Genomic DNA, 72,089 nt, shown 5'->3' with positions numbered 1-72,089 from the left:
ATGAGACAATAGTATAACAACTGATTGGTAAGACTTCCTCTGGAAACAAAAATTGGACTCCAAAGAGGTTCTGAATTAATGGGGAAATATAATAAAGTTGGGGGTTTTTTGAAACTATTCATATATTATGAAGTGGATTAAAATTTCAAATACTTTGTATAAAATGAAACACGCCATAAAATTCATATAGAAAATTAAGCATAGAAGAAGGCCAAGATAATTTGAAGACAGAAAAAGTGCTTGAATTTGTGCTACCAGCTACGGAGACGTATTTCAGAGCTGCTGTCATTACAACAGTATGGAATGGGCCTGGGAATAGACAAGCATAGCAGTAAGATAAATTAGAAAGCCCAGACGCAGACCCAACATTTGATGGGAGCTGTATCTGTAACACTAATGGTGGTTCTTATCAGTGGAGAAAGAATGTTAGCAACTTGAATCTTTAAAAGTTTTTGCATTACATATTTATGTTATCCATTGTGTATACACTTCAACTTGGAAGGAAATAACAAGAAGTCAGAAACTTACCTTTTCCTATCATATTAATAATAATCTGATATATTGGCCGGCGCCGTGGCTCAATAGGCTAATCCTCCACCTTGCGGCGCCGGCACACCGGGTTCTAGTCCCGGTCGGGGCGCCGGATTCTGTCCCGGTTGCCCCTCTTCCAGGTCAGCTCTCTGCTATGGCCAGGGAGTGCAGTGGAGGATGGCCCAGGTGCTTGGGCCCTGCACCCCATGGGAGACCAGGAAAAGCACCTGGATCCTGGCTCCTGCCATCGGATCAGCGCGGTGCGCCGGCTGCAGCGGCGGCCATTGGAGGGTGAACCAACGGCAAAAGGAAGACCTTTCTCTCTCTGTCTCTCTCTCACTGTCCACTCTGCCTGTCAAAAAAAAAAAAATAATAATCTGATATATTGATTTCTTCTTGCTTTATTCTTTGTTTGGGTAACTTAGAAATGGAAAGACAAGGAAACTGATTATCAACTAAAATCTTTTTTGAAATGATTTATTTTTATATTTGAAGGTCAGAGCTATTGAGAGAGAAGGAGAGACATAGAGAGAGAGAGACAGAAAAATTTTCCATTTGCTGGTTCACTCCCCAAGTGGCCACACAGCTAAGGCTGAGTTAAGTCGAAGCCAAGAGCTTCATCTGAGTCTCCTACATGGGTGGCAGGGGCCCAAATACTTCAACCATCTTCCATTGCTTTTTTCAGGCCGTTAACAGGGAGCCAAATCAGAAGTGGAGCAGCCAGGACATGTACCAGTGCCCATGTGAGATGCTAGCATGGCAGGTGGCAGCTTTACCTGCTATGCCACAATGCCAGTCCCACCAAACAAAATGTTAACTATAACATGGGAATAATACTGCTTCAAACTGTTGCTGTGAGATTCAAATGACTTAATTCATGCAGGGTGCTGAGAGCAGCCCTTGCTTTAATAGATGATAGCTATGGTCGTTGCTATTATGCCACACTTCTTACTTGTTCAACTATTTATTGTAGGTACAGAGTCCTGGTCATAACTCATGGACTTCAGTCATTTCACCACTTAGTAAATAAGTCCAAGAATAACCTATGTCTTTCTCCATTACCTCTTTATGTATTTCAAGGCTGGAGCAGAGGCCACCTTAACATGATTTATCTAGACAACATAACACACTTCCCAACTGCAGGCACCAGTGCCCATCAAAGTCAGCACATTTCTTTCCTAATGTTGAGTCAGAGTTACATCTCCACCTTAAATAATTAATTTCCATCCATAGGTGGTGTTTAAATCATCAAATAAAATGTTCTTCACATTATTACCAGAGATCATTTTGATGCTATTGAATGTAACTTGTGTTTTTCTATTTATCACAGTATTTCATTCTATGTTGATAGGAAAAATGAAATAACTGAGCCTCCCGAGTGTAAGTGGGAATAAATTATAGTGATATGACTCTGCCTTTCTCACTGAAGCCAGAATTGTTGTGATGTGTCTATTAGCTGTTAGCTTTACACCAACCACGGTGATGTGCCTGTCAATTATTCTGTTTATCCTTAGAACAAGAGAGAGCTTGAGAGGTTATTGATATTGCCTCTCTTGTTTCACACTTGACTTTGTCTTACTACACTGCTTTTATCCCAAACAACATCAGGTCAGGCTTTGTATTTTTCAAAAGCAACATACCTGGTATTCCTTAAAACATACCTTATGTTCCTGGATAGTATGTTTAACAAGTAAATTGACCAGAAATAAAAAAAAGTTCAATTTATCTAAATAAATAAGTATATGCATGTGTAATACACCCACTGAAACATACTACAAAAATGCAGAAAACACCATCTTGAACGTGAGTGTCACAAAACATTTAGAGAATAGAAAAAAATTAAAAATATTCTTAACATACATAGTAGGCATATATTAGGAAATGATTTTGTTTTTATGATATGTCAGGCAAGACTTCACAAAGAATTCTGCTCTGGCAACAGAATTTTGAACAATGAAATTCACTAAGCAGACTGGGTCAAAAAGGACAGAATATTCAAAAGTATTTAATTATGAAATAATACAGTACTTTTTCTCCTTTTTTATTTGAAAGGCAGGTTCTTGGTTCACACTGCAAAGGCTGCAACAACCAGGGTAAGGCAAGGTCAAAGCCAGGAGCAGGGAACTCATTTGTTTTCCCATATGAATGGCAGGGACACAAGTACTTGAGCCATCACCTGCTTCCTTACAGGGTGTGCATTACCAGGAATAAGGAATCAAAAGTAGAGTCAGAACTTGAACCCAGGCAATCCGATACAGGATATGGGCACTCCCAAGCAGTACCTTAGCCAGTGTGCCAAATACCTATCCCAATATACTATCTCTTAAAAGTAAGAGACTCAGGGCTGGCTCCGTGGCACAGCAAGTTAAGCCTCTGCCTGTGACACCGGGCATCACATATGGGAGCCAGTTCATCCATGTCCCAGGCACTCCACTTCCCATCTAGCTACCTGCTAATGTGCCTGCAAAAGCAGTGGAAGATGGCCCAACTACTTGGGCCCCTGCAACCAAGTGAGAGACCTGGAAGATGCTGCTGGCTCCAGACTTCAGCCTGGCCCAGTCCAAGCCATTGCATCATTTGGGGAGTGAACCAGCTGATGGACGATTCTCTCTCTCTCTCTCTCTCTCTCTCTCCCCTTCTCTCTATCTCTACCTTTCAAATAAATGAATAAATAAATAAATAAAAAGTGAAGAGCTTTTCACACACTCATCGAACCTTTCTCATTAACCATAAATACTTTCAGGTACTTGGAATCTAAGTTTTCTGTATTCCTTGCATTGGTTAACTTGTTAGACAAAAAATTACCCTGAAACTTAGTTGCTTACAGCACCATCCATTCATTCTAGCTGCCCTGTCTGCAGACACCACTGGATGTCTTCTGGAAGTTGATCTGGACTGCACTCCACAAAAGCGGCTCTGCACCATGTATTCCACCTGCTCCCCCTGTGGCAGTGGCCTGCCTGAATGTGTCTTTCTCTGGTGATGGCAGACATGCAAGAGGACGAGTGGAAACACAGAAGGCTTCTTAAAGCCCAGGCGCAGCACTGGCACACTGCCATTTCTACAATCTTTGATTGTCGCAAGCAGGTGACACAGTCGAACTGCAAGTCCATCCATGGCGAGGCCATGGTAAAGCTGTGCATGCGGCAGGGGTGAAAAATCAAGGCTATTCATGGACTCCACATCATAACGCCCAGCAATGATTTGCAGCAGCTTGAAACAGAAGGCATAGAAGAGGCCTACAAAGGACTAAGTAACATAGAAACTCCAGGCAAAGGAAACTTGTATCATCACGCATGGAATGCATTCTCAGACACCTTACAATCAAAGTGAAAGGAGGAAGAAAATAAGATGCACGAGAAAATAAAGAACATGACTTTTGGATGAAGATTGAAGACATACACATAGAGCATATCTAACTCACCAAAATATGTATGCTACACCCATATATGGACAAACATTCTGTGTGGTTTACAAAATAGACTGCTAATATATAATCAAAAAATTCTTATTCAAAGGATTCTGGTACATGACTGTCATTCATTCATTCTCTCTTATTCTTTTGTAAAGACAAAGGAGTTTCAGATTAGAACGTTTCCCCTTTGAGTATGACATCTGTGGGTGCTAAGGAAGAGTCATCCCCATTACCTCTGAAGAGCACCCTATTTTTCAGCCAAGAGAGGCCAGACAAAGATAACCAGAAAGATGTTTTTTCCCATCCCTAGTGTCTGACTGGATGAAAAAGAAGTCTGGTACTGTAGCCACATTGTCTGCCAACATTTCACCTTCTTCACTTGCTGTTTATTGCCTGGTCGTAAGGAAGAAGCTAAATAACACAGTCTTCAGAAAAATCTGGACTATTTTAGCCACCCACATCATAAATATTTGAGTCTATCTGTGGCTTCACTTCCACCCAGTTGGCTATTTTTATATTGAAACAAACTCTCTGAAATATACTTTTGGGCTAATATCTGAAACAATGGTGATGCCTTGTATTTGTACACTGTTCTTTTTTCAATGTGCTCAAACAAGCAGCAGCTGGTGAGATGGAAAGGGTTGCATGTGTGATGTCTCTGATCATGTTTCAGTTACTTACTCTGTATGAAGCTGAAACCCCAAGTAATATTTGCAAACATCAGTTTCTTCATTTGCCAAAGTGATGGCAGTAATATTAGCCTCAAAGCTTGGTTATGAGGATCAGCACTGAGTGAGTGCGTGTCTAGGTGCACATGTGTGGTAAGATCAGAATGATAGCACGTAGTAGATATTCGACAGATGTTATATCCTGTATCAGCTTTCTGTCTCCAAAACAATATATAAGGCATGTTACTCTGTGAAGGAAAGAGTTTTAGTTCAGATAATGGCTCGGAGGTTCACAGTCGAAGATTAGGCAGCCCCTCTGGTCCAGCGTGTGGTGATGGCAGTCTTTCTGAGGTGCTACAAAGCATGGCAAGAGGGTACCCATGTGACCATCTATGAATGCATGGTTTATTTTAATGCCAACAGGGATCAATCACGGGGTCCCACTGCAAAAGGCTCATCTAATCTAACCACTCCCAATGGCCTCACCTCGAAACAACACGATTGGATTGTTTCCACTCTCTTAATACCACTTCCATAAAACTTTGGGGACCATGGCTTTAACACATAGGCATTTGGGAAATACCCAAACTAATATCCACACCATAGCAGACTATTTTTTTTTAAGAAGTAATGAGGACTATTTATTATTCATTAGCATGTATGCTAAGAATCTTTAACATGTTGAACAAGTAAGAAAACTGAATTATAAAATTACAAGTGCTTTTCTTGTGGTTATCTAAAGAAAAGACTGAAGACAGAAACTGCACTTCCTTGTTCTCAATTTATTGTTCACTCTACTGTTGTATCCAACATTCAATCATTCCCCCATTAACCATTTACACCCTCACTATGTCAAACACTGTACTAGACACTGTACATCTGCATCCATAAAAAAGATTTACCCCCAACTAGCTGATACTCTAGACTGGAAAAAGAATTGAAAACAAAAATCTTACATGTTAATTATAGACAACTTGTTAAAAGAATTAAAGTGACTTTGAGATAATAACTTTGTTTGCATTTCTATCGCTGAAACATTCCTATCAATACATAGTTTTGTTGAGACCTGTGTCTTAATAAGTGGCACATTTTCAAAAGGGATACCTTGATAATCATACAGAAAGGAATTTTGTACAGTTAATCTACATTGATAAATTTAAGCCATCATCTACTTTTGCCAGTTGTTTAGGTCGTGCATTTAGAATAGTGCGATCATTAGCAATTTGGTATGTCTCCATTAGTAGATGAAATGATTCTACGCATAGAGAAAGCTAAATATTCCACTAAACATCATTAGAACTGATAAAATTGTCAATAAAATTGTAGGATGCAAAATCAATACACAAAAATTATTGATATGATTTGTACCAATAACAAACTCACAGAGAAAGAAGTTATTAGAACATTACCATTCACAACAGCTACAGAATAACCTAGGAATAAATTTAACTAATGATATAAATGACCTCTACAATAAAAACTGCAAAATATTGGTAAAATAAACTAAAGATATATAAAAAAGGGAAAAATTCTCTCATATCCATGGATTAGATTAATTAATTTTATTAAAATGTCACTCAACAAATCCATTGAAATTTCCACCAAAATATCAATGAAATTTTTTACATCACTATAACAAACAATTCTAAAATTCACTTGAAGCATAAAAGATTCCAGATAGCCAAAGAAATATTTGACAAACAGAACAAGGTCTCTCTCTTCCTCTACTCTCCCAGGCTCTTCCTCACAGATTATCACTATTAATGATCTCTGTTTCTCTTTCTTCCCAATACAGTGTTGATAGACTCTTATGTCTTCAAAGTGAGAAAATTTATGAAAAAGTACCCAATATAGTAGCCATCAGGGAAATGTAAATCAAAACCACAAATCAGGGGACTGGCACTGTGGCATAGTAGGCTAAGCCTCTGCCCGTGGCACTGGCATCCCATATGGGTGCCAGTTTGTGTCCCTGTTGCTCCTCTTTTGATCCAGCTCTCTGCTTATGGCCACAAAAGATGCAAAGTCATAGATACCTGCTCCACCATGTTTAAAGCAGCACTATTTACAATAGCCAAAATATGGAATCAACAAAGGTGTCCAACATTAGATGAATGGATGATGAAAGTGTCTCTCTCTCTCTCTCTCTCTCTCTCTCTCTCTCACACACACACACACATACACACATACTGGAATATTATTCAATTATAAAGAAAAATTAAATCTTATAATTTGCAACTGGAACTGGAAGACATTATATTGAGTGAAATATGCCAGACATAGGAAGACTAATACTGAATGGTCTCCCTTATATATGCAAGTTAATTAAAAAAATTTTTTTATTTTTAAGTTTTTCCTCTTTATTTATTTATTTATTTTTTTAACTTTTATTTAATGAATATAAATTTCCAAAGTACAGCTTATGGATTACAATGGCTTCACCCCCATAACATCCCTCCCACCTGCAACCCTCCCCTTATCCACTCCCTCTCCCCTTCCATTCACATCAAGATTCATTTTCGATTCTCTTTATATACAGAAGATCAGTTTAGCATACATTAAGTAAAGATTTCAACAGTTTGCTCCCACACAGAAACATGAAGTGAAGAATACTGTTTGAGTACTAGTTATAGCATTAAATCTCAATGTACAGCACACTAAGGACAAAGATCCTACATGAGGAGTAAATGCACAGTGACTCCTGTTGTTGACTTAACAAATTGACACTCTTGTTTATGGCATCAGTAATCACCCTAGGCTCTTGTCATGAGCTGCCAAAGCTATGGAAGCCCCCTGAGTTCACTGACTCTGATCATATTTAGATAAGGCCATGGTCAAAGTGGAAGTTGTCTCCTCCCTTCAGAGAAAAGTACCTCCTTCTTTGATGACCCATTCTTTCCACTGGGATCTCACTCGCAGAGATCTTTCATTTAGGTTTTTTTTTTTTCCCCCCAGAGTGTCTTGGCTTTCCATGCCTGAAATACTCTCATGGGCATTTCAGCCGGTTCCGCATGCCTTAAGGGCTGATTATGAGGCCAGAGTGCTGTTAGGACATCTGCCATTCTATGGGTCTGCTGTGTATCTCACTTCCCATGTTGGATCATTCTCTCCCTTTTTGATTCTATCAGCTAGTATTTGCAGACACTATTCTTGTTTATGTGATCCCTTTGGTTCTTAGTCCTATCATTACGATCAATTGTAAGCAGAAATTGATCACTGGGACTAGTGAGATGGCATTGGTACATGCCACCTCGATGGGATTGAATTGGAATCCCCTGGTATTTTTCTAACTCTACTTTTGAGGTAAGTCAGCTTGAGCATGTCCCGAATTGCACATCTCTTCCCTCTCTTATTCCCACTCTTATATTTGACAGTGATCACTTTTCAGTTAAGTTTCAGCACTTAAGAATAATTGTGTATTGATTACAGTATTCAACCAAAACTATTAAGTAGAACAAACAAACAAAAATACTAAGAGGGATAACATATCAAGTTGCTCATCAACAGTCAGGGTGAGGGCTGATCAAGTCACCGTTTCTTATAGTGTTCATTTCCCTTTAACAGGTTTCCTTTTTGGTTCTCAGTTAGTTGTCACCTATCAAGGAGAACAAGTGGTATTTGTCCCTTTGGGATTGGCTTATTTCACTCAGCATAATGTTTTCCAAATTCCTAACAGGGATCACTTTTCAGTTAAAATTTAAACACCTAAAAAAAGATATGCACATGTGTATCAGTTTTGCTGCAACTACAGTGTTTTGTCAAACTTTGTTTTAAATCTTTGTTAAGCAAATGAATAATAATTATATATTACTATATGTTAATGAGTTTATAACTATTTTAAAATTTATGAGTAAAGTTGAACATCTTTCCATTTGATTATTGTTTATAGCCCTTAACTATTTTCCTGGTAGACTATGGTCTTTTTGCTTTTTGTTGTCGAACTCTCTATTTAGTAAAGCCATTGGTCCTTCGACTATAGGGTAAATTAAAAATGTTACCTCAAAAAACAACAAATAAAGTGTTATTTTGATAAAAAATAAGTAGCTAGAATGTCCCCACTCTTATGTCATTTATAAATTCTGTTCTATGTGCCTGGAAGTCCCTTTCTGGACTTGAATTTTCTGGCATACTCTTTTTTTAATTCTCAATGAAGAATCCACACCCATACAAGTTATATGTACATCCCCACTTGACCACTGTGTTGACCTCCAGACATACAGATCCACCTCCAAATTCCTTCTATTTCAAAGCACTTTAAACTGAACACACTCAAAAACAAGCTCCAAACATCCCCTGAAAACCTTGTGCCTTTGTAGTGGTACCAGCTCAATGAATGCACCACCCTCTATCCAACTAAGTTAGCGAGAAGGTCAGCATCCCACACACTTCACTCTCCCTCACCCCAATATCCTGTCCAGCCTCCAAGTTCTGTCAATTTCATCTTTTTGCTTTCTCTTCTTTATTACTTTTCAATGTATAAATATATAGAACACAGATTTCATAGGTAAAATTTCAAAAATTCAATGATAATTTCCTCCATCCCTCCTCCTTGCTTTCTTTCCTTTGAAATTTTTGTGATGATGTACTTTCAACATAATTTATAATCCCAGGCTCAATGATCCTCTAACCAAAGAGTTCTATGAGTAAATGGTAGATAGACCACTGTTTCATGGGGGTATAGACAAGGGGTATAGACAACAATCAAATTACAAAATATCAATTTATCTCAATATATGTTGAGCTTTCATTTTTGTGCTCTATATACTACCTGCAACCAATCACAAAATATATGACATTTGTCTTTTTTTGCTCTGACTTATTTCTCTAAGCATAATGGTCTCCAGTTGTATCCACTTTGTTGCAAAAGACAGGATTTCATTTTTTATGGCTGAGTGGTATTCCATTGTGTATATGTGTCACATTTTATTTATCCAGTCATCAGTTTATGGACATCTTGGTTGATTCCATATCTCAGAAATTGTGAATTGAGCTGCAATAAACATTGAGGATACAGATAATTCTTTCATCTGCTGCCTTAATTTTCTTTGGATAAATTCTCAGAAGTGGAAGGGCTGGGTCTTATGGTAGATTTATTGTCAGATTTCTGAGGAATCTTGAGAGTGTCTTCCACAATGGTTGTACTCGTTTATATTCCAACCATCAGTGTGTTAGAGTACCTTTTCCCCATATCCTTTCTAGCAATTGTTATTTTTTGATTTTAGGATGATAACTACTCTAACTCAGATGAGGTGAAACCTTATTGTGGTTTTGATCTGCTGATGGTTAGTGATCCTGAACATTTTCTCATGTGTCTGTTGGCCATTTGTATTTTATCCTTTAAAAAGTGCTTGTTCAGGACATCTGCCATTCTATGAGTCTGCTGGGTATCCCGCTTCCCATGCTGGATCATTCTCTCCCTTTTTTATTCTATCAGTTAGTATTAGCAGACACTAGTCTTGTTTGTGTGATCTCTTTGACTCTTAGACCTATCAGTCTGATTAACTGTGAACTGAAATTGATCATTTGGACTATTGAGATGGCATTGGTACATGCAACCTTGATGGGATTGTATTGGAATCCCCTGGCACGTTTCTAAACTCCACCATTTGGGGCAAGTCTGATTGAGCATGTGCCAAACTGTACATCTCCTCCCTCTCTTATTCCCACTCTTATGTTTAATAGGAATCACTTTTCAGTTAAATTTAAACACCTAAGAATAATTGTGTGTTAATTACAGAGTTCAACCAATAGTACCAGAACAAAAAAAAATACTAAAAGGCATAAAGTATAAAATTGTACATCAATAGTCAGGACAAGGGCTGATCAAGTCACTGTTTCTCATAGTGTCCATTTCACTTCAACAAGTTTCCCCTTTGGTGCTCAGTTAGTTGTCGCCGATCAGGGAGAACATTTGATATTTGTTCCTTTAGGACTGGCTTAATTCACTCAGCATAACGTTTTCCAGATTCCTCCATTTTGTTGCAAATGACCAGGTTTCATTGTTTTTGACTGCTGTATAGTATTCGATAGAGTACATGTCCCATAATTTCTTTATCCAGTCTACTGTTGATGGGCATTTGGGTTGGTTCCAGGTCTTAGCTATTGTGAATTGAGCTGCAATAAACATTAATGTGCAGACAGCTTTTTTGTTTGCCAATTTAATTTCCTTTGGGTAAATTCCAAGGAGTGGCATGGCTGGGTTGTATGGTAGGGTTATATTCAGGTTTCTGAGGAATCTCCAGGCTGACTTCCATAGTGGCTTGACCAGTTTGCATTCCCACTAACAGTGGGTTAGTGTCCCTTTTCCCCCACCTCTTCTCCAGCATCTGTTTTTGGTAGATTTCTGTATGTATGTGAGCCATTCTAACTGGGGTGAGGTGAAACCTCATTGTGGTTTTGATTTGCATTTCCCTGATTGCTAGTGATCTTGAACATTTTTTCATGTGCCTGTTGGCCATTTGGATTTCCTCTTTTGTATATCTTTTTTGTTTTTTTTTGACAGGCAGAGTGGACAGTGAGAGAGAGAGACAGAGAGAAAGGTCTTCCTTTGCCGTTGGTTCACCCTCCAATGGCCGCTGTGGCTGGCGTGCTGCGGCCGGCGCACCGCGCTAATCCAATGGCAGGAGCCAGGAGCCAGGTGCTTTTCCTGGTCTCCCATGGGGTGCAGGGCCCAAGCACTTGGGCCATCCTCCACTGCACTCCCTGGCCACAGCAGAGAGCTGGCCTGGAAGAGGGGCAACCGGGACAGAATCCGGCGCCCCGACCGGGACTAGAACCCGGTGTGCCGGCGCCGCTAGGCGGAGGATTAGCCTAGTGAGCCACGGCGCCGGCCCTGGATTTCCTCTTTTGAAAAATGTCTGTTGAGGTCCTTGGCCCATCTCTTAAGTGGGTTGTTTGTTTTGATGTTGTGGAGTTTCTTGATTTCTTTGTAGATTCTGGTTATCAATCCTTTATCTGTTGCATAGTTTGCAAATATTTTTTCCCATTCTGTCGGTTGCCTCTTCACTCACCTGACTGTTTCTTTTGAAGTATAGAAACTTCTCAATTTGATGCAATCCTAAATGTTAATTTTGGCTTTGACTGCCTGTGCTTCTGGGGTCTTTTCCAAGAAGTCTTTGCTGGTACCTACATGTCCTTTATCCATTTCTTAACTGGGTTATTTGTTTTTTTGTTGTTGAATTTCTTGAGCTCCCTATAGACCCTGGATATTAATTCTCCATCACACACATAGTTTGAAACTATTTTCTCCCATTCTGCCAGTTACCTCTTTACTTTGTTGAGTTTTCCTTTGCCCTGCAGAGGCTATTTAGTTTGATGTAATCCCATTTGTATATTTTTGATTTAATTACCAGTTTCTCTTGAATCAACTTAGTTCTTTTTTTCCACTGATACAACCACCAACACAGTTCAGGTACCTATTATTTCTTACCTAAATTTTATTCTAAATTACTAATTAAAATCTCTTCCATCCATGTTAGACATTGCAGCCTGAACACCCTTTTGAGAATGCAAATTTCCCATGTCACTTCTGGTTTTAAAAAATATTTATTTATTTATTTGAAAGGCAGAGAAAGAGAGAGAGAAAGGGAGAGAGAGATCTCCCACACACTAGTTCATTCCCCAGATCGATGCAGCAGCTGCTGGTTGGCCAGGCTGAAACCAGAAGCTTGGAAATCAATCTGGTTCTCCCAACTGGGTGGCAGGGACCCAATTGCTCCAGCCTTCCAGGGTCTGCATTAGTAGGAAGCTAGAATTGGGAATAGAATTGTTAATGGAACCCAGGCATTCTGATATGATATATGTACCCCAGGCAGCCTCCTAACTGCTCCACCAAATGCTTACCCAGTGTCACTTCCCTTGTAGAAAAAAAACATTTTGGGGGAGGTGGCCTTTATTCCTTACTATGGCCTATCTCACCTTATGTGTCATGGTCCCTTCTAACACTGATATACCATTTTCTTATATTAGCCACCCTGTTCATTCATCATTTGGCTGCTTAATAAAATGACGTACCATATTATTATCTTGGTAGTAAGGTTGAGTGATATGTACGATTTCCTGTCTCCCCTCTCAACCAAATATTTTCTCTGTCTCCTTAAAAGTTCATTCAGATACAGGAAACAGGGGATGGCCCAACCTGGAAAACTTCATGGAATGTGAAACTTGTGTTACAATTGGTCAAAGCATAGTTAAACAGAAAAGTAAATATGGCATTACTGGGTTGGTGATAACAACACATTCCTTCTCATTAAGGAGGAAGTCTGAGCCAGGTAATTTTGGTTTTGGTCTAGTTCCAACTCCCCAAATCCTTCTGATCTCTTTCTGAGTTTTTTCTTTCAGTGTGGACCTAAGCCAGCTTCATTCTCAGAACCTGAGATTTGTAATGGTGCTTTCCATACTATTTTATGGAAAATTCTTAAACTCTGTTTTTTTTCAGCATTTACTTTAAATATCAAGCTATTTTACAGAACTGACAAGGAGGCTTTGCTTTCTCCCAAGGTACTAAAAGGTGACAGGTAGAAAGTTACTGATTAGTGAGATTTGATTTTTATTGCTACTTATCAAATCCTACAGCTCTTGGTATTCCAAAGACTGCCTGATTGATTTTTTTAAGATTTATTTATTTATTTGAAGTCAGAGTTACACAGAAAGAGAAGAAGCAGAGAGAGAGAGGGGTCTTCCACCCGCTGGTTCACTCCTCAATTGGTCTAAACAGCCAAAGCTGCACTGATTTGAAGCCAGGAGCCAGGAGCTTATTCCAGGTCTCCCATGGGGATACAGAGGCCCAAGAACTTGGGCCATCTTCCACTGCTTTCCCAGGCGACAGCAGAGAACTGGATTGGAAGTGGAGCAACCAGGACTCAAACCAGTGCCCATATGTGATGCCGACACTGCAGGCAGTGGCTTTACCCTCTAGGCCACAGCCCTGAACTCGTCCTGATTGATTTTAATTTAAGGTCTAGTGTGTCATTTTCCATTTCTATGATTTTTTAAAGATATTATTTTTTATTATGCAGAAGAGGGAAGTGTTTTAAGACTCCTTGAGTTACAGAGAGTAAATTCTTGCATGGCATCCAAGATAGAAACTGACTTTTCCATTAGGGGAGAACGTGGAGGACATTGCATTTCACTTGCAGTGTTTTGAACCATCCTCATTGTTGCCCTAGTTCATGACTTCATGCTTTAACCAGGTCACACTGACAGTCTGGTGGGATTCTATGTGACTGCTAAGCGTACAGTTTGCATTGCATTGCCTTCCATTACGTTCTGAAGGAATATCACATATGTATGTGTGGAAGAAACATTGCCAGTGAGATCAATTGTGAAATTACTAATTACATGTCTCTCCGAATATGCCACTGTTTAAGGATTGAGTTTTTTCTTCTTCAGTTAAACAAATTGTCATAAATTATTCACCTTCACTGCCATAGCCTCCATTTGCTACTTTCCAAATCCTACAGAATTTTTAGGATCCAGTCCTCCTTCCCAGCTAATTGGGATTCCTCGCTTTTTTGAAATTTTATGGCCTTTGGATTTTTTTGCTCTTATGTCTTTTTTTCTTTTTTGCTCTTATTTTTTTTTTCCTTTTTTATTTTTTGACAGGCAGAGTGGACAATGAGAGAGAGAGAGAGAGAGAGAGAGAGAGAGACAGAGAGAAAGGTCTTCCTTTACAGTTGGTTCACCCTCCAATGGCCCCGGATTCTGTCCTGGTTGCTCTTCTTCCAGTCCAGCTCTCTGCTGTGGCCTGGGAGTGCAGCGGAGGATGGCCCAAGTCCTTGGGGTCCTGTACTCGTATGGGAGACCAGGAGGAAGCACCTGGCTCCTGGCTTTGGATCAGTGCAGTGCGCCGGCCACAGCGGCCATTGTGGGGTGAACCAACGGCAAAAGGAAGAGCTTTCTCTCTGTCTCTCTCTCACTGCCCACTCTGCCTGTAAAAAAAAAAAAAAAATAGTAGCTAGCGCCATCATAACAGCATGTAATTGTGCAGCTTTGTGGACACTTCTTTGCTTCAGGGATATCAATAGTTTCCTTTCACTGAAATTGTCAATAACATCAGAGATTAATAACAGTTTTCTTGAGGGCAATAACTTGGCCCCAGGATACAGACAAAAACCGGGGTTCAAAGTTGGTGTGTTACTAATGTTTGTTGCTGAATCTCACTTACTGGGAAAAATACTCATCAGTTATAGTCCTAAAACAAGAAAGTGGTGCAGTGTAGAAACTGCACAAAGATATTGAAGTGTGGATTTTGGAGTCAGGCAGCAGGCAAATCAAAGTGCAAATCCTGGCTGTGTTACTGGATAATTGCATGACCAGGGTATGTTAAAGATATTGCTAAATCGGGGCCGGTGCTGTGGCACAGGGGCTTAAAGCCCTGGCCTGAAGTGCCGGCATCCCATATGGGCGCTAGATCTAGTCCTGGTGGCTCCTCTTCTAATCCAACTCTCTGCTATGGTCTGGGAAAGCAGTAGATGATGGCCCAAGTCCTTGGGCCCCTGATCCCATGTGGGAGACCTGGAAGAAGCTCCTGGCTCCTGGCTTCAGATTGGCACAGCTCTGGCCGTTGCGGCCATCTGGGGAGTGAACCGGCAAATGAAAGACCTCTCTACCTCTCTTTATAACTATTTTTCAAATAAATAAAATAAAATATTAAAAAAGTTATTTCTAAGTCTTTGTGTTCTCATCTGTAAAATGCAAGTAATACTGCTTGTCTGTAGAGTTTTAATGAAAACTGACAATATGAGTGCCAGCATAAGCCCATTATCTGGCTCATGGTAAAGACTTAACAAATGGTGTCTATTATGTTAATTATTATCACTAAAGTCTATGTTATTAGCATTAATAGTATTAATGTCAATATTGAATGAGCGATTCCTTTGGCATAGAATAATTCTGATAGCTATAAAGCATTCTTAACAGCTTTATTGAGGTATGATTGACAAATGCCAACATGTATGTATTTAAGGCATACGGCAAGGTGCTTTGTTACAAGTATTCCTTATGTAATGATTCCAACACTCAAGCCATGAACACATACCTGACCATCCACAATTACTTTTTCTAAGTGTGTGAGGTGGAACACTTAAGATCTACTTTCTTAGTAAGTTACAACTACACATGCATTTTAATTAGCTATAGTCACCACGCTGTGCAATGGATCTACAGAACTCACTTGTCTTATAAACCAAAAGCAGGGACTTACCTGGCCCAGTCAGAAAGGTCCTTCGAGAAACACATGCCCAGACAGGACTTCATGTGCAAGAGATTTGCTGGGGGACGTGATTACGGAGGATAAGGATGGGGGAACAGAAGGCAGGTGGTGCCACTCTAGCATTTGCGAGAGGAGAGTAGAATGGAAGGAGGACGGGCTAGCCATCGTAGTTCTGGGAAACCCCTGTTCAGGCCAATGCAGAGTCTCAGAGAAGTTTTAGAGTAATCCTGCATGGGGTAGGAATTGATGTGGGCAGTGATGCTGCACTCAGACATTACCTAGTGGTAGCACAAATTAAGTGTAGCCTTGGTATGAATGCCAAGGTAAATCTGCAGATGCTGAACGATCATAATTTATGCTGCTTCTGGCAGATTTTTTGAATGCAGATCTGAGCAAGGCACCTCCACACCTGCCACTTGGCTTGTGGTCCATTATTTCACCTATTAGATTTTCCTTTTGTCACTTGTGACATGGGACACACAGTAAGTACTCTACGGGGATGGTATAAGATTTCACGTAGATGCTTTTCCTGAAGTACCTGGGCCATAGTCAAGTAGTCAGAAAATGTTCTTTCCTTTCAATCCTAGTGTTGCCTTCTACTTTAGCTTTGCATGGCTTCTCATCTCAATCTTTTCTGAACACCCTTCTCAAGTCAAGGTAGCAGGGAAAACAGCTCAGCACAGAAAAGCCTCACTTTCATCTCCAGCATCCAATCTTGGGCAAAACATGTTGTAGTTATCAGGATAGCGGCTCTGTCCTTCTTGTTCTTTATCTACACTGAAAGCCTTGAAAAGGAGAAAAGAACAGAAAAATAAAAAGCAATTCATATTTGGCATCAGATTGCCTTTTCCTTGAGGGATTATTCTCACCTGTCTCTAAGATTAAATACTTTATGAGCACTGTGGCTTGGATGCTTTTTCCTGGTCTTGTCACTAGGCACATTCCAGAAGTAGAACAGTGTAGAACAGTAAACATGAGATGAGTTGGGAAGATGGCTATCTTGAGCCTGTTGGGATTCTTGGAAAGAAACCCTCTGAATCCAACCTATCTCTAGAGCACACAAAGGGGCAGAGGTCAAAATAATTACATATTAGGGAGAAGGAGGGCAAAACATAAAATGTAAATGATGGGATTAGAATTCTACAAACTTTTTGCATAAGCTGTGGTAAGCAGATGTATAAATACACATGATTTTTAAATGATTCTACACTCTCGGAATTGTACTTGGGAAGCAGCACACCATTTTTGCATGTGTCTTAGTTGTCATGTATGATAAAGGCATTACACAGCCTCAAAACCCATTCCTGGAGAAGACTGTGTTTAGCTCCAAATACCAGCAGTTTAACTTGGTTATTTTATGAAGATTGCATAACATTGCACTGTTGTGTTTGGATAACTCAACATGAAAAGAAAATGATAAACTTCATATTATTCTCTTTTGAATGATTCTTTTTTTTTAAAGATTTATTTATTTATTTTGAAAGTCAGAGTTAGGGGGCATGGCATGGGGGGTGCAGAGTGGAGGAAGACTGAGGAAATTTCCATTTGCTAATTTACTCCCCAGATGGCTGCCACAGCCAGGGCTGGACCAGGCCAAAGCCAGGAGCCTCATCCAGATCTCCTATGTGGGTGGCAGAGACCTAAACACTTGAGCCATCGTCCTCTGCTTTTCCCAGGCCATCACCAGGGAGCTGGATTGAAAGTGGAGCAGCAGAGACATGAACTGAGGCCCATATGGGATGCTGGCATCACAGGCAGTGGCTTCGCCCTCTATGCCACAACACCAGCCCAAGACGATTCTTGTCTTCAGTCAGTTCTGGAAGATTCTTAGCCATCACTTCATCATATACTGCCTCTTTTGTATTCTTTCGTTTTTCCCCTGAGATCCTAATTAGGGTAATGGTAGACCTTCACAATTTGTCCACATGGCTCTTTTTATTTTTTTCCTCCAGAAACCGTTTATTTAAGGAATACAAACTTCATGCATTTCATAAACACAACTTTAGGAACACAGTGATTCTTCCCACTGTGCCCACCCTCCCACCACACTCACACCCGTTTTCCTCTCCCTCTCCTATAGAATTATTCTTAATAAAGCATCTTTGTTCCATGGCTGACTCAACAGAGCTGATCTTGTCTGTTCCCGTTCATTTGGGATATATCGTTGAATTTCTGTGATAAGGAAGAGAGAGAGCACTCAGGGTTCTGTAACGGCTTTTGGAAACTCTAGGTGGTTGCATGTCCTTCCTGCTAAAGAAATTCAAGAGTTCCTTCCGGCTTACAGGGGAAAAAAGTCAGATGGTTTGGCCTAGTTTTTTTTTCTAAAGGGTAACATATTTCAAGCTACTAGAAGATACAAAAATATTATAATGAGCACAATGTATCCACAATATAGCCTTGATAAATCTTGACATATTTCTATGATAGCATCATATGCTTTCTAAAACAACCCTGGGGATTAGAGAGAAAAATTTAGGCCCCCATGACACCTTCCTTTGTCATCTCATCACCATCTGTCCAAGAAGTCACCCATCTCCTACTCGGGATGCATTATTCCTGCAAATACATACAGCCTATATCTTCAACTGAAATTTATGGGTTTTTGTCTATTTATTATTTGCTTTTTTTTTTTTTGACAGGCAGAGAGACAGTGAGAGAGAGAGACAGAGAGAAAGGTTTTCCTTTGCCATTAGTTCACCCTCCAATTGCCGCCGTGGCCAGCGCACCGCGCTGATCCGAAGGCAGGAGCCAGGTGCTTCTCCTGGTCTCCCATGGGGTGCAGGGCCCAAGCACTTGGGCCATCCTCCCCTGCACTCCCTGGCCACAGCAGAGAGCTGGCCTGGAAGAGGGGCAACCGGGACAGAATCTGGCATGCCGACCGGGCCTAGAACCTGGTGTGCTGGTGCCGCAAGGCGGAGGATTATCCTAGTGAGCCGCATTGCCAGCCTTTATTTGCTTTTTGAAAGTTTTTTTTATTTGAAAAGCAGAGCGAGCGAGCGAGCGAGAGAGAATCTTCCATCTGCTGGTTCACTCCCCAAATGGCCACAGGAGGCCAGAACTCCATCTGAGTCTTCTGCTGCTTTCCTAGTCACATTAATAGAGAATTGGATCCGAACTGGAAAAGCCAGGACTCAAACCAGCACTTACTGTGGGATGCTGGTGTCACAGGTGGTGGCTTAACTGCAGCACACAAACCTGGCTGAAATTAATGTTTACAGTGGTGTGAGATAGAAATACATTTCCATTTTCCTTTATAAGCAAATACTTAATATCCCTATCCCTTCCTCGTGTATATGTTACATCCCTTCCCATCTTTTATAATCTCATCTAGATTTTTTTTTAATTTCTTTTTGGGTCAGTTGTAGGAAATTACGTTTTTCTTCTACATTTTCAAACTTATGGGTAGATTGTCCATAGGTTAGCTTTAATAGTTTTCATTTTCTGTTTTTATTTATAGTTTTATCCATTGATTTAACTCTTAAGAGTTAATATAAAGACTTAAATAAATTTCTCTTCTACTTGTTTCACAACATCTTCAGATGTTTTCCTATTAAACTCATTGTTTCATAATGAAAAATTACATTTGAATATAAGCACCCTTTCTAGTATGACTTCATTTTCTATTTATATAATTTTTGTCTTCACACTTTTTGTTTCTTCCTTTGGCTTTCCTTTGGGATTAGAATTCTATATATCATCCATAATATTGAGTTTTAATCCTGGCATTATAATTGACAGTCTTCTTTTAAATATAGTAATTTAAAGTTACTGCTTTTTTTCAACTTACACTAGTTTTGACATCATCACAATGTTTTATTCTTGGGGGAGATACTAAAAGGAGGTTGACAGAAATTAATTAATACATATGTAGAATACATTTTATAAGTACTAAGTGCTATGGAAAAGTCTGAGCAAGGAAGAACAGTAAGGAATACTAGGGAAGGGACGGGGCTTTACAGATTTAAATATAATTATTAGACAAAATCTCGCTTACAAGTTGATTGTGCCAAAAGCTGAAGGAAATGAATGAAGAGAAGGACCCGTGGCAATCCTTAGGGAAAGAGCACCCAACAGATGGGAGTGCAGTCTCAAAGACTCTTAGGCAGAAGCCTGGTTAAAGTATTTGAGAAACAGTGAAGGAACAGATATGGCTGCAGCCAAGTTAGCAAGCGAGAAAGTCTGTGAGCAGTATTCAGAGAAGTAAAGGGAGAAATAGCAGATAGCACCAAATAAGTACTTTTATCATTAATTGGATATGAATTTTTAAGTTGCACATCGAGAATGCGTGTGTGTGGGTGTGTATGCGTGTTTGTGGAGGAGGAGGTGGGTGAGGAGGGAGAAGGCCTCTCAAGCCAAACCTGCCCTTTGCTGGGGCTTCTCCTTTGGAACAAGGTTTGGTTCTCTCCCAAGCATGGTAGTCTTCGTTGGCTGCCTCTGTGGAAGCACAGAAATCCACACAGTGTTGTTGTATTTAGGAATACTAAATACAGAGGAAAGGCTTCCATAGCCCCCTTAGTGCTAATGGCAGCCAGGGGCTGAGTCTCGTGTGTCATAAATGGAAAAAAAATCCCTTGTAGACAGCTTTTCTCCTTTGTAACTATTTTTTTTTTTTTGGCTTTAGAGAGTGGAATCTTTCAGTAGCAGAAGCCGAGGCTGTCAAGCTCACCTGTTTTTCATGTCTCACGGCTCCTCAGGGAGCAAAGCAAATGAAGATGACCCAGGGCAGCAGAAGGCTGGTGATGCCAAGTTCTCCATGGAGCCACTCTCCCACAGACAGTGACCCGGGGCTGCTTCTCTGTTTACAACCATCGTGGTGTCTTGTGCACCATGTCATGGCTCTGCAATGATCTCTTCTTCTTCTTTTTTTTTTTTCTTGCAGCCACCATTGCGGGTACCAGGATCTTCAGGAAAACACTTGATAAACACACTTAGGTCAGGAATTCAGTGTTACTTGTCTCACGAGTCCTCAGTACACTATACGTATGGGCACCGACTTGTACTCAATGCCAAAACATTTGGAGGTAGCAGACCCTCAGATTCTTGGTGCTTAGTCTAACAATAAACCTTTAGCTGAAGCAAAGTGACAAACATGCAGTCATTCCTCAGAAGTATTGTTTGTGGTGTATTTGTTATGCTTTGGTAAGCAGGGAGATCCCTAAGTTAGAAAGAAGTATTAATGTGAAAATATTACTGGGAACACTTTGAAAAAGAGAAAATATTGTACTGACGATCTACTGTGAATCAGCATTATGCATTTTATTCCATTAAGTTCTCAATGCACCCCAAAAGGTAACATTTATTCTCGTTTTACTTGCACAATGAATCTGTTCAAAACTAATTAAAAATAAGAGTAAAAAAATGAAACAGATTAAAAAAGAAATCCTAAAATAAAGTTATTTTCTAGAAAATAAAAGAAACGAAATCTCAGGGACTAAGAGGTCATAGGGCTACAAAGTGGTAGAGGCAACACTGGAAACCAGGTCTGAAGAACCTGCAAGGGTGTAATAGCAAGGCTGCAAGGACGGGGCAATTTAAAATCAAGTTACCTGTGGAGTGACATCTGTAAAGACGGGAGGATGTGGGTGTAGAGTCAGTGTAGAAGGTATTACCAATGGACCTCAGAACAGGGAGCTGCAAATGGAATCACGCATACTGAAATGGAAGTCATAAATGCAACTCTCTCATTCACTGAGGCCTGGTACACAAGGGTGGGGTGGCCCAAAAAGAGATTGGAGGGAGTCAGGGTATAGACAACACAGGGTCTTGTGGGACACACTAAGATCTGACTTGATTTCAAGGCTACGAATACAGTCCTGGTGGTGACTTGGACAAGGTGAAACAGAGATGAGTGGGCAGATCTGAGCTATAGCATTTCCACTGAATACAGAGTTTGACGATGTTTTCATTTTTATTTATTTCAGATGCAGAGAGATTCCATTTGTTGGTTTACTCCCCAAGTACTTGCAGAGACCAGAACTGAGCCAGTCTGAAGCTGGGAGCTAAGAATTCAATTTGGTTATCCCACATGGGTGGCCAGGAACCCAACCACTTGAGCCATCACTTGCTATCTTCTAGGATACACAATAGGTGGAAGCTGGAATGGAGAGTGGAGCCAGGACTCAAACCCAGGTCCTCTGATCCAGCACATCTTAACTGCTAGGCTGCATGTCCCTCTCTGGTGGTGTTTTAGCATTTTATTTTATTTTACTTTATTTTATTTTTAAATATGTATTTATTTATTTATTTGAAGATCAGAGTTACAGAGAGAAAGGGAAAAGATGAGGGAGAGAGAGAGAGAGAGAGATTCTGTACAGTGATTCACTTCCCAGATGTCTACCAGGTCAAGCAAGGAGCCAGGAGCCAGGAACTTCATCCAGGTCTCCCGCATGGGTCCAAGGCCCAAGCACTGGTGCCATCCTTCACTGCTTTCTCGGGCATACTTTTAGGGACCTGAGCTGGAAGCAGAGCAGCCAGGACTAGAATTGGAGCCCCTATGGGATGCTAGCACTGCAGACAGTGGCTTAACTTGCCTACGCCACAGCACTGGCTCCCCTAGTGATGTGTCAAATGTGGTAACTGGCAGGAAGCTGTCACACAAGGATAAGGAATTGCATTCTGATTATTGTGCCATTCCTTGAAATAAAGAATGACGAAGAACAGGGATGTCAGGGGCAGGAATAACAAATTCTGGCCGTTCAATTAGCCAGTGGCCAGGTTAAAAAAATACAAAAACTGCTAACTATTTTCTCCAAATAGGAATTTGCTGTAGACAAAAGTCACAAGTGTAAGGGGTACATTTTATCTATCATAGCCCAAGGCACTTTTTGCTTTCTTGGGTTCCTTTCTCCATAAAAATTTTTTTTTAAATATTTTATAATTGGTATAAAAACAAATATCTAATCTAAAGTAGATTTATTTTTGTATTTTCATTTTTTCTCTGTCTAAAAAGGAATTCAAACATTGGGAGTCTTCCTCCAATGACTGTAGGGCACAGGTTCTCTGCCTGCTGTGCTCAACACGTAAGTCTGCCCTCAGGAAGGCCCTGGAGATGGGAAAGTGAAGTGGTGCGCTGTAGGACACAGAGGTCCAGAAGCTGCTGCCACTGCTCGGCCACCCTCTGAGGGTGCTGGACCAAGGACTGCTACTGCCAAGCAGGGGGCATTCTGGCTCCCTCGAAGACTGCTGCCACTTGTGTTACTGCTGCAGGAGTGGCTGATCATCCTGATTTGTCAGTACACAATGTATCCTTGTACCTGAACTGGGATAGCACATTGTACCCCAGAGGTATGTGCTACTATTGTTATTAATTATAATTTTTAGTTAAAATCTTATAAAAATGTTCTGAAATCATAGCAGCTGCCACTGAGCAGAAGGCATTATGGTGTTACCAGCTACTGCATGGTTTTTAATTTCTTCTCCTTTCTCTTCTCCACACAATGCCCTTTTAAAAATTACTAATTTATGTGTTTACTTATTTGAAAGGCAGCCTAACAGAGAAAAAGACAGAGAGATCTTCCATCCACTGGTTAACTCCCCAGATGGCTACAATTGCTACGGTTGGGCTAGGTTGAAGCCATACGCCTGGAACGCCATTCAGGTCTCTCACATGGGAGACAGGGGCCCAAGAACTTGGGTCATCCTAGCTGCCTTCCCAGGTACATTAACATGGAGCTGGTTCAGAAGTGTAGCAGCTGAGACTCCATGAGGCACACCCACTGACCCATGATGCAGATTCTAGAATACCTTGTATTGGTAGAACTTGATGGGAAGACAGCAGCTTGGGATTCTGGGAGCTGTCATTTTCAGGCTTTAAGTTCTAGCAATAGAGGGGAACAGAAGGAGAAAAGGCAGGATTAGCAATCAACCAATCAATGTGTGGCACAAGCATACTAAGTGTGAGATGCCTGTGAAACGTGCTTATGGAAATCTCAGTTGGGAGCAGTGGAAGGAAGCATAGAGAAAGACGAGCTGGGCTACCAAGACTAAAAACTCTGATCATCGAGATTTCCATCAAATGAAGGAAGGGAAGAGGGCAAAGGAGGCTGAGAAGGAGGAGGGTGGCCAACTGCAGAAGCTCGGAAGTCAGGGTACTGTTAGAAAGGCCAAAGCATCTGTGTGTTGAATACTGCTGCAAGGTTGAAGGGGATGAAAGCTGAAATGGACAATTGCGTAAGAGTGTCCTTGAATTCCACATCATGGCTGGTGTGGGTAGCTTTGGCAAAGGGGATGTCAACCAAGTGCTAGGTATGGGAGCCAAAATGGCTTTGTGTTTTCTGATTGATTACATGAAAAGCCCTGGGATATGTGAATTATCACCTTGTGTATCTACAGAATGAGGGGATAAGATCTCAAATGCAGATTTCTCACAAACCTGCAAATGTGAGGTCTCTACTACCTCAAGAATTCATAAAATAATCACTTCCCTTCCTTTCCAAGCCATAACATTGAAAAATAGAATGCTGCAGTTCTTTCTTGTAGAATTTCAGCCATGCGCAACGTGGGCCACATGGAATCTCAAATTAGAATATATTTTTAGATACAAAATTCCAAGGCCTCTAGGATTTCTCATTTGAGAACATTTTGAGTGTGTACAGATGGAAACCAGGAGTAGGTATGGTCTTCCCATTACCACCTCCCCCAACACTTATTTTATCATCCGTCCTTGAAAGAGCAGGGGAGATTTAGTCTTCTGATCCCTTTATTTTAAGGCAATGGCAGGGAACTTTAGAACACATCTGTCAGCTAAAAAAATCCAAGGAAGCTGTATGCATACTAGTCAGGCTTTGGAAGATGAAAGGTCATGTAATAACTGGTGAGGTGAGGGGAGCTGCAAAGAAGGAAAATGAAAACCTATTGAAAAATGAGGAGTTCCTGTGGAAGGCTAAGTAGCTGAGAAGGGTCCCAGGAGAATATTCCTAGCCAATTCTAAAACGTCCAGGCAATTACTAGTGGCACCAGCCGGGATATTAAGATAGAGAAAGGAAGATTCCAGGGAAGAATGACATTATATCATCTCTGAGGTCTTACATTAGGTGAGACTATCAGGTACATTCCTGGGTCAGTTCCTAAATTTGGCGATTGCTTGGACTGCTGCAATGCCCGGCTCACCGGTCTTATCTTTGGTGTAACTGCCCACTTCCCCTCTATGACTCTCTACTCTGTCTCTGAGATGATATTCCAAAAGCAGGTGCTTCATCATCTGCTTTAAGCTCTCCAGTGCTTAATCATTCCCTCTGCAAAAGCATCTCTGATCTCCAAGAGTAGGTTAAGTATCACTACCATGTATCTCTAGCCCTGGCTTAGCATATTTCTTTTTAGATTATTTATTTGCCTGACTCCCTTACTCCACCCCCAGACTAAAAACTTTTAAAAGTTGGCACTATATCTTATTCACTATTATTCACTATTTTTCAATCTAATGCCAACTACAAGGCATGGCCAATTATATCAATAAATATTCATTGAATGAATAAATGAAGGAAACAGGAAGGACACAGGCCAATGCTAGGGGTTAAGTTGAGCCTGCTGTACATCACCCACAATATCCCAAGGCAGTATGGCAAGGAGGGAATCATCGTTGAAAGACTCAAGTTCAAAGGTGGGAAGACCAGATGACATGTGAGCTCCAGAGAAGATATAAGCCTAAGAATGATTTGTCAAGTAAATGGTCTGGTGAGTTGAAGAAAACAGGAGACAGGTATAATGAAGAGCTGAAGGAGAGAGAGAGAGATTTCAGAGAAGGTGGAAGTCTTAGCCCACTTGGGTTACTACAAGAAAACACCTTACACAGGGTGAGTTATAAACAACAGAAATATACTACCACAGTCTGGATACTGGGATGTCAAGACCAAGGATCCAGTAGATCTGGTGTCTGGTGAAGGCTCACTCTTTGATTTGCAGATGACAACATCTCAGTGCATCTTCACATAGAGGAGGGAGCAAGGCAACTGCAGGGAATCTTTTCTATAAATGCATGAATCTCATTTGTGAAGGATCTACCAACATGACTAAATCACATCCCAAAGGCCTGATCTCTCTTAAGATTCACTTTTTTTATGTGAACGGCAGAGTTATAGAGATGAGAGGAAAAAACGGAGAGAACCAAAGAGACAGAGAGAGCTTTTTCACCCCCTGCTTTACTCCCCAAATGACCACAATATCTGGGGCTAGAACAGTTCTGAAGGCAAGATCCAGGAACCTTATATTTGTCTCTCTCACAAGAGTGGTAGGGGACAAATACTTGAGCCATTGTTCACTGTCTTTCCAGGTGCATTATTAGCAGGAAGCTGGATTAGAAATGGAGCTCTGGGCTTGAACCTGCTCTCTGATATGGGATGTTGGCATCTTAAGTGGTGCCTGAATCTGCTGTGTCATAATGCCTGCCCCTGTCCTGACCTCTTAGAATTCCATCATGCAGGAGATAATGTTTCAATGTATGAATCTTGGGGATGTACAAATATTCAGGGCATGGCAGTGGAAAACCATTAATTTGGGGCCCTTTTAAGCATAACCATTAGAGCTTGTAGAAGAGAGGAGGACTTGAAGAGGCATGTGTATGAGACATGTGCAGGAGACAGTACAATGTGGACCATGTGGAGTTCTGGAATCAAATCTCTTGTGTTTGTACACCTGCTCTCTCACCTCTTACTACCTGTGCAACTTTGAAGAAAGCACTAACCCTTCTGTGCACCAGTTTTTCTCATCTGAAAACAATGATGCCGTCAGTACCAACCTTAAATTCATTTTGAATTGGAAATGAGATAATTCTTGCAAATCATCTAGACTAGCATCTGGCACATACCAAGCTCTCAACAAATATGAGCAATCCATAAACGTTAACGATGACTCAATGATCCATGCACACGAGGGGTGTCTGTCCTCTCCATGATGATGGTGCCTACTAAAGATTTTAGGAAATTCTCCTTTTCATTAGTATATGATGTACTCTATCTTAGACTGTCTTTTTTACCAAACATAAGAGTTCTTTCTGCATGGCATATGACCTAGAACAAATTAAAATTTGTAAGTGTAAGGTAAGGCACTATTTAATGGCATTTTGTAATAGTTACATGGAACTGCCAAGGTCCCCTTCACTATTTACTTGGCTTACTGTAGTTAGAGAGAAGTAGCAACATTTTCTCTTCTCTCAGAACTCCCTCAGTTTCCCTCCTTGCAGGAGCTGAGGCACTATCAACAGATTTCTGATTCAGTAGCAAGGGCTGTACATGGACTCCAACCTGGATGATACAGTTTCAAACACAAGAGAAACAGAATTATCAATTTCATGATAAAGGTAAGGATATATATTTTTTTAAAAAAATTTAAGTTAATTAACACTCGAGAAGACTATAGTCACATGAGAAAAAGTAGAGTCAGGATTTGTCTCTGCAGAAATCTGGGAAAGTTGGGATTCTGTCAAGAGCCCAGCAGGACCGACTCTCTTCATTGGGTGCTGAGAGTCACTGTGGCCTGCAATAACGCAGCTAGGTGGACATTAATAGAAAGCACCAAGTGCCTCTGAGAGGACAGGGAGTGTCACCTCCTCCCGCCTTTAGCACAGATGTTTTCCACTTTGAAGATTACAAAGATTAGGCAACACCATTGAGCATCTTCAGGTGTTCTGCCCTTGAGACTCATGGGGCTCACAGAGGCACACCCCATACTCACACCCACTCATATCCACAGATACATTCTCTCTGGTAGACAGATTGGGGCTGAGTTCCAGGACCACCTCCCAGGCTGCATTGTGTGGAATGTGAAACTCTGACCCTCAGGTATCTCCATCTGACCCTGTCTATCTCCGCCTGAAGGAATAGGGTCACAGGAGAATAGTCAGGGAGAGCAGTGCACCCCATTGGGAAGAGACACAGTGGGCAGAGACCACAGCTTACTGTATTTGTTTGCTACAGCTATATTTTAATAATATGGCTTCTCCAGAGAAACAGAATCACAGACCCATAAGATGTATGCTTATGTGTGTGTGTGTACATACATGTGTGTACATATATATGTATATGCATATATAAGATAAGAAGTTTATTATAGGGAGTTGGCTTGCACAGCTGTGGAGACTAAGACTCAAGATCTGCATTCAGCAGGCTGGAGACCTGTGAGGGTCATTGGGGGAAGTTCAAATCCAAGTCCTAGTACAAAAGCACAAAAAGACTAATGTCTCAATTCAAACAGATGGAGCAGGGAGAGCAAGTTCTCTTTTCTTAGATGCTTGTTCCATTTAGGCTTTCAACTGATTGGATGGAACCCGCCAACATTGGGGAGGCCATTCTGCTCTGCTCCATCTGCCAATTCAAATGTCAATCTCACCCAGAAACACTCTCACAGATACAAGATTTAATAAAAAATCTGGGCACCTCATGGCTCAGCCAAGTTGACACAAAAATTAAGGATCACAGGCTGTCATAACAAAATACTATGAACTGGGGGCTTAAACCATAAAATATTTTTTTTCTCACAGTTATGGGTGCCAGGGTGCCAGAAGTCAAGGTGGCAGCGGGGTTGATGTCTTCTGAGGACTCTCTCCTTGGATCACTGATGGCTACCTTCTCACCACGTCCTCACATGGTTGTGATACCATTCTGCTTATTAACAATTTCCAATATTAACAAGCTGGTGCGTTCTTGCCACCTATTCAGGGAAGAATTCTGAATACTGGCTCAAGTAGACCACACAACATGGTAAGTTATTAAGGATTTTATTTAGTGAAAGAAATGTTCAGGAGAGTGAGGGATTTTTTTTAGGCGAGAAAGAATTCTAGAAGCTAAGTTGGGTCCAGACCAAGCAGAAAGCAGGCTGGGTGCAGGCAGGAAATCAGAGTGGGCTGCCTAAAGGCCATGCGTCCCGAAGGCATAGGGCAACAATCACAGCAAGGGCAATAAGGCAGGGGCCCACCGTGCTCCAGGCTTTTATCCACTTCCAAAAGGGAGTGGTTACAAAGCCTGATGGGCGGTGGGCGTACAGGTGGGATCAGGTAGGGTGTGAGATCCTAGGGCGTGGGGAAGGCATGGTCTTCCAGCTCACAAATCTAATTTATTTTATCCTTTCTACATCAGTTATCTTCTAGGCACACACACATCTCTGCTGTCTCCTTGTGTGTTCACATTTTCTCAGCCTATAAGGGTAGCAGTCGTATTGAAGTAGGGCCCACCCCAACAGCTTCATTGTAGCTTGCTCACCTGTTTAAAGGCTTGATCTCCTCATCTAGTCATATTCTGAGACACCAGGGATTAGGATTTCAACAAGTAAGAGAGGGGGCACACCAACCCACAGAACATACCGAGGAGATTTGTGTGGGTTTGGGACATTGTATGTTTTTCAAACCTTGTAATCATATTTGGTACTGTTTCCCTCTCATTGAAGTTTGGGCAACAGAATCTTGATATTACATGAACTGCTAAAAACTCATTTTCAAAAACTATGTAGCATGGTCTAATGTTTAGGCTAATCTAACATGAACTACCTCAAGCTAATATTTTGTATGGGATCCAGTAAGTGCCAAGAACCACTCTATTCTTAAAAATTTAAGTTACCCTGAGGGGCCCTGTGATTTTGCTGTGATATTCCAGGGAAAATGCCACATAATTTTAGAACCATAGAAATAGGTAACTTATGTATTTAAATCATTTGGTCTTCCCAATAGCTGCCAGTTTAGTATTATCCATTATACGTTTTATAATAGGAGAATTCTGAGGCTAAGAATTAATTTCACAAAGGTAACACAGTCCATAAATAGTAGAATTGGGTCTATCTGCTCCTGAAGCTCAGTTTTCTCTCCTTACCACTTGGGCAGATAGAGTTGACTCATGATCTATGACCAGTGCCATCTGTATTGCTAAAAGCTACGAAAAACCACTTTTACCAGACTCATTCAAAACCAGGAGGCAAATTAGGATTTGCAAATTAAATGTGCTCACAGGGGATTTTAAGATGGGAGTGAGGCCGAGGCTATTATCATGCCTGAGAAAGGTATTTTTGTTCCCATATGGCATTCCTGTAATTTGTCTCTAGGTTTGAGTGTCACAACAGATGACACTGTTACCTGCCCAGCCACCACATTTATAGTGGTCCAAAGCAGTGGTGAGGACAGCCTCTGGAGCTTCCTAATCTGCCTATGGGTCTTTGGATTGTAGCCACTGCAGCACCTCCTTGAACTCAAAGAATTCCAGGAGCCACTGCCTCACTCCCTGCTTGAACTGTGGTGGTGATAGCGGCTCTCCACTGAGTCGGGGGTGATCATTCTTGTGATGTTCTAGAACATTCCTGGAGACCCAAGAAGGTTCCATTCTTCCAGTTCTTTTAGCACTTTCAAAAATGCCCTAAATTCTCTGTTAAAAGATCCTTAAAATACCTGAGGTGATACATGTTTCCTACACACAAGTCTGAGTGATATAATTATGTCGCACATATGTTAATGATTTAGGGAGAAAGCCACTACATTTGCATTACAGAAATGAAAAGCCTGGCAGAGCTTTCTAGCCATCTTCACCTGTATGTTTAGAAGGCTCAGAAATTAATGGACTACTTCCCATTTCTGCTTTTAGGATTCATTAAAGAGTTCAGGCGTATGCTTTCAAAAACAAACGTTTCCCATTCTCTCTATTAGTTTTACATCTATTTTTTTCTCATATGTATTTCTTGGGGAACACACACACACACACAGACCCCTAGATGGTAACAACAGAATTGAAACTTTTATTTCATTTTACCAAGAAGAGGAAGGAAAGAAGCTCTATTTTAGTGCAAATATAAATAGACCGAAAAAAAAAAAAAAAAAAAAAAACCAAACTCGGCTAACTCTCCCAACAGCACATTACCTTGATAATCCTAAACTTTGAGAACTTCTCTGATATCCTCTATGGTATTCAATTTGAGAAGTTGTTTTTCCTGAAAGATGAATTTTAACAACAAAAATAGGACTGTGTCTTGGTAGCTGCTGCCACCAAGACATGGGGCAGCCTCTGTTGAATGTCCATCCTGAATGTCACTTAGGCCCAAGCTCACCGTGTAAACCAGAGAAAGGAAGCAGAGAGCTTGTTTGCTCAGGGGTCCATGGTATCAGTCGGGGCTTGATTTATTATTAAAAACTAATGCCATGGATTTACTACATTTAATCCAAATTTGATCCAAGAGTGAAATTCTTTTTTGGCAGAATCATCAATAATTTAGTGTGGAAAGCACAACCAAAGGCTGATTGAAGGGGGATTCAACAAAGGCCTATGTACATTTAAGGTCAGGGTGAGGGGAACTGAGCTGGAGTGGACTCAGGGACTAGCAATGTGGGAGCCATTATTGCCCCTCGTTCTATGTGGGCATGGAAAGAGAGCTGTTTCTGGAATGTGGTGAGAGCTATAGTCTGGAGCATATGTTCCTGGTACAAACTGTGGTCATAAGTAGAGAAAAACAGCTACTGCAGACCAGCAGGGTGCCTAGTTCACAAAAGCAAGCAAGAATGAATGTCCCCAAAGCTCATCTTGCCTGGGGAGACTTTCTGAGTATGTCATCCAAAAACCTGGATTCACTTTGACTTACTAATAAATTGTTCTTGTGCACGCTATTAAATGTTCAATTTGAAAAGATGAATACATTACTCTGTAATAATGCCAAGAATGTCATGGGCATCAAAAAAATAGTAGATCAAAAATGATTTGAAAACTATAACACAATAAAATGCTATTCACTTTTGTCATCACCTTTATTATTTTATCATTATCATCATTGCTACTTTTATCTCCTTCAGAGACACCAACGGATTTAAAAAGAGTATTTGAAAAGGCCGTCTTATGATCAAGATAAATTTTTATTATGCAAAAATATGTCATAGCTTGGCCACTGTTTGCTTTCATATTTAAATTTCAAAGAATACTTGGAACAGGACGGCGCAGAGGCTCACTAGGCTAATCCTCCGCCTTGCGGCGCTGGCACACCGGGTTCTAGTCCCGGTCGGGGCACCGGATTCTGTCTAGGTTGCCCCTCTTCCAGGCCAGCTCTCTGCTGTGGCCAGGGAGTGCAGTGGAGGATGGCCCAAGTCCTTGGACCCTGCACCCCATGGGAGACCAGGAAAAGCACCTGGCTCCTACCTTCGGATCAGCGCGGTGCGCCGGCTGCGGCGGCCATTGGAGGGTGAACCAACGGCAAAGGAAGACCTTTCTCTCTGTCTCTGTCTCTCTCTCTCTCTCACTGTCCACTCTGCCTGTCAAAAAAAAAAAAAAAAAAAAAAAAGAATACTTGGAACTAAGAAGAGTGAAGACATATTTAGAGAGGAAGTAGAATATTTTAGCCTTAAAGGAACCTATGGAAAATACCAGTAAGAGTGTTCCTTCAATCTGGATTTCAGTAATTCCACATGAAACGGGATATGCTCATTCACTTGGTCATTGAATCTAAGGTCTCAGTATTAAATCTGCTGCCACTTCCATCCCATGCACTCATGGCAGACACTGCAGAGCGCAGAGGTAACATCAGAACCCAGATTAGAGCCCAGCATTAGAGTCCCAAAGTAATATTTGGGTCTTCCTCCATCTAGCATTTCAGATGGTCACTGGTTGTTGATTAGAGGTGACAAATGAGATGAATGACCATCACAGGTCATTCAGCTGATAGGCAGTGTGTTGAAACTGATTGAACATACCTGGACATTAGTTTTCTTCTCACGATTTTTAAAGGATCCCAACAATTAAGAGAAAGTCCAGAAAAGACCAAAGTCCAGCTTAGTTGAAGGACCTGGTTATGTTTTCCAGGGAAATGAGAAGGCTTAGGAAAGGTTAAGAATAAGTGCTACAAGGCTGTGTGCTAAAGAGAAGTAGCCGAAGTCACTGTGATGTGATCTTCGAGGAGAGAGCTAAAGTCTATGGGTAGAAGTGCCCCAGAGGCAACTTATCAGCTGCTTAGCATTCACAGCTAACCAACAATGGAAATGTAACCTCCCCACATTCTAAGTTCAGTTGAACCTCAGTGAACCTCTATCAGGGGTGTTTTTAAATAAAATAATTTTTGATTTAGGAGAGTGGGGAAGCTAGATGACTGCTAATACGCATTCCAGGTGTATATTTCCATAGTTCTACATCTTTCTGGGTGTTCAGTGGTACACACCAGTTCTCAGAGGACAGCTGTAAAGGAAAACCACATTGATTCACTTGGGGATCTTCAGATGGGTACAGAATTGGCAAAGCCCCATGTAACCCATTTGCCAGCTTTATTTTACAATGTGTCAGCCAGAACTCCCCCAGCCAATATTTTTTGCCCTCAGAAAGGAAAGCCTGGGATGCAGTAAATTATTGATGATTCTGCCAAAAAAGAATTTCACTCTCGGATCAAATTTGGATTAAACGTAGTAAATCCATGGCATTAGTTTTTAATAATAAAAAAGTTCTGTCAATGTACTTTGAAAGAATAAAATTCCCCTTTTTACAGGTCTGTTTGATGTAACACTTGAAAGCTGAGATGCAATCAATCATTAACAATGTTTAATATTCTCTACCTTCTAGAAATAAAATACAGCCAAGGTGTTGAGGTGTGAAAGCTGGCCAAAGCTCAATGCTCATAGTAGATGAAACCTCTTTTGAAGTATCATTTTCTTGCCCACATTCAATTTAGCTGTTTCTTTGGTATCTCACCTTTATCCATCACTACTTATTTAAATTTAAAGATTTTACTCAATACTTGGGTCTCTAGGTACTCATGGGGGTAAAGGGGATATGGTGTAAAATCCACAAGAAAAGCAAAGGCTAGATTTCCCAATATCAATAAATCCCAGAAAAGTGGGATTTGGATATCTCTGTGTGAAGTGACTCAGTATTTATCTAAATCTAAGCCAACAAATCCCGGCAATGCTGCCACCATTTTGAGATACGCTCAAGGATGTGGATTCTTATCTCTGTTTCTTCAACTCTTCGCACAGCCCCAGAAACATAACAGGGATTAACTACACAGCGAACTGAATAAAATATAAACCGCTGAGTCTTCCTTTCTGAGTATTGAACATCTGGAGTTACCCTGGTGGTGAATAGTGGTGACTGTTTCCTTGTGTGTCTGTTCTGTCTACACACTAGCCTGTGAGCTCCTGGATGGCCCCAGGCAGGAACACAATAGGTCAGTGATTCCCAGGGTCTAATGCAGTGCCTGCTGCACATCCATTCACTGTTTCTGAACAAATGCTTCCCCAGTCAGGTCATACCCAAGCACCCACACAGGCTCCACTGAAGAACAGGGCTGCCTAGCAAGACAAAGCATGACCCTCAGAGTGGCTAGAGCCAGCCTGAAGACTCTTAAAGCAATGATTTATTAACTAGGTAGTATAGAAAGGTATTTACTCCCTAATTAGCCTGAACACCTTCATTTATAAAATAGAAAGAATTTAAGTATGACATGCTCCTCAAACTTATATTAATCATTTCTTGGTGTTCATCTTTGCAGCTATATGCCGACAGATGATGTAAAACAGTCAAATCACTCTTCTCAGAGTACCTAGTTTCATAGATTTTTTTTTTGTAGGAGTCAAATGATGTGTTTCATGGAAAGCACATGGAATGGCGTCTGGCACATGGTACACAGATAATTATTTTTTTTCTGCATCTTTCCCTTTCTGTCTCATGTAGAAGTTGTCCTGTGTTTTCTAGTCCAACATTCTGCAGTTCAAACCAGAAATTTACTATTCCATTCTGATTTTCTATTTCTATTCTGATTTTCTTAATTATATAGTATTGGCCTGTCTCCTCTGCTTCATTAAATGCTGAGCTACACAGCTAAATTTCCAATTCGATTAGTACTATAGCTGAGCCCGAACCGCTGCACAATGAAGCCAACTGAGGTTAAAGTCTCTTCCACCTTTCTACTCACTAATTGAATATTTCAAAAGTCATCTTCCAGTGCTCCTTCTCCAGAAGCAAGTTTTGTCTTTGGAGTGCAGGCTTTCTCAGCAGTGCTTTCCAAATCCACCCCTCGGGCTCTCTCCCTGCTGTCGGTGCCCCAGGTCAATTTCATATTGTGTCTTGCCCAGGCCTTGCACCAGCCTCCTATGCAACGATCTCAGTCACTTTTTCCCACATCCACACTAGCCATGCCCATCTCTCCAGAACACTCTCCTCCAGGACGCTGTGGCAGGTGGACAGGGCTGGAGAACTCAAGGGACAGTCACAGTTCCCTCTAACTGTCCCCTTTTATTCATCTAGGATTAATTGCAACAGATGGTGGAGTACTAAATCATATTTTAGAGTCTAATTAAGCTGGGGATGATGTTACAGGCTTTTAAATTTTAACTCTCATTTAACTCATTCTGCTGGATCCTGATTTCACCTGACACACCTAACACAGTGCTTCCTGTACAGTAATGATATCAGACTTCACTTCTTCTTGCCTTTGTGTAGCTCTCCTTTCACAGGCCTCATTGCTATCTGTTGCATCTTCCTTTGGACTCTGCCTCCATGTCTTTGCTGAGATCCATGGACTCAGTGACAGGATTTCAGGCTATTCTGAGGAGTTTCCAGCTGCCTTCCTGTAAGGCTCTTATGAACTGCCTCTGGACTCCAAATATGGAAACTGTGGCACTGCCTCTTTACTTCATGGACGTTGGTAATACTAGAACCACATTCAGATTTCTGCAAAGGTGTGCTGTAAAGTTAGCACTGTTACTCTGTTTCTTTCAACAGGGAAACTGAGGCTTAGGACCGTTAAGGACCTTACTCAAGTGCATACGGCCAACAGGAGGCAGATGTAGAAATGGGAGCCAAGTGCCTTCAGATCTCATCTTGTGTTATAACACGTATTATGAAAGAACTACGCATGAACTTCAATTTTTTTGTGCTAACATAAAGATCTTTCATTTCCATTTTCCATGAACTTTTTGAAGTGCATGCGTCTTACTCGTGTAATGGAACCAGATGATTTTTTTCTACACTCAGCTATTTCACTACTAAAAAGCAGGGCAACCTATTAGGTGTCGAGGTGAAAGGTGTATTTTGCACCACTCTTACCATCCCTAAACCCTCCCTATTGAGCTGAGCTCTCTGACTTCTCAGAGCATGGCAGAAATTGTCTTCTGGAATTACAAAGTCAACATGACGTATTGTAGTGTACTGGTTTCATGGCTTTGAACAAGTTATTAACTCCCTGGAGGCATTGTCTCATGTAGAAAATAAGAATATTTTACTTAGCTGTGTGGCAAGGAATGAAAAAAAAAAGCAATATTTTAAACACCTAAGCAGGTCAACAAACATTAGTACACCATCTTTTCCAGCCTCCAAATGATTTCTTTCTGCTGCCAGTAATAAAAATGTTTCTAAAACAAGAACTTACTCTGCCTACATAGTTCTCAATCTTTCCATTATGGTCTCACCAAGAAGAACGCATTCTGCTTTGTGTGGGATTAACACCTTCGTATAAAGTGGCATCCACTGAGAAGAGTTGCAACAAATCAAAGGCCAAACTAACTCTTTTGCATAGTTTGATTATTCAGGGAAGGCAAGTGCCCATTCGTTGCCAAGACCTTGAGTGGAAGCCTGATTCCAGAAACGAAACTGTCCTACCACATAAAGAGCTGTACAATTCTAACCTCAGAGCTATTCGACCTCAAATGGAGAGAAATGAAGTAAAAATATGAGTTATATAAGCGAGGAACCCCATGCCAATTGACAATATTTTCCAGGAATTCCTTTAGAACAATCATGGAAAAAATACGGAGCTGCTATTTTGACCTTAGCAGTGTGTGTGTGGCGGGGCACCTCACACGGCTTTCTGATTGGTTTTTACTGTTATTTTATGGTAGAAATCTGTGTTTTATCAATTTTTCATAGTCAATTAGATTCAGAAGGGCCCTTGGACAGGATCTCAGGCAATATCCCACTCAGCAGGCATCTCAAACCCAGTCTCCAGGGCTGAGAGCTACCCCCTGCTTGAGTGGGAGGGGAGGAGATCGGGGCTGTGAGCGCCGATGAAGCAGCCGGCCACCCAGGGCTGGGACAAATAGCGAACGCCTCATGCATCTCCACGTTAGCTGCTCGGAGAAAAATGACACGCGATATAGCTCTTCTAACACTTTTGCAGGTTACACTCCTTTGCGAGTTTTTTTTCCCCTCTGTCTATCTGCCAGGAGTCCATTCTGAATCCTCTCCTCCTCTGATGCTTCCTTTTGAACCACTCATATTTATTCCATCCTGAAGAGCCGCTGCGTTGGTGACCGTGAAATATCGTTCCGCAGTTCCGGACTGTCCATCTTCAGTGCCAAAAGCCGCAGCTCCTACTGGTTTCTGAACATCTTCACTTTAAACAGAACTTTAACAGCGAGTCCTTAACTGAACTCATTGAATTAACCACAGACCCTTTACTATGCTGGACAATTAGTCAAGTAAAAATATAAGCCATAAATGTGGACTTACGTAATTTTTAATGGACCTAATTTCTAGAATCACACTGGAAATACAACTCACAATAAAAGGGAATAAGAATTCTCAAAAGTGTTTCTGCCACCAAAAAAAACCTAGAAACTCATTAATTTTCTTTTTTTTTTAAGATTTATTTATTTATCTGAAAGGCAGAGTTAAAGAGAGGCAGAGGCAGAGAGACACACAGAGACAGAGAGAGAGAGAGGTCTTCCATCTCTGCTCAATCACCAGTTGGCCTCAACAGCTGGAGCTGCACTGATCTGAAGCCAGGAGCCAGGAGCTTCTCCCAGGTCTCCCATGTGACTGCAGGGGCCCAAGGACTTGGGCCATCCTCTACTGCTTTTCCAGGCCATAGTAGAGAGCTGGATCGGAAGTGGAACAGCTGGGACTCGAACCAGCACCCATATGGGATACCCGCACCGCAGGCAGTGGCAGCTTTACCTACTACACCACAGTGCGGGCCCCGAAACTCATTAATTTTCAAGACAACATTTTCCTTTTCTAAAAAAAATGAGCATTCCTGAAGTGTAATTTTTGCACAGGTAGCTTTCTAGTCTACAATAGAAGGAAGCAACAGGGAAAGTACTTGTTCTACTCTCTTAAACAACTGAAAATCCAGAAAAATATAGGGGAAAAAAAGATTATTGGGCATTTAACAGCAGGTAGCATAGGACTGAGAAAAGGAAAATAAACAAGGTGAGTTCTCCATGTGTCTGAATGCTAATTTGTATCTATGTGAAAGGAATGACTCAAATCCAGGAAAGAATCATTGAAATCAAGAAATCGAAATGCCCAAAGCTTGGAAAAAGCTGAAATAATTTGAGTGACAACAATCAATGTGGAGTGATATTGGGCATCAGGTTAAGTTCCAGAAGAGTATAAGTATGGTAGCAGGGCTAAACGAACTAAAATTCTGGACAGACCATAATATAGCATAGGAGTGAATATTGAAAGGATTCCATTGATTTCAGATAATGGCATGTCAGAACAAAATCCAATCATGCATAAAGGATATAAAAACACTCAGCAATTATCAATGTAAAAATCACAATGTTTAGAGCCCAATATGAAATTAACAGAGAGGCAGAGCAGCATGGTAGCATAGACCATAATCAGGAGAGAAATTAATCAATAGAAAGAGATGCTTAGATGATAGATATGATGAAATTGATAGCAAGGGATGTTAAAACATGTTTCATATGTTCAAGAAGGCACTTATGGCAGGATGGAAGGAAAAATGAAAGATATAAAAATAAATGTGGGGGCTGGCATTGTGTCATAGTGGGTTATGCTACTGCCTGTGGTGGGTGCCAGCATCCTATCTGTGCACCAGTTCTGATCCAGCTCTCTGCTGGGGGCCTTGCAAAGCAGCAAAAGATGGACCAAGTGGTTGGGTCCCTGCCATCCACGTAGGAGCCCTGGAAAAACTTTTGGCTCCTGGCTTTGGCCTGGCCCAGTCCTGGGCATTCTGGCCATTTGGGGAGTGAACCAGCAGATGGAAAATCTCTCTCTATCTTTACCTTTCTGTTTGTAACTCTGACTTTCAAATAAGTAAATGAATCTTTTAAGAGTGAGAGAGAAAAATCTATTTTAGTGTATGTCCACTATAAAACAGGGTAAAGAAAATTCCTTAGGCAGATGGGTATTTAGGTGTATACGAAGGAATGACCATTGGAAATGACAAACATAAAATAATTTTTCTTGTTGACAATCTCTTCAAAACATTAACTTTACAAAATGCAAATAGTATTTAGTTGTGAAATTCAAGTCTTAGGTAGAACTGAAATGTATGCCAATGCTATCACAATTCATAATCAGGGAAAAGTTTAAGTTTCTCACATAGTAAATAAATTGGCATAATGTAATTTGAAGGTGGGTTAGTAAGTTTTAAATTATATAATAAATTATATAATTATACATAATGTAAAATAAGATTTTGCATTGTATGTTCAGCTTTAGATTTTTTAAAGATTTTATTTATTTTATTTGAGAGTTTGAGTTACAGACAGTGAGAGGGAGAAACAGAGAGAAAGGTCTCTTCTGTTGGTTCACTCTCCAGATGGCTGCAATGGCTGGAGCTGCGCAGACCCGAAGCCAGGAGCCAGGAGCTTCTTCCTGGTCTCTCACATGGGGGCAGGGGCCCAAGGACTTGGGCCATCTTCTACTGCTTTCCCAGGCCACCGCAGGGAGTTGGACTGGAAGTGGAGCAGCCAGGACTAGAACTGGCACCATATGGGATGCCAGCACCGCAGGCAGAGGATTAACCTACTGTGCCACCATGCTGGCCCCTAGATTTTCTTAATACTGTCATTCTGAGTACCATTTTTTGTTTATTATATAATGTTTTTGATGCTTCAGTGCATCATATCTCCATGTCAATGAGCTTATTTGTTCCCTTTTTGTTCTGTAGAACAACAGTTACCATAAATTGGTTTGTGTCTGCAAGAATTTTAAATGACAGATAAATCCATATATAAATAAAAATATGCAGAGGGGTGGTGTTGAGATTCCTGCATCCCATCCCATATCTGAATGCTAGTTCAATACCAGCTGCTCCACTTCCAATTCAGTTTCCTGCTAATATGCAGATTGGGAGGCATCTGATGGAGGCTCAATTGCTTGGGTTCCTGCCATTGTGTGATATTCAATTGAAGTTCATGGCTCCTGTAACTAGCCTGCCCCAGCTCTGTATGCATTTGGGAGATCAGCAGAGGGAAGTATTCTGTCACTCTGCCTTTCAAATAAAAATAACCACTTAAAAGAAAAAAAAAGTAAATTGTAAGCCTTAAAGCAACTACAAAAGTTATAAAACAAAGAAATATATAGTGGAGAAGAATAAGACACAAAAATGTACTTAATCCGAAAGAGGCAGTAAAGAAGACAAAAAGGAACAGAGAATGTTTCCATCATAAGATAATAGATAAGAGGAATGTGTTATATCACACACACACACACACACAATGGAATACTATTCCATCATAAAAAAAGAATGAAATCCTATCATTTGCCACAAAGTAGATGAAACTGAAGGCCATGACATTGAGTAAAATAAGATAGACACAAAAAGATAAATACATGTCCTTCCTCATGGGGGGCACTAGAAGAAATTCAATCTGAACACTGAATGATGACTACTAGAGGTGAGGAGGGGTTGGGGGGAGAAAAGGAGTTTGGATGATGGGTATCAGACCTGAGTTAGATTGAAGGAATAAGTGCCAACTGCTACACAGCAGAGTGGGGAGTGTCCAGTCCACAACAAGCTAGGGTATAGTGTGTGAATACGTGGAAGACAGAAGCTCCAGACCTCAACCACAAAGTAATGTCAAGGAGGGGCAAATGTTGACAGAACCCTGTATCTGTGAGTTGAGACATTGCACTGTAGTCCATGAATACATATAATTAAAATAAATAGCAAGCTTTGGAATATTTACAATTACAGAAAGGACAAATAGGACACAAAGAACAAGATGACTGCATAGGTCATCTAAATAAATATAGTAGAAAATTATAGTAGATAATTACATTAAATTAGCAGCCTAGTTGCTTTAACTAAAGAGGTATGATCATCAGACTAGATTAGAAAACTATGACCTGATTTATACTTGCCTATAAGAAACTTACTTTCAATATAAGCACATGTCGCTCCCCCATTTCACAGAGGAACAACACAGGACCCTGCGCTGTTCTTTTGTCTGCTCGGCCCTTCCCGGGTTTGCTGCTGGTCCTTCCTGGGTTGGCTGCCGACCCCTCCACCTCCATGGAGGGGCGGCTCCCCCTGCCACTTTCCCCGCTTCCACGGAGGAGCGGCACACCGCTGGCCGGCTCTCTCGGGGGCTGCTCAGGTGTTATCCGGATGTTCCTGGTGCATGTTGTCTCTTTCCTCCTTTATAGTCCTCTCAATCCCAACTCTGCTACCCACACGCCGAGCACGCTGCTCTCCTCCAATCAGGAGCAGGATCAGCTCCTGCAGCTTATCAGTCAAATTGGTGAGAGGCAGCTGCGTAGAAGTTGTTTGCTCCCTCAGCACCATTTTGTGGGAGAGCAGATGCATAGAATAAGTCTTAATTCCAGTAACTTAGTCTAGTCTCAGTTGCTCCCCACAAGCACACAATAGTATACATATAAAATCACATCAGAATGATTGTAAATATTTCTTTTTACAAAGAAAAGTCAGAGATCTTATGGGCAGAAAAATGAGACCCTCAGTCTGGCTGTTGCAACAGGGACTGATGTGGTTTCATTAGGCCCCTTAGATCATGGCTGGCTGTCGAAGCTCGGCCCTGTGAGAGGCTGGACCTGTGTTTACCTCAGGGATGAACTGAGTGCTTTCTGCCTGCTCCCATGTAGATGGAACTCAGGGGGATAGCAGTCACCTGAGGGTCTTGGGACAAGGGGCAGACTGCACTAGCATTTCCAGCATAGCACCTCAGATCCTCTGTGTCCCGTGTGTCCTTTGTCCCATAAGCACTGCTCCGTGTACTCTCAGGCTGACATACTGCTGATGTAATATGCTGGAGTCTTCCTTCAGCCCTATGCCATGTGCCTCTGCTTCTTCCAGACTTCTCCTTAATCCCAAGGCACAGAAAGTACTGGGACCACCCTCAGGGAGGTAAAGTTGACACCCCTTGGGAAGAAACTTTGACAAATGGAAGACAGAAGGAAGTGGACAAATTTTTCTCCTTCTCTCTCCCTATCCTAGGTGATCCAAAGCATTTATATATAATTCGCAGTCCATCCTGGGGGGATCAGTCAACTGGTCACCTCTAGTTGTGACCTACTCAATAACATGTTTTCTGATGGTCTTTCTTGGCTTTGCTCCAAGTGTGTAAGAGCTATCACATGGGAATGTACTTCTGATCGAATTACTCATTTATAAACCATTGTCTCAATTTCTGAATTCTAGAAATACCAGGTTAATCAAAGGGTGACAAAATCATTACTATTTTAAAATGATGAATATCTATCTAGAAAATAGCAACCAAAGCATCCTTAAAAAAAAAAAAAAAAACAGGAATGACAGTAACAACGTTGATGACAACAACAAAACCAAAGCTCAAATTACAGGACCCAGTGCATCAACTCATAACACAAATAAATACACAAAAAATGAATAGCTGTTCTATTTGCCAGTAGTAATTAAATAATTAAGTTAATAAGAAGTGTACTAAACAAACTTAAAGAGGAAAAAAAAAATGACCATACTCTGGGCCACAAATGACATAAATGATTGAGAAGAAATACCATGTTCCAAGACAAAAACACTTTGTATTATGGTCTGCCAGTTATCTACCAATCAATCTAAGCATTTAATGAAATCCTAATTAAAATTCAAATTATTCAATCTAACAACATAATTGGAGTATAAAACATAAACATAAACAGGGACATTTTGAAAAAGAAAAATAGGGGATGACTAGCCCTAAGAGATAGGTAACTTTTCTGTGAAGCCATAGTTTTAAAATTGTGCATTTCAGACACAGACAGCCCAGGAACCTGGCCTGAGTAAAGACAGATGTAGTATGCGTTAAAAATGGCATAACAGATCGGTGGGGCATTAGTGGATAGTTTTTTATAATAATAGCGCAACTGGCTAGTCACTGGGGAGGAAAAAAAAATTCTCTGCTCACACTTCACAGCATAATGCATTCCAGATGGAATAATGCATCTTAGTTTGGTGTGTGTTCCTCCATAACTTTATTTTGGCACTTTCTTGTTTTCATTTTTTAATAAAGATTCCTTGTGTATAAATGCTCCTCAACCTACTTTCTTCACTTACTATAAGATACTCTTGGGAGTAGGGGTTGGGCTAAATTTTGAAAGTGATCATAGAAGAGGAATTTATCATAAATTAATTGGTTCATTTACAAAAACAACTATTGTGTGTCTACCCAGTGCCAGGCACTATTTTTGGTGCCGGTAATAACAGCAGTGAGCACTACCAATTCTTCTTCCTTCATGGCACATGTGTTTCGTGGAGAGGAGAGAACTCATAAACAGCATTTAAAAATTGTGTATGTTAAATGATGGCAGGTGCTTCAGAAGAAAATTAAACAGGGAGGAGAAGGAGGGCAGGCATCCCTAAGAAATGCTTGCCCCACCAAAGAGTGTGTGTTAGAGGCTTGGTCCTCAGTGAGTTGGTGGAATCCTTACCAGGTGGGGCCCGGGGCTGCTCAGGGAGTTCATTGCAGGGGTGCTACTCTCAGAAGAGATTAAGGTAGCTTTCATGGTAGCCCAGTTAGTTCCCGCAAGAGTGAATTGCTGTAGAAGAGCAAGCCTGGCCCCTGACTCTCTTTCTCTCTCTGGCTTCCTGTCTTGCTATACGGTCTCTCTGGCATGCATTTCCACCATCAGCCATCAGCAAGAGGCCTCACCATAGGCCAAACAGATGGGGCCCCTCTTCTGAGACTTCCCGCCTGCAAAACCATGACCTAATTAAACCTCTTCTCGTCATACGTTACTCAGCCTCAGACATTTCGTTGCAGAAATGGAAAGTGGACTAATGCCGAGAGTGACGTTTGAGTGGAAGCACAGAAGACGTGTGGGGAATGCCGTGTGGACTTGGGGGGATATTCTGAGGCAGAGGAAATGGTGTGCACAAAGGCCTGAGTAGGGGACTGATCTGGCAAATTCCATTCTGCAGCTTCAGTAATGCTCTTTGGAATTATACAGAGAGAGGGCATAAGGAAGAGAAAGAATAGCAAGAAATCAGTGTAGTAAATAGGCCATCTGAGGACAGCCATGTTTCCTCTGAATGAAAGAGCATGCTGTGGAGGATTTGGTCAAGGACAGGTGTGATCTCATTTTGTCTTTGTTGTTGTTTTAACAGGATCCCGGTGATTGCCACATGGAGATTCGTATGAAGGGAAGTCATAGAGGAGGTCGCATCCACTGTAGAGAAGAGAGATAGCCAAGGTGGAGACCAGGGTAGCGTCAGAGCAGGAGTGTTCTGCGTATCTTACAGTGCTGGCCAGAGTGTTGAGTAGTTGGGTGAGGACTATAGAAGACCCTGGGAGTGTTATCATGAGCCATTACCAGAGGTGGGAAGGATACCGCAGGGTGTCTTGGTCTGTTTGCCATTGCTGTAATGGAATACCACCAGTTGAGTAATTCATAAAGAATAGAGGTTACTTTAGCTCACAGTTCTGAGCGCTGGGAAGTCCAAGAGCATGGAGCAGCACCTGTTGAGGGCCCTCCTGCTCCGTGATAACATGGCAAGGGCACCCCATGATGAGACAGGGCAGGAGCACAAGTTCAGGGTTCTCTTCCTCTTCTACAAACCACTCACGCCATCCTGGAGCCCACCCTCCCGATCTCATCTACTCTGAATTAGCTGCACATTTCAGCAACACAGCAATCTGAAGATTCCGTTTACAGCACAGATGCTTTTGGGGGACACATTCACACCACAGTAAATGAATGATTCTGAAAGGCATATCAAGGCTTAGTCTGGGATGTGTAAAATCTGAATTTCCTGGTATATATCTGAATGGGGAAATCAAATAGTCTGGTGCATGTGTGATTCAGGAATTGACATGTAAATTTGAGAGTCATCAGATCACAATTTGAACCACGAGATTGAATGAGATAATCAAGGGAGTGAGGGCATCTTTCACTGATTCTTTTCACACGTATTTGAGTTTTTCCAGTAGAAGTATTATTGTATTATATATGTATTATGTTATACAATTAAAAAAACATGCAAATCACTGGGAGGATATACATGTCAAAATTTAAACAATTATCTGTAACCTAAAATGTTCTAGGCTTGATCCCAAAAATATAGTCATAAAGGAAATCACTAACAGATACGACTCAGTGATATTTTTAGCATTCTCTATCTCACATATGGCACATTTAAAAATAAGTTACAGTGGGCATTGTGCACCCCACCTAAAGGGTGTCTTGGATGTGCTTGTGTGGTCCTCTGGGCAGAGAAGCAGAGGATGGAAGATCTCTCTGTCTCCCCTTCTGTGTCTGCCACTCTACCTTTCAGATAAGTAGAAATAAATAAATAGATTTTAATTAAAAAAAAAAGACTAAGATGGGAAAGTCTAACAGAACCTTCAAGTGCCCATATCTTTTATTATATTTTTTAGTTTTAAAAATTACAATTTTTAACATATTGCCACATTCACTTCAAAGAAGTGTAAGTTGTCTTGTACATTGTAGGAGTCAGTGAAGCAATGTTTATAACTATATACCAGATGATTGACATCCCAACAATTTTTATACTGTCTGTATTTATTACCTTCCACAAATAAGAGAAAGCATGTGGTATTTGTCTCTCTGAGTCTAGCTTATTTCGTTTAGCATAATGATCTCCAGTTCTTTGATTAGGAATTCCACCTTTTAAGATTTATCTGAAATGTGTTGTACTATGCGAATTAATGTTAAAACTAGTCTTCTAACAGTACTTTATACTTTGTGTGTCTGTGTGGGTGCAAACTGTTGAAATCTTTACTTAGTATAAACTAAATTGATCTTCTGTATATAAAGATAATTGAAAATGAATCTTGATGTGAATGGGATGGGAGAGGGAGTGGAAAGTGGGATGGTTGCGGGTGTGAAGGAGGTTATGGGGGGAAAAAGCCACTATAATCCAAAAGTTGTACTTTGGACATTTATATTTATTAAATAAAAGTTAAAAAATAAAAAAAATCTGAAAGAAATATTTCATTTATTGAAAATGATTCATGTAAAAAGAAGTAAATCCCAGTATTTGAAAACAGTAAATTGGGATAAGTATTGTGGCACAGTAGTTTAAGCTGCAGCTTGGGATACCTGCACCCTGTATTGAAAGGCCTGGGTTCAAGTCCTACCTTGTTTGTGACCTGCCTTCATTCAGTGCACACCTCAGGATACAGCAGGTGATGACTCAAGTGACTGGACCTCTGCCACGCACATGAGAAACCTGGTTCCTAGCTGCAGTGTGGCTCAGCCCTGTTGCCGCCATTGGGAGAGTGAATCAGCAGCGGAAGATCTCTCTCTGGCTTTCTCATTGTCTTTAAAATAAATACAAATAAAAAATAGTAGATATTAACTCAAGGGAAAGACACCTAAATTATATCAGAGGACTGGGTGAGCAAATCTCGCAGCATTCATAATCTATACCATCATAGAAATGAAAATCAGGCTGTAGAACTGTATTTATTGATAGAAATATTAATGTGCTTGTTTTATTTATTGACGAACAAAGTTGGTAGTAAAATGAAGGGTGGAATAACTTTCCAACTTAAAAATGTGTTATGTGTATTCTGCAAAGAGAAATCTGAGAGACATATTTGCAGATATCAACAGTGTTATTTCTGAATAGTGGGATCACAAGTGATTTATTTTCTCTTTTCTGCTTAATTGTGTTTTCACAGTCTTTTACAAAGATGTTTTTAACTTTGTGCGGCTGAAAATGAAATCAGTATAGTAAGGAATAAAAGAAGAAATCCAACGGCCCTGGTTACCATCCAACATTATATAATCCTGGGGTGTTTCAAAACCACCCGGTTATGTGCTGACAGGTCACCCAAATGTCTGGGATGAGAATCACAGAACATCTTTGTCCCAGCAAATTAGGTGGCTGGGCACACAAACAGCCTGCCCTTTCTTTTATTTATCTGCATTTTGACAAGGCAATTTTCCCTGTCATCATCATATTGTATTTCTGTTAGGAGTTCAAGGCACTTTCCTGGGTATTGTGAATACTTTATTGCAGCCTTGCAAACAACCTTCAATTTGAGCAGTAAGATTTCATTTTACATATGAGGAAACTGAGGCATAAAAGCTTTGGGAAACCTCTCAGTTCAATTGGCAAGAAAGGAGTGGAGCTAAATTTTATATCTTCATCCCTTTGGCTCACAAACTTGGCTTTTCTCCACTGTAATTTTTTTTATTTATTCTTAGGTGTGAGTGGGATGAAGTTGATTTAAATGGTGGAGAGACATCATGAATTTTACCATGAAACAGTTTGTGTCTTTTCCGTTATGTTTTAAACTTGGCTATGCTAAGGGAAAATTCCAGGTTTCTCCTGACCATTTTAGGAGTTTGACAAAGGACACAGTTAGGAAAGGATACAGTTAACTTTCACCAAATCTCTCTTGTCATGTGGTTTTGTGAGAATCAATCCACCTAGTTTTCAAATTTGGAAATTTGCATGATTTGAGATTTGCATGATGAGGTAGCCTAAGGGCATGCAGCTGGTAGGTGGTGACCTTGGGATTTGAACTCAATCCCAGGTCTCCAAGGACTCGGTTAGATCATGAAATTCAAGGGGAGGTAGCTAAACTGGCTTGCTTTTCACAGTTCTGTACTAGTGATAAATTCTGCACATGCAGTAAATTCAGGCAAAATTCAGTGTAAGGGAGCCTGCTAAGGTCCGGAACGGACAGTGAAGGTCTTGCAGGGCATATGTGGCTGGATGGGGCTTTGGACAACATGCTATGCTCTGGAAGATGGTTTGAGTGCATTTCAGATGCAGTGATTTGAGTGATTTCCATAACTCTGATGCCAATTTCTGAAATCAGCACCATGGAGCCCCACTCCTCGCTTTTCCTGTAAATGCTGGAGATGCAACACTTTAAGCTACTAGTAACGCTTCCCATCTTCCTATGAGTTAACTTGTAGTACTTAGATGGAACAATGCAACTTGATGGTCCAACATCCAGGTCACCAGAGTGCAAACACATGGCCAGGTACTGCCATGGATGCTCAGGTTTGCCCCATTTTTGGAAATGGCCCACTCACTCCTTGCATGGGTTCTATAAAAGTGCTTTTACCACAGTTGCCCTAATATCAAGGGTACTCTCAGCCAGAGGTCAGGCCTGTTGTCTGGCTCTCATATTCCCTAACACATTTCTCACTGGGTGAATATTACGAAAGAGCCAGAAGAATTGTGGGAGCTAATGAAACACATGTTTAAAACTCCTGGGCAAGTTTTCCAGCTTGTGTGCCTATAGCACTCTAGTCCAGGAATCAGCAACCATCATGGTCCTCTGTTGGCCACAGCTCCACGTTCATCATTGAAAGGGTCACTTACAGCCCCCAGGGAGGTCACGGCGCTGACCCAATATGCTTCCTTTCCTGTCTCCTCTTTAGCTGGTCAGTCAGGGCATTTAAACCTGACACCTTCCATTCTTCTGTCTGGAAAACCAGATGTGCTCAGCTGGAGAGGGAAAGCCTCTTCTGTGCTCAGTGGACTAGACTCCGCAGTGAAGACACCAATGACAAACAGGCACAGGTTTTTTTTTTAATTCTTTTATTTATTTATTTTTCATAAAACTTTTATTTAATAAATATAAATTTTGAAAGTACAACTTATGGATTATAGCGGTTTTTCCCCCATAACCATCCTTCTACCCACAAACTATCCCATCTCCTACTCCCTCTCCCATCCCATTCTTCATTAAGATTCATTTTTAATTATCTTTATATACAGAAGATCAACTTAGTAGATACTAAGTAAAAATTTTTAACAGATTGCACCCACACAGACACAAAGTATAAAGTACTGTTTGAAGACTAGTTTTACCACCAATTTACATAGTACAACACATTAAGGACAGAGATCTTACATGGGGAGTGAGTACATAATGACTCTGTTGTTGATTTAACAATTGACACTCTTATTTATGACATCAATGATATCCCAAGGCTCTTGTCATGAGTTGTCAAGGCTATGGAAGCATTTTGAGTTCACAAACTCCGATCTTATTTAGACAAAGTCGTAATCAAAGTGGAAGTTCTCTCCTTCCTTCAGAGAAAGATACCTCCTCTTTTGATGGCCTGTTTTTCCACTAGGATCTCACTCACAGAGATCTTTCATTTAGGTCATTTTTTGCCAAGTGTCTTGGCTTTCCATGCAGGCCACAGTTTGTCTCCTCTGTTTCCTCCCTGGCCTCTGCCTCCTTACTCCTCCCACAGAATCCACATCCTGCCACCTTGAGTGTGGACTGCATTTTATCAAACCCTCTGGTCCTATCTGTTCAGTCTTGGAGGTGTCTAGTTAATGTGCTTCTTCCTCTCCACTACAATGTGCCCTGAACTCTCATCACGACTGCTCTAAATAACCTCCTGGCCGATTGTTCCATCTCAGAAAGATCCTCTGTCCTAATAATGGCGGTCAAAAGAATAACCATCATGAAGACAGCGCCGGTCATTGTTGTCAGTGTGCTTGGTGCAAGCATTTGCCATGCACCCAGTGTCCAGGCCTCTCTGTGCCCACTCCCACCAGTATGGCTGCCATGAACTGCCTGTAGCCCTTGTGCATCCCTTACACCATCTGTGAACTCCAGCAAGGGCTCTGAGGCCACCCTGAGACTTGGTTTTCTTGGCTGTGAAATGAGGGGATGCTATAGCATCTGCTGTTTATTAAGCCCCATGGGTTTACAGTTGCTGAAAGGGTTTGCTCTTCCTCTTCCTTCCAGGGCCCCATGTGTTGCCAAGATGAGAGAGGAGACAGTGAGTCAGGCATTTCTCCTGCTACCTTTGTTAGCCAGCTCCTGGCACATCGCCTTCCAAGGCTGCTCAGATTCTTACTGTTCATTGTGAAGTCTCCAGCTCCAACTGCACTTAGTTTAGAAGGTAGTGAGGTACTATCGGCGTTCACACGGTTTTATAGAAGATGAGTAGTGCATCCCTCCTGTCCCTCAAGGTGTGTGATATGCCTTATTATTTTTGCTTTTTTATTTGCTCATGGCATCTGACCCAGAGGAAGGGAGGCCCGTGAGAAAGGACATTTGTAATGCTCATGGTTACAAAGATGGTCACAGCAAGCTTGAGAGCTAATGTGATGGAATGAAAAGGCCGTGCCAAGATGGCCACTGGCAAAAGAAACTGCCTGACAACAGGTTGTGATTGGATGGCTTCAGAAACCACATGACAATGGAGCCTGCCTAGCAACAAGCTGTGATTGGATGGCTTTGGAAACTGCCTGGAAGCAGGCTGTAATTGGTTAGGGCATAGACCGCCCCTTGACTGGATTGGCCACCTTGGCTATATATGCTGCTGTAGCAACTGAAATAAATGAGTCTGTGGGCTGCTCACCTCTGGCCTGCTTTCACCCGACTCCCTGGGTCTGTGTGGTGACTCTGCACCTCTTGCCCCTACCATGCTCCTCCTCTCAGAAGAAATCAACCTCAACATCTGGTGCACCAACATGACTGAGAGAGAGACAGCATGTCGGACTCGGTAAGGTCCTCCCTTGATTTCGGCAAGTAGGCCCCTTGGTGTTTTGTGTGCTGTTCGGTTCTGTGTGAGTGAGCACAGAACCCCCTCTTATGCCCCTTTCCTGTCCTTGTCCGTCTAAGTGACCCCAGGTTAGGCACACACTGCCTGGAAGCGTAACACCGCTTCTCGGCTCCTCCTTTTACTTTCGGTTCGCCTGGCAAATTCACATAAGGGACTGATCATCCCAGAATTCAGAACCAAGTCATCCTCCCTCACTCGAGAGAGGTGACGCTCTGGAGACACCATGTGGGCATATGGCCTTGACCTAATGAATCAAGGAAGTCCCCTACTAAGCACAGGACATACGTATGATCTGATACACCACTGTCTGTCTAACGAGTATGGAACTCCCTGCATAATGCCATCAGCATCTGAGGTGCTAGGAATTTGTTTTGTATGGCAGCAGTGCTGTGGGTGTCTTTCCTTTGGCTAGAGTTGGCATGGCGCACCGCTCTTAAACACTCAAACATGGGAAAGATACCCCCCTCTCAGAATCCCACACAGATTACTAAACACAATGAATCTGTGAGTGATAAGAGCCTGTCACTCCAGGCTACTGCCTCACAGACAACAGTTGATGACTTAGGGAGAGAGAGCTCAGACAGTGAAAATGACAATGTAGCAATCCCTAGTCAGCCACCCCCCAAATATCCGTGGATGAACTTAGACAACCTCGAGGCAATAACCCACACGAGGTCATCCCATCCACACCCAGTGAGGATTCCCCACATTGGTGGCAGTCCCCAGGCACCCCAGGCTCTCAGGGCAGCCGCTAGACCCCCATCCCACCTGCATGTTTGCCGTAAATGTAGGAGTGGATGCAAAACTCAGGCCCTGGATTCCAATACCTATAAAAAGGCTTCTGCTAACCAAGGGTCGAAGATATGCTTGTGTCTTTCCAGAGAATGTGGGACAGCCCATTTGGGTACCAGCCAGAAACATCAAGCCTGCAACTGACAGCCGACCAGAACCAGCTGAACAAGACTGAGAGTCTGCCTTGTTAGTGGACACACCTGTCCTATCATCCTACCCTGAGGAACTACCCATAGCCACATCCGTTACTGTTTTATACCCCACTAGCTCTGGTCAGCCACTCAAACGGCCCACAGCCGGTGTGTGGTTATGCCATTCCTGATTACCATTGTTCCTCATTCCTACCCCCATCTGAGCAAGCACTCCTGTGGTCTCCCATTTTGAGGGCTTGTTAGTCAATGATAGGTAAGATCCCCTGGGGGACAACCTAAGCCAGGCACAGCCGCATACGGAGACCACATGGAAATGGGGTCAACAATGGTATGGCCAAGAATCATGTCTCCCGTTGCTCAAAAATAAATGAAAAGGGGGAAATGTGGTGGAATGAGAAGGCCATGCCAGGATGGCCGCTGGCAAAAGAAACTGCCTGATAACAGGTCGTGATTTGATGGCTTCAGAAACCACATGACAACGGAGCCTGCCTGGCAATAGGCTGTGATTGGGTGGTTTCAGAAACTGCCTGACAACAGAGCCTGACTGGCAACAGGCTGTGATTGGATGGCTTTGGAAACTGCCTGGAAGCAGGCTGTGATTGGTTAGGGCATAGACCGCCCCTTGACTGGATTGGCCACCTTGGCTATATAAGCTGCTGTAGCAACTGAAATAAATGAGTCTGTGGGCTGCTCACCTCTGGCCTGCTTTCACCCGACTCCCTGGGTCTGTGTGGTGACTCTGCACCTCTTGCCCCTACCATGCTCCTCCTCTCAGAAGAAATCAACCTCAACATCCTTGGTTTCAGTTGTAACCCTGGCTCTGCTGTTTATAGCTCTGTGACCTAGGGCAAACACTACTTAATCTCCCTGGTTTCAATTTCTTTACCTGTAAAATAGGAAAATAGAAGTTACCTCATAAATTATTATGAAGATTATATTAGTTAAATACAAGTAAAGTGCTTAAATTAGTATCTAGACCACCATTAAGTGTTACAGACATATATATTATGACCACTCATATTTATTAAGAATTTCTTCCATTCAAGGAATAATGCTAGAAGCATTAAATAACAAAAATAATAGGTGCACATTACTGTGTGTTTGCTAGGTGACTTCAGTCTTTCTGTGATGATTTTCAATTTCTGGAGCAGTGTATCTCATTACACAGATGGTAGAACTAAGGCTGATAGAGCTGTAGGACCTCCTGAGAAGTATTACTTTTTTGAAGTCAAAACTGGGACCCTGGTCACTCAGAGTATGAACCTCATATTGTTTCTTTTTTTAAAAAAATATTTATTTTATCTCACTGTTCCAGGTGATCAGTTTCAGTTCACAGTTGGTCATGGTGGAAGGACTGGGAGTCAAAGGGAGCACATAGACAAGTCTAGTACCTGCTAACGCTAACCGATGGAGTAAATCAAGGGGAGAGTGATCCAACATGGGAAGTGAGATACTCAGCAGACTCATAGAATGGCAGATGTCCTAAATAGCACTCTGGCCTCAGAATCAGCCCTAAAGGCATTCGGAGCTGGCTGAAAAGCTTATGAGAGTATTTCAGGCATGGAAAGCCAAGACACTCTGGCAAAAGATCTCTGCGAGTGAGATCCCAGTGGAAAGAACAGGTCATCAAAGAAGGAGGTACCTTTCTCTGAAGGGAGGAGAGAACCTCCACTTTGACTATGACCGTGTCTAAACAAGATAAGAGTCGGAGAACTCAGAGGGCTTCCATAGCCTTGGAGACTCATGACTGGAGCATAGGGAGATTACTGATGCCATAGACAGGAGTGTCAATTGGTAAAGTCAACAACAGGAGTCACTGTGCACTTACTCCTCATGTAGGATCTCTATCCTTAATGTGCTGTACATTGAGATTTAATGCTATAACGAGTACTCAAACAATATATTTCACTTTGTGTTTCTATGGGGGTGCAAACTGTTGAAATCCTTACTTAATGCATACTAAACTGATCCTCTGTAAAAAAAAAAAAAAAAAAAAAAAAGAAATTATCAATTCCCAACTTGACTCTCACTGGGATTAAACATGACAATAGGTCTGCTCTGATTTCATCATCATTTTAAAAAAATCATCTATTATTTTTCACTTTATGTTTCTGTGTGGGAGCAAACTGTTGAAATCCATACTTGATGTATACTAAGCTGATCTTCTGTATATTAAGATAATCAAAAATGAATCTTGATGTGAATGGAAGGGGAGAGGGAGTGGGAAAGGGGAGGGTTGTGGGTGGGAGGGACGGTATGGGGGGGAAGCCATTGTAATCCATAAGTCGTACTTTGGAAATTTATATGCATTAAATAAAAGTTTAAAAAAATATTTATTTTATTTATTTGAAAGACAGAGTTACAGAGAGAAGTAGAGACAGAGAGAGAGAGAGAGGTCTTCCATATGCTGGCTCAATCCAAAGCCAGGAGGGCCAAATTCCAATCCAAAGCCAGGAGCCTCTTCCAGGTCTCCCAGGTGGGTGCAGGGGACCAAGGACTTGAGCCATCCTCCACTGCTTTCCCAGGCCACAGCAGAGAGCTGGATAGGAAGAGGAGGAGCTGGGACTAGAACCGGTGCCCACATAGGATGTCAGCACTGGAGGTAGAGAGGGAGATAGAGAGAGAGAGAAAGGGAGAGAGAGAGAGAAAGAGAGAGAGAGAGAGAGAGAGCGCGCTCTTTGCTAGCTTATTTCTGCAATGTCCAGGACTGGGCCAGCTGGAAGCCAAGAGTAAAGAGCTCAATCGGAATATCCCAGGTGGGTGGCTGGGACCCAAGCACTTGAGCTGTCACTGCTGCTTCCCAGAATACACAACCAGGAAGTTGTATCAAAAGTGGAGGTAGACTCAATCTCAGGCACTTTGATAGGGGATGTGGGCATCCCAAGTGGTGCCTTAACTCTTTGTGCCACAATGCCTGGCACGCTTGCTTGTCATTTCGCCTTACTGAGACATGGATCTGGCATTGTCTCCTGTGCAGAGAAACCATCCAGAGAGTATTGCCTGTGGGTTGTGTCTACTTCCTCACCATGTCACCTTCCACACCGTAGCTGTAATGATGTCTCTTTTCCTCCCACTCAAGAAAGCATCCTGTAAGTTATGTGAGAGTGGTGTTTGTATAGGGAAAGCTCTAATTCCACCTGGGTATGCTGGCATGTAATGAGAGCCTTCAACCCTGCACAGGGTTCAAGGGTTACCTCCTTCAGAATACCTTGAAGAAGCGTGTTTGGCCTTGTGCCCACTGCTCCACCTGCCACCTGGGTTCTGCCACTACTCCCCAGTGTTCCAGCCCTGTTCCTGTTGAAGCAGATTCCTCCTGAAGTTCAGGGATATTTAATTTCTGAGAGGGTTCCATTGTCCCTTCCCAGGTACCGGGTGAAAGTGGGTGAGCCACACTTCCTGTGCAGCACTTACCTCTGTCCTCTACCAGAGCACTCCCAAAGGCTTCACTAACACTTTAGTGTGACTAAATTAATGGTTATTTCAAAAGAAAATATATAATTGTCCATTATAATCCAAGACAAGATTACAAAAATGATAAACCCTTTACATGCTCTATTCCTTGCTTTGTGCCAGCAACTACAGGTCTCCCTTTTCTCTCCACAATAACTCACTTTTAAGGAACTCTCCAGTACAAATCTGTATTCTTTTGCTTTTATTTTCATTTCTACTTAAAAGGCAGAGAGACAGAGATATAGACAGAGAAGGCTCTTCCATCTGCTGGTTCCCTCCCCAAATGCCTGAAACAGCCAGGGCTGAGACAGGCTGAAGCAAGGAGCCTGGAACTCCTCCCAGGTTTCCCATGTGAGTGGTGGGGATTTAAGCATTTTGGTCATCATCTTCTGCTTTCCAGTGTGCTCTTTAACAGAAAGCTAGATCAAAAACAAAGGAGTAGGGAGTCAAACCAGGTACTTTGATATGTGATATAGACATCCCAAGTAGTAACTTAACAGCTTTGGCAAACATCTGCCCCTAAATCGTTAGTCGTCATATGACCCTAATCATTAAACAACAGTATGATATCCATTTCTATTCATTTCACACGTTATCCCTGGGCACAGTAATACTAGCAATATGATTACCAAATTATTTGCCATGGAAGACTTTGGGAAGACAGTGCAGAGTGGAATTTGGCCCTCCAGTAGACACCAAGCCCAGTCTCCACATAGATCTCAGCAACCATTTCCCAGTATGAATGAAGATCCTGACTAATACACAGGTATTCACCACTCCAAATGGTGTGTTACTGCTCAAAAACATAACAGTTTAAATTCTTACTGAAGAAGAAAAACACTTCTCTAATGTCAACAAAACTCATACCACTGTCCATTACAATAAATGTAAAGGAGTCTGAGCTCTTTTATACTCACCTAGTGCTGCTCTCTGTTATGTCATTTGGTTTGAGTAAGAGAAAACTCAAATCCAATCACAGAACCATGAAGGTAGCTTCTATTACCAGAAACTCAAACTACAAGGAAGGTCATTGGAGTTTGACGTAGGGTTTCAGCAATGCCACCAAGGAACCAGCAAACCTGTTTGTTTTTATCTTTGTCCTCTGCTGTGTTACCACAGACACAATGTCTGAAAATAACAGAAATTCATGATCTTACATCTCTGAAGCTCTGAAGTCACAGTATGAGATTTGGGGGAGAATGGCTGCCTTGCCTTTTCTAGATTCTAGTGGTTTCAGTCTTCAAAGCAAGCAGATCATCTTCCAATCTCTCTCTCTCTCTCTCTCTCTCTCTCCATTGTCACTTCACCTTCTCTCTTATAATCCTTCCTTCTTTTTTAATGGACCTTTAGTATTATGTTGAACCTGCCATTATAATCCATGATTATCTTTCCATCTCAAGATTCTCAACTTGGTCACATCTGTGGAATCCATTTTACCATATAGGTGACATTCACAGGTTCTGAGTATTAGGATCTGGACAGATTTTTGTGCATGTGGTGGGAGGAGTTGTTTTTCTGTCCAACATCTACTTTCCACACTGTCAATGTCATCTGAAAACAGTAGTTCTTGTGTTGATGAAAGGACTGTCAACAGCAATAGGGGCTCTATACTCTCAGGAATGGAGGAGGAATGGGGACACTTCCAGTCACCAAGGCTACTTCTTGCCCAGGAGCCACTGACAAATTCTCTCATTTTCATGGCTGGAATTTAGTCTCACAGTTTTCCCCTGACCAATTGTAATGGTCTCAGTGTTGGACTTTTCTCAATGGCTGTAGTCAGCAGTTGACACTGAGAGTGGGCTCAGCTGTCATGGATACAGATGTGGGAGGGACAGTCTTCTGAAGGGAACTGGTGCCATGAAGCAGGGGAGGAAGAACACTGGGCAACAACAACAATAGCAGCAAACACCATAGCATCCATCATTAGTTTCAGAAGACGCCTTAAACGAGTCCCTAAGGAATGCAACAATAGTTGTCTATCCTTTAACGATCCCTGCTTAATCTCACAAACATCTTCAGTAAAATTTTCTTCATTCTGGGGACTGACTTGAAGTCTCAGATGGGACTTCAGGGGAGGCAGGGTGAGGATCTAAAATCCTAACACTCTCAGCCTCCTGGTTATGGCAGGCATTTGGGGAGTGAAATAATGAATGGGGGCTGGCACTGTGGCACAGTAGGTTAGTCCTCCGCCTATAGCACCCACATCTCATAGGGGTGCTGATTCAAGTCCTGGCTGCTTCTCTGCCAATCCAACTCTCTGCTATGTCTTAGAAAAGCAGTAGAAGATGGCCCAAGTCCTTGGGCCTCTGCATCCATGTGGGAGACCTGGAGGAAGCTCCTGATTCCTGGCTTTGGATTGGCACCACTCTGGCTGTTGCGACCAGATGTCACTCCATTTAGGGAGTGAACTTGTGGAGGAAAGACCTTTCTCTCTGACTCTCCCTCTCACTGTCTGTAACTCTACCTCTCAAATAAATAAATAAAAATCTTGAAAAAAAAAAAAAGGATGGAAGATCTCCCTACCCCTATGTGTGCGTATCTCTTCCTCTGAAATAAATAAATAAAATGCAATCCCAATGCTCAAATAACACCTCATGGTATAGATTAGTCATTGCTCTTCCAGTAACATCACTTTTAAAGGTATGTTATTAAAAGTCAGCTTTTGACACAGCAATTAAGATGCCATTTGGGAAACTCACATTCAATATCACATATCAGAGTGCTTGGCTTTGAGTGCAGGATGTGCTTCTGATTCCAGTTTCTTGTTAATGCACACCCTGGGAAGCAACAGGTGATGTCTCAAGCACTTGGGTCCCTGCCACCCACGTGGGAGCCTGGATTGAGTTCTTAGCTGCTAGCTTTTGTCTGTTACAGCCCTGGCCATTTGGGGGGAGAGGACAAGAATTCCCTCTCTCTCTCTCTCTCCCCCCCCTTGTCTCTGCCTTTCAAACATGTTAATAAATATTAATTTAAAAAAACCAAGTCAATCACATTTTCGTACATAGGCATCAGGACCAAACCCTTGTGGTGCCCTCTGAATTACACTGAATTACACTGGCATGTTCTGACATGGAGGTTGTAATCCCAGTTCACAGACACAAGGCAGGATTTATGCACTGCCCTCTTCTTCAGCTGTTGATGCTTTCATTATATTGCACAGCCTTTGGAAGATTGAAAATGTTTATTCTTCCTTGTATATCTCACTTGAATTTTGTTCTAGAACATTTTTTGGAAAAATGGGCAAGTGCTTTCTTTTATTTGATTGCTTTCTATACTTTCAGAAGGTCTTCAGGGGAACAACTATGAGGGCAGTATGGAATTTTACCTCAACAAACCTCCCTGCTCATAGGCTCCCTAATCTGAGAATTAGAGACCTTTCACTTTTTGTTTATTTTTGTAACTCTAAGGAAGGGATATATTTATCTTCATGTGGCTTCTGACTTTAAAGACCTGCTCACTGAAAACAACATGTCACTCAGATTTACCTTGGAAAATGTTAACACGGAGTATTCCCCTCACTGGCATCCAATGTAGCTAGCAAACATCAGGAAGCTGTGCAAGATCCATTCCCCATCTGAGTTTTTTGCACAAACACGTGAGTGCTTTTGCAAGTTATTATTCTCTATAATTAGAGAACCTCTATTTGCAAGAATAAGAGATGTCTCATCTAGTTTCTATTTAATATATAAGCAACATCTCTAGTGTTAGAGAAATTAGTACCATGGCATAAGTGTATTCTGTTGTTGCACTGTGCTTAAGAATTCAGCAGTTCTTAGTTTATAGAGGAGAGAAGACTGTCCTCCCGGAACTATTCTGCCTCTTGATCCTATTTATGACCTTGAAGCAACATCCTAGAGAGCTACTTAATCAAGCCATCGTAGTTTATTTCCGAAGGTGTGACTGATTGCTGTCATTTTTCTCATTAGAATAATTTACACCTGAGAGTGACTTACAATTATTTTAGAGCTATCAAATATATTAACTGATCTAATTCCAAAGACTTATAAGGTAAGTGTGAGTGTTTCCATGTTATGGAAGAGAAAATGTGTTTAGACACATTTATTGATTTCCAGTGTCAAGGCACTTGGAGAGAGAGAGAGTGTGGATCAGTATTTGAAATAAATGTGATCCCCACCTGCATGAAGTTGGTGACTTATGAGAACTCGAAGAATTATATGCCTATGTATACAGACAAGTGCCAGACAAAAGATGAATAAAATAAAATCAAGGTTCTCTAAGAGAGTTTCTAGGGCTTGGGGGGACAAAGGCTACAGACTGAATGCTCAAATAAAAATACCTCTCTGAAATTAAATGTAATTTAAACATGGAATGCCCAAGAAGAATGAGTGGAAGGTTCGGAGGAAGATGTAGTGTGCTAAAAATGGTGTGTTGAAACAACTTCCGGGAGTTGAAAGGGCAGAGGCTAGAGAACAAAGGGAGGATTTGGAGAAGAAGATCACTGAGACATGGGCATGTAAGACACCATAGGCTATTAGAAAGAAGCCACACAGTTTAATACTAACTGAAGGCAGGTGTAGAGCTGTAAGCAGGGGAGTGACACTTGCAAAGATCCTCTTGGCACAGTGTGGAGAAGGGATTTGGGTGCAGAGTGGGCAGAGCAGTTGTAGGGAGAGCAGTGAAGAGGCTCCTGCAGCTATTCAGGAAAAACACACTCAACTAAAATGGCTGTGGAGATGGAGAAAATCTGGCAAGCTGGAAAGTAAATTGTATGAGTTGGATAATGAAGTGGAGAAGAGTCAGTAAGGAACCGAGGATGAATCCCACCTCTCTGGCCTAAACAGCTTCTTCCGTAGTTACTTCCTGTGCTGGGGGAAGGCTAGAGAATGAGCAAACACTGGAAGTGAAGGAGGATCAGAGCTTGGTTCATCAAAATTGCACAACTCTCAAGTGATATCCATTCTTCCTGAATTCAGATGTAAGTGTTTGCAGCCCATAAGTTGATTCATTTTGACATCTATTTTTGAGCATCTATTTTGTTCTAAGCACTGTGGGGGCCAATGGGACACAATGGGACACAGAGGATGTTAGATATGCTCCTGCTTGGAAAAATTTCACCATCTAGGTAAGTCAGTGATTAGAGCGCAGGGTGTTAGGCGTTACAATAAAGATGTGGAAGATGCCAGGGACACTGAGAAGATTGATAACCTCATCAACATGAAAGTATGTATTTGTTACTCTTGAGACAATCTACTTGGAGTCATCATAAATGGTTTCACAATAAAGGCCTCACCTCAAAGCACAAGTAAGAATTTGCCAAAAAGACAAAGGGCATGGGAGAGTCTAGAAAACATACATATAGGGCACAAAGAGTTTGTTCAGAGGAATCATGGAAGGACTTTAAGCAGGAAGGTGATAAAGCGATATGGTTATTTTCCTTTTTTTAATTTTGCAATCTTTGTGTGTTGGGAAGATGGGAAAGCATCAGGAGATATTTCAGGTTGTGATAACTCTGAGTGGGTAATGTTGAAAAATGAATAGGAACCAGTGGCAGTTAAAATGGAATGAGAAATAACTCAGGAGATTTTGAATTCTGAACCATTTGATAATCAACCAAATGTAAGGATTCAAAGCATAGTGACAGGGTACAGGCTGCTGGCTGGACCTACTTCAGGTGGGCCTGATAACTCTATGGCCATTGCCTCATAGACATTCCTCATTTATATAAGCACCCTGCCTGCTGAAGCTATCCATGACACTGCGGGTGCCCTGGCATCCAAAAAATCACATCAGTGCCTTCATTTCTTTATTTCCCTGTGCTCGCTGGATGAGCTAATGAACGAGGGTATGCTCAATAGATGCCTTGATTACGATTACGTACACATCTGCTAGAGTTCTAGATACCCAATGCAACTAAGCTCTGCATTTCTAGTTGAAAGAAGAGTTTAGTGTCCAGATAGTAAGTTGTTCTTAAAAAGTGGTTGCACCAGTATTGCAGATGAACATCAGCAAGACACATTGGACATTCATCATTTAAGCCATTTGGAGGCCATATGTTACAAAAGAAATTACTGTGATTGACTAGAGGGCACCATGTGAGATTTGGAGTGGATGACCAGAACTATCCCTTCCTGACTGTATCATCTGAGATAACACACATTGCCAACTGCTTCTTAGCACTGCCCTCTGTAAAGGAAGTAGGACCATTGCTTTGCTGCTATGGGCCTTTGCAGTGTTCTAAAAATGTGGTCAGCGTCACCACCAACATGTCTTCTTCGTACAGTCATTTTTTTGAAGCTATAAAATCTTAAACCTAATATTAGTAGTGTATGGGCCATTTTCATTGACCTGATACACATTGCCATATAAGGGATAGTCAAGGATTGGGGATTTGATTGATAGAGCTGAGGTTTCTGATACAGGTGGATTTTAAGGCTGGATTTAAGCATCTTCTTTTCACTTTATGTCTTCAGACAAGTTACCTAACTTCTGTAATCTCCATCACAGTTATAGAATTGCTCCTTTCATTTGATCATGGAGTTAAACAGATACTCAATATTTTTATTTAACTTAAGCTAACTTGGTTTCCTTCAAACTCTCTTTCCTAATCAACTCCTCCTCCTGATCAATAACCACATTTTCTATCTAATAAAGAGATCTAGGGAGTGTGTTTTCAGCAATTTTTATGAAAGACATTTATTAGGCCATAAAAAACAATGTTAACGTTTTATCCACTTGTTGGGACATGAAGTTCTACAATTTCTTTTTATGGGTAAGCTTGTTTTTCTTCATCTTTTTTTTTCCGCTCCTGCACTCAGAGTCAACCCAAATATGGTAACAGTAAATCATTCCGACTGTGTTAATACATGCCGCTTTAGATTTAGATACCTCTCAGTCCCTTTGCTCATCTCTGAGAGAGAGAGAGCATGAGCCAGATCGTCATTAAAATCATTGCTTTGTGCATTAAACCCTTGAGGACCCTGTAATATGATCTCTATTTTCCTTACCCTTCAAATCGCTGGCTCCAAAGCAACCAGGGCTCTGCTGATTTTGTGGAACAGACCACAACGACATTTCTTCTTGAAATTTCTGCTCGACTTTTCTGCCTGGCTTTCCTTCCATCTGCTCTTCCCTCAAAAATGCACTTGTTGCTTCTCCTTTTCTCTTCACTGAAAGCCAAGTTCAGCTGATTCAGTTCTTCCCCTTTTCAGTAAGGCCTGCCTGCCTCCCCCAGGGCTGGCTTAGGTCTGTCCTCAATGGACTCAGGATCCAGGTTCTCTCAGTGTCTCTGATTTTTTTAAATGATATCTTTTACCTTCTGTTGGAAAAATTTATTTTCATTTTATTTGAAACACAGAGAGACAGAGACAGACAGACAGAGATCTTCCATCTGCTTGTTCACTTCCGAAATGCCAAGAACCGCTGGGGCTGGGCCCGACTGAAGTCATGTGACTCGAACTCCATCTGGTCTCCCGCTTGAGTGTTGGGTACTTATATGCTTGAGCCATCACCTGCTGCCTCCTACGGTGCACACGGACAGGAAGTTGCATCAGCAGCAGAGGGGCAGGGACTTGAGGCAGCTTCCTGCTAATGGCACCCTGAAAAGCAATAGGCCTTGACTGAAGTACGTGTGTCCCTGCCACCTATGTGGGAGGCATGGGCAAAGTTCCCAGCTCCTTTTTTAATCCAAGCTCAGCTCCAGCTGTTGCTGGCATTTGCGAAATGAACCAGGGGATGGAAGATCTCTCTCTTTCTCTTTCTCTGACTTTCAAATAAATTTTGAAATAAAATAAAATAGACAAGTTTAATTGCCACATGCTCTCTGGATGTCATGAGCCTGAATACAAATGTGAGTTGGATCAGTACACAGAGAGATTTCCAGATGTAGAGATCTCAATTGCTAGAATTAACATGATAAATTTCAGTGGCTCTCCACCACCATGGGACACGGATGCCATGACATTGACAATGGTTAAAGGTGACTCACAGCAGGAAATAACATTCGATTTCACTGTGAGAAATTGATTTCCTTTTCTATTCTCTAAGTGAGTTATCTAGGACCATCTCTCACCATGGCTCTAGTCTTACACAACTTTTTGGCCATACATCTTTTTAGCAGGTAGAGAACAGGCATTAAATTCCAACCCTCAACAGAAAGCAACTGCATGTAGCTAAGCCTTCATAATGTTTCTGTTTCATTGTACATTTTGTTGATATCCATCTTATGCTAGTCCTTATGATTCCATTGATTTTCTATCCATGGTGGTGACACAAAATGTCTTTAGAAAATGCATTTATGTGAGAAAAAGAAGCATGGAGCCAACTCAAAGAAAAGTATTAAGAAAATGCTGATAGGTGTAGTGCACAATGGTTACAGCTGGAGAAACATCAGTTTAGTTGAATGAGTGTGAATCTTGATAGGTAGCCATGAACCTGCTTTGAAATTCCACCTCTACTGCTTATTACTTGGGTATTGGTAAATAATTTACCAATTTACTCTGAGTCTTAGTTTCCTCTTCTTCAAAAGACTGGAAAGCTCTACAGAGTTGTTTAAAAATAAAATAATCTCTCTCTCTCTCTCTCTCGGACACTCCAACTTTCAAATAAATGAACAATATTTAAAATTCATAAAATAATACAATGCGAGATACACACACACAGACACACATATGCCTAGTACAGTATCTGATATAGAGTAACACTCAGTAACTGGTGGTTCTCGTGGTCATTTTATGATAATGATCATGATGCCACTGTACTGTCATTAACAACAACAGTAACAAAAGTACTGGCCAAAGACAATGGAACACAGCGCCTTTTCCTAGGGCGTTCGTGCATGCTTTAATCACTCTCAGAAGATGTAGCTGTCACTGCACAGGGGCCCTGTTGTGGACGACTCACCACAGAAGCAGAGGGCAAAGCTCTGCCCTGAGTCACTGAGGAAAAGGCTGTGCTAAGGCTCCCCGACTGAATCCCTGTGGCCCACGTCTATGAAGTCTTTCTTCCACACCTGCCTGTGTCTCGGACAGGTGCCTCGGCCACACTGCCTGCCTTCCCCTCCCCCACCTCTGTCTACAGTCCTAGGTTTAGCTGTCTCCAAAGCCTGTGTCGTTAGCCCTCTAAATATCCTCCATACTGGCTTCTGCCTCCTAATCTGTCTTGCCCATGAGCAGTTTCCTAGAAAGCCCATTGCTTTCCCTGTGCTCTCCCCCATCCATCCCAGCGTCCCCTCCAGGGCCTTCCAACACTTCAGATGCTCCCTAAGGTACGGGACAAGCACCTCCCTCTCTTTATTTACCACGCGTCCTAAACGCCTTATCCCTTCTTTCTGGCAAGCTCCACGCCCCCCCTGTCTCACCGGCCCACATGCCCCTGCTAGCTCATATCCACCCTTCAAAAGGCAGATTGGTGGCTCCTTCCTCCGGAGCGTCTTTCTTAAGCCTTATCCAAAACCTTCGATTAGAGCAAGTTCCTCTGTTACATGTTTCCTTTCCTTCCCAGCACTGACCTTAGTGCAACTTTACTGGACAGTGGTCTGTGGGAGAAACATCATGCCTGACTTTGCTCCGCAGTTTCGCTAAGGACCTGGTATAGTGAGCCTCATAGTAATGGCTCAGTGAATATCTCCACTCAATGAAGGAATGATTCCTCTTTTCCTCAGTAGAATTTTGCTTGCTGTTTTCATATTTATCATTTTATCCTACAGAATACAACACACCATTGATCAATGACAAGATTTAAAATATTCACAATGGTGTACAATCACCACCATCATCTAGTTCCAGAAAATTCCATCACCCCTAAAAATACCCATTAAGATATCACTCCCTATTCCCCACTGCCTCAGCCCCTGGCAAGCACTATTCTGCTATCAACTTGTGTGAGTTTTTTGATTCTAAGTATTTCACATAAGTGGAATGTAATCCCACTGTCTTTGTTGCTACTGGTAGGAGACTGAATCCCAATCTTTGCCATCTTTAACCTATAATCTAGCATAGTGCCTGGCATGTAGACTGTGCAGATGAAGTGTTTGTCTAAATGAAATAATTTTTATTTTAAACTTGTCATTTTGAATCCATACACAAGCTATATTTTTAGTTCTGAAAACACAGATTGTGTGTATTTTTCTTAGTAACACATTAAATTGAGGGACTACATTATGGCATAGCAGGTTAGATGCAGCCTGCAACACTGGCATCCAATATGGACACCTGTTCAAGTCCTGGCTGCTTCACTTCCAATCCAGCTCCCTGTTAATGGCCTGGAAAAGCAGCAGAAGATGGCTCAAGTGTTTGGGGCCCTGCACCCATGTGGGAGACCTGGAAGAAGCTCCTGACTTGGGCCTGGCCCAGCCCAGGTTGTTTTGGCTGTTTGGGAGTGAACCAGCAGATAGAAGATCTCTCTGTTTCTCTCTCTCTCTTTCTGTAACTCTTCCTTTCACATAAATTGAAAAAAACTTAAAAAAAGAAATTAAACTGAACAAACGTAGTGTACCTAGTCTGTATTGTAGACTCAATTCATTAACAGCTTTGAAACCAAAAGTCTGTTTCTGGAAGACATAGTAGGTACTAAATGATGAGTGGAGTACTAAAAACCATGGAGAAAAGAATGGAAATATTTTACTTATTTATGATAATAGAAAATTACCACAATTAAGGATATTTCTATGCATCCTACAAACCAAAGTAATGGGGGGACCTTTTTTATTATGTTGAAAAGAATTATATCTATTTTAAACAATCAAAAGTTTTCTTTAATGATTCTCAAATATATTTGCATTTTATTTACTCATTCCTAAATATTTGTAAGGAATATACTTATAAGAGAGAATGTTCTTCCATCAGCTGGTTCACCCCCTCCCCCTAAATGGCTACAATAGCCAGGACTGGGCCAGGCAAAAGCCAGGAGCCAGGAACTCCCTCTGAGTTTCTTATGAGAGTGTCAGGGCTTGGTTTACTTGAGTCATCATCTGCTGCCTTCCCAGGCACATCAGCAGGGGCATGGATTAGAAGCAGAGTGGCAAGGACCCAAATCCCAGGAAGTGGAGTAGCTAAGACTCAAACCAGCAGAGAGATCTTCCATCTGCTGAGATGAGATGCCAGAGGCAAGCAGCAGCTTAACCTACTGTGCCACAGCACCAGCCCAAGATGCATAGTTCTTAATACTACATTTTAGGGCTAAATCTAGTATGTATTGAATAAGAGCACTCATGACAACGTATCTGCGAGTGCTTTAAAAATTGCCAAGTGTTTAAGAGTCCATGCGTGAAGTTGGTGGAGCTATTTACTCAGATATCAAATTGTATCCTATGAAACTTGTCAGTCAAGCCACAATTCAAAGTAATTCCAGAGCAGCAGGTTTGTTGGGCCAAGCAATTTAGAAAATACCCACCTTCAATCACAGCAGTGGGTGTAGTTTGGAAATGGATTTCTATGAAGGCTAGTCTCAACCATAGGTCAAGTATGGTGACCTACGATCATTTATATAGAGGCAGTATGCTCATTTGTCATTATTTTGCACCACCTGGCAAAGATTGAGTCCAAAATAGCCCACCTGTTAGACATTATATTTTGATCAAAAATCAGATCACATGGATGGGTGCTTGATTGGAAAATTTACCCATGAGTCTGCAAAAATAGAATACAGTTAAAGCTATTTTCTGTATTTGCAAAACACGAACCTTCCTTTTCTGTAGCTTGGCACACAAAGTTAATGGAAGGTTCTCGTGGGAAACTTTCAGATTTGTTAAGCATTTGATGTTAGCTAAAAACACTCTGACTCAATTGAGAGGAGCCGAAACTCTGCCCAAATTAGAGTTTCTGGTGTACTTAGGAACAATTGCAAGGTTATTTTGGGGAAGCTTGTCTGTAAGGTTTCCTGATTTTTTTTTTTTTTTTTGTCAGCACATCATTCTACCCCAGAGTTGGATTAATTAAGGTCCCTGTGCATCACCTCCCCCCTCATCCTGTGAGTGATGGTAAAGGTCACAGCCACTAAAACCACAGAGGCCTCTATGACATCCTATTTTAGTGTTAGAATTCCAAGAAGGCTTTTGTTAAAATAAACATCAAGATATGTTAAATAAACTACACTGATTATTAGCTGACATGCTTTTCCCCCTTCAAGGAAGATCCATTGAAATCTAATTCACTTGCATGATCTACTGAACAAGTAGTTGCTGAGCTCCTATTAAGTGGCAGACACTCTATCAGGGGTCTTCAAAAAGTTCTTGGAAAATGCCCCTTATAAAAATTTTGCATGGATTTCAACTTTTTTGCAATAAATATAAACATATTTTAATCCTATTTTCCACAAACGTTTTAACATACCCTCATATTTGGAATCAGGATGAAGTCTCATGACATCAGGGTCCTTAAAGAGATTACACAGTATAACAGTTATTCATTCAGTTATTCAAAATATATTGACATATGGGCTGGAGATGTGGCGTAGCAGGTAGGGCCGCTGCCTGCAGTGTGGGCAACCCACATGGGCGCCGTTAGAGTCCTGGCTGCTCCACTTCCCATCCAGCTCTCTGCTATGGCCTGGAAAAGCAGGGGAGGATGGCCCAAGTCCTTGGGCCTCTGCACCATTATGGGAGACCGGATGAAACTCCTGGCTCCTGGCTTCAGATAGGCCCAGCTCCGGCCGTTGAGACCAAATAGGGAGTAAACTGAATGTATGACCTCTTTCTCTCTCTCTGCCTCTCCTCTCTCTGTGTAACTCTGACTTTCAAATAAATAAATAAATCTTTAAAAAATATGTATTTACTTAGTATCTATTATGTTCTAAGTATTGCCCAGTCAATTAGAATATACCAATGAACAAAATATGTCAATTCCTTGTAAAGTTTGCTTTTTAGCAGAGTCAGACCATAAATAACAATTATTATTTAATAATCATAATGGATAATTAAACTATATAGTATGTTAGAAAATCAAAATAGTCAATGGAAACAATGACAATCAGAAGAATAATATTAAATAACTAAGTCAAAGTTCAGATCATTGAGAAGCTGCCCTCTGAGCAGACTTTTAGAAGGTATGTTAGGAGTCTGAGCTGATAATAAGTGAAAAGCATCCCAGACAGCTGGGCTGCCATTGCAAATGCCTTATGAAGGAAATACGTTTGGCATATCTGGAGAATAAATTGGAGACTAGTTTGGTTAGAATCGAGTGAGCAAGGGGCAGGAAATTAGACAAGAAAGTAAGAGAGGCTGGGTAGGCTGCTACAAATAGAGGTGGTAGTTCATACAAAGTCTTATAAGACTTTGAAAGGACTTGGAGTCTTGTTCTGTGTAATCAGAGAATTTCTTAAAGATTTATTTCATTTATTTAAAAGACAGAGTTACAGGGACAGAGGGAGAGACAGGGACAAAGAGAGATCTTCCATCTGCTGGTTTACTTCCCAAATGGCTGAAGTGATCAGGAAAGGGCAGACTGAAACCAGGATCCAGGAGCCAGGAACTTCTTCTGGGTCTCCCACATTGCAGGGGCCCAAGCACTTGGACCAAATTCTGCTGCTTTCCCAGGTGCATTAACAGGGAGCTAGATCAGAAGTGGAGCAGCCGGGACTTGAACCAGTGATCATACGGGATACAACAGTCCCAGCAGCAGCTTTACCCTCCATGCCACAATGCCAACCACAGGGACTGGTTTTGATCTTATACTTTCAAATAATCATTTTTATTTATTTACTTTTATTTTACTTGAATGGTAAAGAGAAACAGACAGACAGAGATAGAGAAAGATCAATTTTACATCAACTGGTTTACTCTCCATATGCCCACAAAAGCCAGCACTGGTGGGCTAAGAAGAAAGCTGACAAGTGGATTAAGGTGACAGGGTAGGGAGGGAGCTTGCTGCTCAAGTCTAGAAGATGATAGTTTAAAAAAAGTGAAAAGAGTACATTTTCAGGGAAAAGTTAGGGAGAAAACAACAGAGGGAACTAAATGTAAATTGGAGGAACACAGTGGACTTATTCTCTGAAAGCAGACACTCTACTAATACAATCAGACATAACCCAAAGAGAAAAGCCACCACAGTGAAAAATCAAAGAAGAAACCAATGAGTACCCCCACAAATGCCAAATAACAAATGCACCAGTCCAAGAAACAAGAACAAGGAAGACAAATGACACCCCCCAAAATAAAACAAACCCTCAATACTAGATTGTGAAGATGATGAGATTGAAGAAATGTTAGAAATGGAATTCAAAAAGCTGATCATAGGATTACTGAAAAGTAATCAGAAGCAAATGCACAAACTAATGAAATGCATACATGACACGAAAGAAAATTTATCCCATGAAATTGAGACCTTAAAGAAAACTCAAAATCAAATTTTGAAAATGAAGAATACAATAGAATAAAGAACAAATACAGTGGAGAGCCTTAAAAATAGAAGCAGTGAAGTAGAAGACAGAATATCTAACTTAGAGGACAAAGCACAAGAAATTACATAGTCAGAGCAAACACAAGAAGAAGAAATTAGAAAACTAAAAAAAAAACACTGTTGGGAATCTACAGGATACTATCAAACGACCCAACATATAGGTTCTAGGAGTTCCTGAAGGTGTGGAAAGAGAGAAAGGATTAGAAGGCCTTTTTAGTGAAAAATACGAGAAAATTTCCCAGTTTGGAAAAAAAAGAGGCATCCAAGTATAGGAAACATATGGAACTCCTAATAGACATGACCATAAAAGATCTGCATCATGACACATTGCAATCAAACTCTCCACAGTAAAACATAAAGAAAAGATTCTGAAATGTTCACAAGATTAATGCCAGATTACTTTCAGAGGATCTCCAATTAGATCCACAGCATACTTTTTATCAGAAACCCTACAGGCTGGGAGAGAAGGCAAGATATAGTCCAAGTCTTAAAAGAAAAAAAAAAACTGTCAATCAAGAATATTATACCCTGCAAAGTTCTCATTTATGAATGCAAGTGAAATAAAGACCTTCTATGACAAACAGAAACTGAAAGAACTTGTCACCACCAATATAGGCCTGCAAAAGATGATTAAGGATGTGCTACACAGAGAAACACAGAAACATGGTCATCACTACAGAAGATGGTAAAGAAAGAAAAGCTCCCAGTAAAAGTACAAATGAAAATCAAAGTAAAAAAAATAGAAACATTTATGGAAAAATCGCAGGGCAAAGTCATTACTTATCAAAAGTCACCTTGAATGTAAATGGCCTTAAGTCTCCAGTTAAAAGACACAGACTAGCTGAATGGATTAAAAAACAGAGCCCATCTATTTGCTGCCTGCAAGAAACACATCTCACCAACATGCAGACTGAAAGTGAAAGGATGGAAAATATATTTCATGCTAATAGAAACCAAAAAGAGCCACTGTATCCATCTTAATATTAGATAAGATATACTTTAACACAAAAACTGTTAAAAGATACAAAGAAGGGCATCATGTAATGATTAAGGGATGAATCCAATAGGAAGATATAATTATTATAAATGAATATACACCTAATTACAGGGCACCTGACCTATTTAAATGAAATGTTAAAGGATCTAAAGGGAGACATAGACTCCAATACAATATTAATGGGGGATTCACTACCCCACTTTCAGCAATGGACAGTTCAACCAGACAGAAAATCAGCAAGGAAACAGCAGAATTAATCAACACTATAGACCAAATGGATCTAACATATTTCTACAGAACTTTTCACCCTACAGTTGTAAAATACACATTCTTCTCACCTGTTCATGGAACCATCTCTAGGACTCACCACATGCTAGGCCATAAAACAAGTCTCAGCAAATGCAAAACAATTAAAATAATACCATGCATCTTCTCAGATCACAAGGGAATGAAACCAGAAATCAGCAACTCAGGAATCTCTAGAACATATGCAAACACACAGAAACTGAACAATATGCTCCTGAATGAACAGTGGGTCATAGAAAAAATCAAAAGAGGAATAAAAAAATTTCTGGAAACAAATGAAGATGACAAAACAAAATATCAAAACTTGTAAGATACAGTTAAGAGGAAATTTATAGTAATTGGTGCCTACATCAAGAAATTAGGCACCAAACAAATGAACTATCAATGCATCTCAAGGATATAGAAAAACAACAGTAAACCAAACCAAAAATTATTAGGAGAAAAGAAATAATTAAAATTAGAGAAGAAATCAACAAAGTTGAAACAAAAAAACCATACAAAGATCAGCAAAACAAGGAGCTGCTTTTTTGATAAAATAAACAAAATTGACACCATTTACCTAACTAACCAAAAAAGAGAGAAGATCCAATCAATAAAATTAGAGTGAAAAAGGAAATGTAACAAGGAGATACCACAGAAAGAAAAATAATCATCAGAAATTATTACAAAGAGCTGTATGCCAACAAACTGGGGAACATAGAAGAAACAGATAGATTCCTGGATAAATACAACCTACCTAAATTGAGGCATGAAGACATAGAAAACCTAAACAGACCTATTACCAAGATAGAAATTGAATCAGTAATAAAGATCTTCCCAACAAATAAAATCCCAGGACTAGATGGCTTCACTGGTGTTTTCTACCAGATGGTTAAAGAATTAACTCCACTTCTTCTCAAGTTATTCAAAAATATTGAAAGGGAGAGAATCCTCCCAAATTCTTTCTATGAAGCCAGCATCATCTTAATTCCTAAACCTGGAAAAGATACAAAGAGAAACTAAAGATCAATTTCCCTGATGAACATAGATGCAAAAATTGTCAGCAAAATTCTGGCAATTGATACCAGAAAGATCATTCACTCAGACCAAGTGGGATTTATTCCTGTTATGCAAGGATGGTTCTACATTTGCAAATCAATCAATGTGATTCCTCACATTAAGAAACTGAAGAACAAAAACCATGTCATTATATCAATAGATGCAGAGAAAGAATTTGGTAAAATACAACACCCTTTCATGATAAAAGCGGTAAGCAAAGTGGGTATAGAAGGAATATTCCTCAACACAATCATGGAAATTTATGACAAATTCATGAGCAGTGTCCTATTGAATGGGGAAGTGTTGGAAGTATTCCCACTGAGATCCAGAATCAGACAAGCATGCCCCATCTCACCACTGCTATTCAATAGAGTCCTGGTATTTTATCCAGAGCCATTAGGCAACAAAAAAAGAAATCAAAGCAATTCAAATTGGTAAAGAGGAAGGGAAACTATCCCTATTTGAAAATGACATGATTCTATGTATATAGGGGGTCCAAAAGACTCCACCAAGTCTACTGGAACTCATAGAAGAATTAATTTAGTAAAGTAGCAG

The sequence above is a fragment of the Oryctolagus cuniculus genome, chromosome 7 (assembly GCF_051225735.1).
Source record: "Oryctolagus cuniculus isolate XC-2025 breed Fujian yellow rabbit chromosome 7, ASM5122573v1, whole genome shotgun sequence".
Lineage (NCBI taxonomy): Eukaryota > Metazoa > Chordata > Mammalia > Lagomorpha > Leporidae > Oryctolagus > Oryctolagus cuniculus.
This window is presented reverse-complemented; position numbering follows the sequence as displayed.